Here is a 72,089-nt window from a genome sequence, read left to right as displayed (position 1 = left end):
AAGTTATGACAGGAAACGAGGTGGAGAAGAGGTGGGGAGAGGATTGGGAAATTACATCAGGCCAGACTTGAACCTATGTCCCCTTGGGCAATGTAGCCCGTAAGTAGGGGGCTTGGCCTACCATTTGAAGTTATCACCTTATTGCAAAGCACCCGACAGAAAGCAGTCCCAGGTTAGATGATCGCCAACCCACACTCTATGACTTCTCTAGGAAAATAACTAGACCAGTCCGTGAAAAGGTTACCATTTGGGTTGCCGGTGACTGTCAACCCATCAACATAGTTGAGGACAGTGGGGTGATTGAGGTGATTCAAATTGCTTCAGGGGAAATTCTTACGATTTACCACCCAGGGGCACCATTGTGTTTAAAAAAAATACAGATAAACAACAGTTTCTAAAATACACGCTGTCTGAAGTGATTACTTGTTTATTTATAAGATTTCGTAACTTGTGCTGCTGGCTGGTGCCTATGAGCTTAGTCCTGCATTCGTGTTCCTCTTTCCCTGACAAGACAAGACAAGCATTCAACAACAGCTAGACACGGTAATTACACTGTTTTTATTAATTTACTTTTACAGTGTTTAAAGTTCATGTAATGAGTGTTGTCAAATGAATATCACTTAATAAGCAATTAACATTCTACTAAATTCTCTATCTCAATGAGTTTCCAAAAAACACAAAAATACTTGCACTGGATTTCTGCACAATGCAATGTCATTGTCTGTATTAATAAGCATATTATTATATAATTTGATGTGATATTTACTGTGTTGTATTTGCATCTCTCAGTTCACTGGATTCACGATGATAGAAACGTTACACTCTTTTTTCCTTCTGCTGATCATGACGCCCGGTAAGTAGCAACTTCCTGTCATACAGCTGAGTCCCTCATGTACATGTATATAGATGCATTAGTTTAGATAAAGTAACAGCTATTTGTCTGATTGAAACATCTCAGTTTTGAGTTTGGGGTTTAATGTAAACGTGTTTGGTGTAAGCGATGTAGAGAGACTAATCTAACCCCCTTCTCTAGAAACTGAGGCATGTCTGTGATAGTATCTGTGTGTGTCTTTCTTTACCATCAATGACGTATGGGCTTTTAATCAATTTCCATTTCATATGGCAAAAAGAGATACATGGTTGAATGAAGTATCTTCAGTAGCCCAGAACAGACAGAACCAAATCACTGGCTCTGGATCAGGGCTCTTCATGTTTTATGGCATTTGACCGTCACCATAGGCACTGACACACACTTGTGAGGGGGAGGAGATTCAGTTGGTTGAAATTTAGCAAATTTACCACTAGATGGCACTAAAAACTGCATACATTCATTGTAGTATATGCAAGATGTATAGATAACACATTTGCAGGATGATCATCTTTCATATCATTCCGCAAGTAGTCCGGTCATTTAACATAACATGCCCGTTGTAATTTGAAGTCAGCAAGTAATCGGTTGCTACGCAACACCTGAAACTTAAAAGTTCTATTTGCGTGAAGAACAATTTTTTCTTAGCGGAAATCATGAAACGGCAACGAAATCATTAAAAAGAGGTATTATGGAGGAATTTCTTCTACCGTTTTGGCAAGTAACCGTATAATAAGTGGGATAATGTATGCTGCACATCGAGGTCCTGTTCATGGCGGGATTTATTTTGAGATAATGACCGCCGGACTATACATTATCCCTTCCTTATGTGAACAACTTCTTCTAAAATGCATGACATTCAAAAGACCAGAATTATTTTTCTTAACATACTAGTTTTACATTAAACTACTGCTTATACTGTATATTAAGACATACATGAGTATGCAATACAAGTTGCATGCATTAATGTTTCATCCCATTTCAGCACATGAACACATCATGGACTAATGCACTGTTTTGTGTCTGATTTGTGTTTGCAGGGGGCTTGGGTGCACAGTGGAGTGTCACTTACACACCTACAGACATCTGTGCTCTGGAAGGCTCCTCAGTTAACATGTCCTGCTCTTACACTACCCTAGTGGTCTTACAGTCAACAAGCTTTCTGGATAAACCAAGACTCTGTTAATCCTGTTGATCTTTCCCAGTTTGAGACTTACAGACACAGGGTCACAGTGGACTGTGGAGATAAAAGCAGTGGGTGTTCTCTGCAGATGACGGAACTAACCAAAGCAGATGCACAGTATCAGTATTACTGTAGGATTACCACTGATGTAGATGGACAGAAATGGATGGGCAGACCTGGAATTTCTTTGCATGTCACAGGTAAATCAAATATCTTTGTTTCCCTCAAAGTAATGAACACAATGATTGGTGATTAATACACACTCTGAACATTTCTGTTAATTCACACCACTACACTGAACACCAAATTCTGACATTATTTTACTTCTCTTAGACCTGAAGGTTGTTTCGTCTGGACAAGGGGCAGAAGAGATGGAGGGAGAAAATGTGACTCTCACCTGTGAGAACACCTGTCCTGAGAGTAGCAGCCCTTTATTCATCTGGAGTAAAGATGGACGTCCTGTAGAGAAGAAGAGGAGCATCAACAACCAGCTGCAGCTCCACCCAGTCAGATATGAAGATAGAGGCAGCTACACCTGTTCTGTTAAAGGACATGAGGATCGTCCATCTCCACCCTTGAAATTAAACGTTTGTGAGTACATAATATTATGACAACAGGAACGATATCAGATATTTAAAAAGTAAATGGCAAACATATTCAAGCCGCACTTTGTGACTTTATTTCAAACACTGGTGCACCCATGTGCTCACATCAGATCCTCTGAGTCTTGTTGGAGGCTATTGAACATACTGATATCTGCTAAGAGAGTTATTTGAGATGCCACCTTTTCTAGGCAAGAATGTCATCACATCTGATAGAGAAGCAGTGCAGGTGGGAGATCATGTGACCCTCACCTGCAACACCACCTGCACTCTGAGTAACAGCCCTTCATTCATCTGGAGTAAAGATGGACGTCCTGTAGAGAAGAAGCAGAACATCAACAACCAGCTGCAGCTCTACCCAGTCAGATATGAAGACGGAGGCAGCTACACCTGTGCTGTTAAAGGACATGAGGATCTTCCCTCTCGACCTTTCAGACTCCAAGTCAGTCGTAAGTGTAAAATGATGAGAGAGAGCTCATCTGATGTTTACAGCAGTTATACCACTGGTCTTCAATAAGATATGTAGGTAATCACTAAGATATATAGGTAATCAATAAGATATGTTGGGAATAATAGAACCACGTAAGAATGTTCTGCATGTTTCATATATGTAAACTAAAAAATCTAAAACTGTAACATAAGAAATCCCAAAAATGTGACATATTGACATTGAGGCGACAACATTCTGACAACTGTTTTTGCGTCTGAAGCCAAGTGAAGAAAGACCAGTAACTGTCAACAAACTGTCAACAAACAAGTATGACATCAGAGAAGAAATACTGATAATGTTCAGTTTTCCATCTATTTTATTTTTCCATCTTGTACCTCTTTCTCTTTCCTTCTGACCACAGCAGTGGACCATATTCCTGTGATAGCTGCTCTAGTTGGAGTGGCAGTCTGTGGAGTTGTGGGTCTCCTCTGTGTCATATACTGGCTGAGGTGAGTTGAGGCTGAGGTGTGAGGTGTCCAACCCAAAACCGTTCAAGGTGCAGCGTGTAGTTTATAGTAGCATCTAGTGGTGAGTTTGCTGAATTGCAACCAGCTGAATACCCTTCCCTTTTCACCCCAGAACCCCATAACTGTCATACCATGCATTCAGTTTATTTGACAGTTTTGAAAGATTTGACTTTGAAAATGTATGTTTCTGATTTGCATTGAAGATCATATAAGGGGAACATGAAGCAGAACAGAGACATGAAGGTGAGAAACCTTTTCCAGCAGTTTGTCATGTCTTCTTAGTTATCAGATCAACATGTCCAGCACCACACGATCATAACACGTACATCTCATGACATTGCTAAAGTGACCTGACACGGACGTTTTGCTTTCTTCCAGGATCAGGATGATGTTCAGTCCTCCAACATTACCTTCCAGAGGTCTGGCCAGAGCAGAGCTGCTGGTCCCCCCAGTGCTGCTGCTGCAGGAGGAGCAGAGGATGATGTTCAGTACTCCACCATCCAGCCCCGGCGCTTCAGAGAGACTGCAGGAGGAGCAGATGATGATGTTCAGTACTCCAACGTTAACTTCAAGAGGTCAGGCCAGAGCAGAGCTGCTGAGGCTGCAGGAGGAGCAGAGGATTATGTTCAGTACTCCACCATCCAGCCCAAGTGCTCCAGAGAGACTGCAGGAGGAGCAGAGGATGATGTTCAGTACTCCACCATCCACCCCCAGCACTCCAGAGAGACTGCAGGAGCTCAGGGGGACGACGTTCAGTACGCCAGTGTCCAGTTCAAAAAGGCCGGTACTGTAAAAAGGTACTGTATATTATTCATTTTGTAAGTCATGACTGTGGCTAATAGCATGGAAATCAATGTGCTAAGGATAGGTTTACTTAGGTTGGGAACTCCTGAGTCATAATAATTTAGACCTCAACATGTAGTCATTGTGTTTTGTTAATTCAGCAGATTAGATTGTGTGCCTCACCTTTATATGCACATAGGACACTTAATGAATTGCAAACTGTTTTGTGTAACATATCATTTTGATATCGTTTTCAGAAAAGTAATGGTTACAAATTCTAGCTTACAGTTTAGCTACTTACACATAAACATATATTCTGTACAGATTTTTGTGTGTGTAAATGTTCATTTTTTAAAAGATTGAAATCCACTGCTACTTTGTCCATGGAGGCCCTGTGCTATGCTCTTGTGTTCCTGCAGTTCTCCTGGCCAGCCAGAGGGGGAGCCCTCTGTGATCTACAGCAGTGTTCAGAAGAGAGTGTGAAGAAAACAATGTGAAGAGCCAGCCATGAGCAAACACAGTGAAGGGGATGCCACCAGATCTTCATCTTATGCAGTGCTGAATCTGTAGTCCTATAGTTTAGATCTTTATCTTATGCAGTGCTGAATCTGTATTCCTATAGTTTAGATCTTTATCTTATGCAGTGCTGAATCTGTAGTCCTAGACTTTAGATATTTATCTTATGCAGTGCTGAATCTGTTGTCCTATAGTTTAGAGATTATTACTAATAATTATTATGTGTTTTAGTTCAAAACGTCCAAATGCTTCAATGCAATATGTTGTCTGTAAGCATTTGCTTCTCATTAAAAGTGCAGTTTGGAGATTTTAGGTTTAGGTTTTAGTATAAATGGAATATAGTATTCATAATAATGTTTTATTAGTGTAGAATTACCTGCATTCACGGATCGTTGCATTTTTATTAGCTTAGAATGAGCCCTTCATTTCTACTTTGGGAGTTCATATCTACATCCATTTTGTTGAAAGATTAAAGGGTTTAGAGATTATTGCTCTATGTATCTTAGCTTTAACCCTCCTATTATGTTTGGGGTCAATTTGACCCCATTCAATGTTTAACGTCTCTAAATAAATGATTGACATAATTGTTTTTGCTTCATATTTAAAGACGTTTCCTAATTTAATGGGGACAACTGAGTAAACACAAAATTAACATGATGATATGTTTTCACATACTTTACGCATAGGTGTTGTTTGGGGTCAATTTGACCCCAGGCTGTTTTTAATTGTATCACAATCTTGCTACACTAAATGAGTCTGTGATGAACGCAAGGTAATGTTATTTGCTATTAGCAAGTCGGCTCACTAGTCTCAGAGGTAACACAAAATCAAACATGTTTCCCTGAGTTGTTTTTTCCCCCATGTGTAACTATTGGAAAATGAAGGCATAGGAAATGAAGGCAGCCTGTTAAAACACACTCTAATCAGTACTACAGACTTCATGGTCAAGGCAGCCTGTCAAAACACACTCTAATCAGTACTACAGACTTCATGGTCAAGGCAGCCTGTCAAAACACACTCTAATCAGTACTACAGACTTCATGGTCAAGGCAGCCTGTCAAAACACACTCTAATCAGTACTACAGACTTCATGGTCAAGGCAGCCTGTTAAAACACACTCTAATCAGTACTACAGATTGGGTTGTGGTCAATGCAGCTGCCAGTTAGGTATTATGGGGTGTACAGTAGACAACACCAGATACACAAGCTGGTGCATTTTTAAATCTTCTGAGGTTCAGAAAGGCAGACCACTAGAGGGAGCTATGTTATGAGTAGTATTGACTGTTTTCATATATCATGATGACCACTAGAGGGAGCTATGTGATGTGTAGTGTTGACTGTTTTCATGAATCTTGATGACCAGTAGAGGGAGCTATGTGATGTGTAGTATTGACTGTTTTCATTAATCATGCTGACAGCAGTCACACTTGGACCAGCATGAGGATGTTCTGAAATATACTTGGGTTCTGTCTGAAATATATTCGTCTTCTGTCTGAAACATACTTGTCTTCTGTCTGAAATAAAACAAAATCCTTCTCAGTCCATACTGAGAAATAAAAAACAAAAACTATCTGATACATGCCACAGAAAGAGTTCAAATGTATACATATATTTGTTTCAGAGATTCTTGGGTGCATTTCTCAATTCATCCTTTCAAAACAGGAAGTGCATTTCTAAACAGCGCCACACAATGTATTACCTTCAAAAGGCCGTAACTTGCTCGACAATCTTAGTTTCTCGGTCAACAGTAAATATTGATGTCAATGAAAATGTCAGCGCTATCAGAGTCATAAGTCCTTATGTCATTGTTTATGAACAATGCAGTCAAAATGCTTAGTCATGTTATCAATGTAATGAACCTTCCTCATGTCACATGTGTCTGTAGCAGGAGAGCAGAGAGTCCTGCAATGACTGCTTTGATAACAGTCTCTGTCTGTGGACTATTGGGTCTCTTCTGTGGGGTTTTCTGGCTGAGGTGAGTGGCTGAGACAGAGAGAATGAAGTCTTCTAATGGTCACCTAAGACCACTCCCAATAGCCTATTTGTGTATGTTGTAGCGTGTGTACACAAGGGATAGCACTGACTCTAGAGAAGGAGGCGTTTCACTGCAGAGCTAGATGTCTGTTCCACTGAATGCAATTTCGGTGTGGTTTTTGTTGCAGCAACAAATGTAAGAAAGAAGCAATGGCGCAGGCAAGACATGAGTCTGATGTCATCATTCCGGACAGAATTTCCTAACTGTCACATCTGCCACAGCAATGAATAGTTCCGTGCTGTGAGGGAGTTCTTCATTCATACTCTCCAGACATCGCTGGTGTTCATGAGCAGTGCAACATGGTAAAAGATTCTTGAAAACTATTTGTCTTATCAATGCTGTTCTATGAAATATGCTAACAATGTTGTCTCTGCGCTACTTTGCTGATGTCTAGTAGAATTTTTGTGTTCAGCCATGAGCATCCCTTTATTTAGATTATGTTCTCAAAACATGTAGTTATAATGTTTTACACAAACATGTAGTTATAATGTTTTAGATAAACATGTAGTTATAATGTTTTACATAAGCATGTAGTTATGATGTTTTACATAAACATGTAGTTATAATGTTTTAGATAAACATGTAGTTATAATGTTTTACATAAGCATGTAGTTATGATGTTTTACATAAACATGTAGTTATAATGTTTTACATAAACATGTAGTTATAATGTTTTACATAAACATGTAGTTATAATGTTTTACATAAGCATGTAGTTATAATGTTTTAGATAAACATGTAGTTATAATGTTTTAGATAAACATGTAGTTATAATGTTTTTGATAAACATGTAGTTATAATGTTTTACATAAACATGTAGTTATAATGTTTTAGATAAACATGTAGTTATAATGTTTTTGATAAACATGTAGTTATAATGTTTTTGATAAACATGTAGTTATAATGTTTTTGATAAACATGTAGTCATAATGTTTTTGATAAACATGTAGTCATAATGTTTTTGATAAACATGTAGTTATAATGTTGAATGTGAAACTTTCAGGGTTTGTGGTTGATGATGATGAGCTGTGTGACATCTCTTACTGTGGTGGTTCTGTTCACCATTCAAGGTAAATCAAACATTTTTACTTGTTAATATCCCTATCAGAATATATATCTATCTATCTTAAAATATAAATCTTTAGATGGCATTAGCACATTTATTTGAAATATTCAGTAAATATTTAAGTTAAGGCAAAGGCTAGGCAAGGTTTATTCTTATAGCTCAATTCATACATATTGGTAATTCAAAGTACTTAATAAATGATAACATAAAATAACATGGGAAAAAAAACATAGAAAGTTAAATGAAAATAAAATAATAAGCAAAGTAAAAAGTACATTCAAACAAAAAGCAAAAAAAAGTATCTGTGAAAAGTTGCAAAAGCTCCAAACTGGCTACAGTTAGAACACCCTCTGATGTCATACAGGAAGTTGGCTCATACGGGCACATTTCCTAATTTCTGTTCCACAGCATCTCTTCAGAGAATTGACATAGTTGTCAATGTGTTTGTCCCAAACCACACAGATGAATACAACAGAAGTGTGTGTGTGTTTGTGTCTCTGTCTGTGTGTCTATGTGTGTGTGCAAGTGTGCAGCAATAGCTTTTCACAGTCAACCCAAGAGTCAGTTGTAACTTTCCATGGTGTTCATAATCAGAAGTTAATGAGGAGGCTGACTGTGGCATGAATGCCCAACTTTTACCCTTTGTGATATTGATATTTCATATTCAGCTTAACACACACACACACACACACACACACATACACACACACATATAGACACACATACACACACAAGAGTGAGGCACAGATTATAACAGATTCTATTTTTATCCAAAGAAGAACTCGTTACCATTCGCTGTTTATAACTTAAATCAGGAGATCTGTATTAGCGCCTTTAGGCCAAATAAACATAACAGAAACACATACACAGAAACAATACAGTACATATACTGCAAGTATTGATCGACATTCAGTGTGTGTTATTTACAAAAGTACAAAAAGAAATACCGCTCTTCTCACTGCTCCACGAGTTGAATGGAATCCGATTGTGATCGGACCTGAGAATGCGGTTGGTGGAATTTTAATAACAATTATACATATAAACAAAAGCTTGTTCGTACAAAACAGGCTTTTGGCGGTTGCAATTATTTTCAAACACTAGCTTGCCGCCACTTCTCCATACAACACACCACCACGTGAAAAGAAAACCTCCCCTTTTGTGCATTCACCTGTCCTCCTAAACCAGGAGCGTACCTATTGACAATATTAAATATGACAAAACACTTCATAATGTGTGAACATCACAAATATACACAAACATTTACAAATATATGAACCCCATTTGTCTATCCTTCTGGACAAAAATCTCTGTTGTAAAAGTCCTCTTTATCTTCTTTTAGCTTTAAAAGTCTCTCCAACCCAATGGAGATTAATTCAAGGGATGAAAATCGTCCTTGGTCAGTCCGAATCCGATTGTATGTTTTCAGTCTTTTCAAAGCAGAGAATGACCTTTCCACGGACACTGTTGTAGCCGGTATGGTGAGCACCAGCTGGAGTAACTTTGTCGCCTCAGGAACAGTCTGCATCAGATCCCTCTGGGCCAAAAAGAAGAGAAGCTGTTGTAATGCCCCGGCTCTTAGGCCCGTTACAAGAAATCCAGAACACCGCAAAGTTTCTCGATACAATCATTTAATTTACAAAGTTCTCAATAAACGCTACAACAGTGTGTTTTCTTGCTCTCCCGAACTCAGGAAGTGCAGGATTCTTTATAGGCCACGGACACGCCTAGCAGGTGGTTGATTACGGCACCTGGAAGACAGAGCGAAAACAGCCGCGCACGCACTCAAATAACACACATACGTATTCACGCACACGCATAAACAGACAAATCTGGAAGAGCAGACGAGCCCAAAGGGGTTCGTCACTCCCTCCCCCTTACAAAGCTTAAGGCCAGTAGAACTACACATCTACACATAGAACAATCAAACCACCAATTTGTCACAATAGTTATCACCACTACTATCACCAGTGAGACTCAAGTAGCCAATTACAATACGTGACAAACTATCTAATAAAGTGACTCTTGTGAATACTAAATACCTATCCCTCTAACCCAACAACCTAAGTGTCTCTTGAAACACCAGCAAACCCCGGGCCCTGGGAGGCTAAAGACAAGAACACAAACAGTTAGAGGACAGACAAGACAACTTTAATCGGGAGCGCGCAAAAGTGCACCTGCCATAACATTTCCACAGCCTTTAACAAGGACACTCAAAGTTCTGCACCCTTGCTCGCAACACATCTGGCCCTCGCAGGTCTTCCGCCTCCTCAAGACGTTCTAAGTGGTCAGGAGAGGAACCCAAAGAACCTGGGGCACCAGCCATGAGCACAGATTTAAATAAACTTAACATTATGTGTCAAGGGCTGTAAAGACAGATCTGTCTTCTGTTCATGTGCAAGCTCCTCCCGCAACACCAATGAGAGACGTTTTTCCAGGGGATTTACATTCATCCCTCACTGTTTGTGAGCTTTACAGTCCGATGAGATCAGCCTTTAATCTAACAAAGTCAAAGAACCTGGCATATTTGGACAGTTTCTGCAGTTTGGTTTAATCAAAATGTTGTGACATGTCATAAAATGTTGTACAATCGACCACACCAAGGAAACACAAACCTAGCTACCAGTTGAACACTGATATTGTCCAGAATGTAACAAAACATTCGTTTCCTCTCATCTCTGACTGACATTTGACTTCAGACACTATCTGTCGTTCAAAGAGTGGCACATTTCTGCTCAAATCGCTCATAGAAACTGTTAAACTCCTGTCTCTGGCGTTCTACAAATCCACTTGTGTCGCGGATTCAAAATCCAATGTCCATTACTTTGGTTTGAAGCATTCTAAAGAGTGCATCTGTTTCACTGAAAATGCCCTCATACTGTATGCCATAATGAAAAAGCATGTTGACGCTTTTGACAGCCACCGCTCATATCCAGCGGCCGTCATAATCCCAACTATCTGGATTTTCGCTCATAATACAGAATACAGCACGCAGATCAGATTGGTACATGCTTATTGTCTGCAACAGTCTTGAATTTGAGCTCCGTCTCGTAGGTGCTGCTCTTGGTAAACTATGGCACAGCCATTGGGTTCTTCTATTAGGAGGTTTACCACTTACTTTGAGTTAACTTAGTGTGCATAACAGTGAGTAAACATGGCCTCAGGCACCGTTTCTTTAATCCTGGCCTGCACCCCATTAAGCTCTTATGACATCTCAGCTGCTCCGTCATGAGTCTGAGCTCGAGCTTTTCGACACACTTGTATTTCTTCAAAACATCCAAGACATACTCGGCTATAGCAGGGGCTCGTCTGTCTTCACTCACATCATCAAATCCCCAAAACGCCTACCTCACTTCACAGGCCACCTCACTTTTAGCCACATGACGCAAAATAACAGAGATTTGGGCTTTGTTTGTGACATCCGTCGTCTCGTCTACTTCTGCAGCAACAAATGAGGCTGCATTAATTTCCATTTTATATCATTTCTAATCACCTCACCGACTGCTTCAATTAAATTGTTCTGTATTCTGTTTGACAAGCTAGAAAACACAGTAGATGTCTCCAAATGTCTAGCTCATCTTTGATCTTTCTCTGCAAAAGCAGGTTATAGTTCTACATAGTTGCCACGATTAGAAGAGCTTGAACTCTCATCGTTACCACAAAATGCCAGTTCCTGTTCGGCTAGGAAGCAGGTTGCATTAATGAGGTCTTTTAAAATCTCTCGGCTTTCCTTTACCTTAGCATTGTGGATGCTAACATTTAGTCTCTGCTGTTCGTCCAAAGCCAAATCTATTCTTGAGATTCCAAAAGTTTTCAAAGCAATTTGGTTTTGAATGTGGCTGGTTGACCTTTCATGTTTGCTGAGGCTTCTTGGTAGATTTTTCAAAAAAACTTAGTTGATATTATTCAAATATATGAAAATGTGTGTACTAACTTGTGGAACTTGGAACTGATTTAAACATAATAAGAAAAATAAAACCTTAGTTTAAGTACAAAACAGTATTCTGCACCGAAAATAAATAATAACAAATAATTAAATAAATTCATATTTTATTAAAAAAATTAAAATTGTGTACTAACTTGTGGAAAATGGACAATTCAACATCTCACCTGAACCCCTGATGCTGATTGATCATCACCCTGCTCTATATCAGTAGCTTCAGGCTGCTGTTTTTCCTGCACAGTAATTCATCAATTTAATACAGACACTAACCATGTTTAGTTGACTGCTGACATTGGTCGAGAGATTACAGGGAACAGAGTTGGCTTATCACTATCCAAGGGATCATATAGGCCTACCTATCACCAGTTAATATCACTTTTGAGTTGCTAACCTGCTGGTACTATGCTAAACTAGCATGTTCCCATTATGTGGGCACGTTAGCTTTATCCTTTTGGCTTAAAAGACCAGCCGCTGCTAACACACTGGTTGAAAGATTGCAGACGCTAAGGATAGATTTAATACAAGCAAAAGTTACATGCTCTTCCCAAACTTTTTACAGTCCCGTACCCCTTCAGACATTCAATCTCCAGCTACGTACCCCCCCCCCCGCACTCATCTATAGTTTAATGTTTGTAAGCCCCCCCCCAATCACACACACACACACACACACACACACTCACCACAGGTTAATGATAATGGTCTGCTTGAGAGGATGGACATAGCTCTGCAATGTCTAGCTGAATTTGAGAAAGTCTTACATCGTTTTCCACACAGTCTGTGCCTGTATTTTGTTTTCATGCTCGTCAGAGCTGAGAACCCACTCTCACATAAGTACATCGTGGCAAAGGGCATTAAAGTCTTTTCACTGAGGTGCGTTGCTATGTCGCGTTTGACAATGTCTGTCACACCGAGTTGATTTGCACACAAAAAAGCTAGTAGCTTGGCTAGCAACAACTCTACTGCTGCTAATATCCTGATTTGAGGTAGACTTGGAAGAGCAACCTGGGTTGCTGTCGCCGGCAGGTGCATTCTCAATTGTAGGGCATCTACTAGTAGTAGCGGTTGGTGTCTCTCTGGAACGTTAACTCTGTTTAACCATTTATCCATTTTCGTGTAGCAACCGGAATGAGCTCCCGCTTCTCTACGCGGGAGCGTGCCTATGTTCCCACAGCCCTATGTTCCCACAGTCCAATGTTCCCACAGCCCTATATTCCCACAGCCCTATGTTCCCACAGCCCTATGTTCCCACATTTCTAAGAGCTTTTTCAGAATTAGGTCTTATGTTCCCACATTTCTAATATTCATTACAAAAGTAAGGCCTATGTTCCTACAGTTCATCTAACCCTAACCTACAACCCTAAATAATAACCCTAACCCGCGGGCGGGTCCGCGATTTTTTTCAAAGTGGCGATTTTTGTACTTTTTTTTTGGCAACATCATGAACATACAAATCGACTGTATAATTGTGGAGGAATTGATCATTTACTTTAGGCATGCATTTGTAGGTGTTTTTGTCCCGAAAACGGCTGGGGCTTAACAGGAAATGTGGCACCATAGGGTTTAATTTTCAGAAAAATCTAGAACTGTGGGAACATAGGGCTGTGGGAACATCGGGACTAATTTTTCAAAATTGTCAGTGAAAAAAAAATCCTTAGAAATGTGGGAACATAGGGCTGTGGGAACATAGGGCTGACCCCCTCTACGCAGGGCATCAGCGTGTGGAAATCTGACAAAGGAAGCTCATCGTTGTGCCTATGTTTTGACTAACCTAGCTGGAGCTATTTTTGGCAGTGTAATTATTTCGCTGAACACTACAATGTATACATGAGTGTATTTTTGGCATGGGGACTGGGCTATTCAGACTATTTAAGATGTCATGTTTGTTTATAGGTCAGTTTGAAAATGTAATGGGCTGTTTTACTTTGAAAATGCAAATCACATTTGTATCCCTACGTACCACCCACGTCCCTTTGCGTACCCCTGGGGGTATGCGTACCCCCAGTTTGGGAAACACTGCTCTACACTAACAATTTTCAAAACATGTTTCCATTGTAGAATTGGTGGCAATGTTAGGCTAGTTAGTGTGGGTAGTTAGCCTACTAGCTAACTAACAACGACCTGGGCTTCGTGAGCTACTTACTCTCAGTGGTGAAAAAACTTTGGATGTCTCTTTTTTTTGTGGCATTTTCCTATCTACAAAGCACAAAAGGGTCAAAAATATCAATGCTGAGACCAAACGAAATACTAATGAGGCTTTGTTATTTCCTGGCGTATATAGTAGCTTTTAGCAGTGCTTAGAACGTGAGCCTCTTCAGCCAATGAAATTACAGCATCTTGTCTCGCAGGCTCGAGGGCGCATTAGAAAACTTGGACATTTATTTTTTATTCTTCTTGGCAACAAACAGAGTATAGATAATAATACAAATGAGCTTGCTAATATATCGTGCAAAATATTTTTTTCTAACAGATAATTCAAATAAACAAAATATTGGTGGGGACAATTGTGTCTTTCCCAAACTTTGGCTGTGACTAGTCCCTATGGACCATATGCACACCTACACCCTTGGTGTATTGTATGTGTGTGTTCATAACGGTGTATTGTGTGTGTTTTCTGTTGCAGATGTGTGTGGTGAGGAGTGGAGCGTCAAGTACCAGTCTGAGAGCACCTGTGCTTTTGTGGGGTCTTCAGTGGAAATCTCCTGCTTCTACACCTCCCCCAGTGTCCTGACCTTTATAGACGTTTACTGGGCAAAACACAACAAGGATCCTCCTGATCTCCGTGCTGACCCAGACTACAGGAGAAGATTCAAAATAGTCTGGCGCTATCTGTCTACAAATGCAGGAAAATGTACTTTACAAATATACACATTGACTAAATTAGATAGTGGTATTTATTACTCTAGGATAACAACAAACTATGAAGGCCAGAAGGGGATTGGAACACCAGGGTTTAATCTGGATGTTAAAGGTAAAGACAAACAAAATATCAGTACGCCTATCTAATATTTATCCTCTTCATATGTGTGTGTGTGTGTGTGTGTGTGTGTGTGTGCATGTGTGTGTGTGCATGCCTGTGTGTGTGTGCATGTGTGTGTGTGCATGCCTGTGTGTGTGTGTACATGTTTTCATGTGTATGTAAGTGTGTGTGCATGCCTGTGTGTGTGTGTACATGTTTTCATGTGTATGTAAGTGTGTGTGTGTGTGTGTGTGTGTGTTGTGTGTGTGTGTGTGTGTGTGTGTGCAAGTGTGTGTGCGCATGCCTGTGTGTGTGTGTGTGTGTACATGTTTTCATGTGTGTGTATGTGCAAGGTGCGATTTGTCAAAAAAACAGAGGGGGGATGTTTTTTTTTTAATAGCCCGCTACTAGCTTCGCGATCAACATCGGAGTTCTCTTCGTCACCGGAGTTCTCCTGGGGTGGGGCATTCACTTCAACTTCTTCCACTGTGCAGACTGAGTTATGTTGTGTAAAGGTTGGATTCGATTTTTTTTGTGCAGGTCCTGTTAAGAAGGACGCTATGCTGCTCTGGGCTTGTTTCATTTTGCCCTCGTTTTACAATATTTAGCTGGCTATGCTAATTTCCGTGTATGTAATTTTGTTATGTATACAATGTATTTTTGTGCATGGGGACGTTCGCAAATTCCGAGACTGCCGACAGATCGGGTCAGGTGAACGTTAGTGCCAGCGATGTAGGCTATAAGTGTAAGAAAACTCTGTCACAACCTGCCTGTTTTTTCATAGTTGTTTTAATAATTGAGGGTTGTCCCCCCCGTGGATGAAATTCATCCAGCTGAGGTAGGGATGTAAAAACTAGAGGGGGAGTAAATCCCCCCCATCCCCCCAACAAATCGCACCCTGTGTATGTGTGTGAATTGTCAGGATTGTGCCTTGTTTTTGTCTGTGCTTTTACTTTGTATCCCTTCCGTGCTTTTATTATGATACTTTCTGTCTGCCATTGTTTCCTTCCAGTGTCTAGTCCTTTGTGCGTCCTTGTTCCCGCCATGTGTTTTCCTGTGTTTGTCATGCCATGTGCTTTCCCATGTTTGTTTATTCATGCCAAGTGCTTCCTTGTTGTTGTACCTGTGTCTCCACCCCTCACCTGTTCCCAATTATGAATCTGTTTGTTTTCCTGATTAGTTTCTCCTGCCTCTTGTTTAAGGTGGGTGAGTGTTTGTTCCCCTCCAAATATCTGTTATTATATTATCCAATTAACTAACCCGCTATTTAAGTTCAGTCTGTCCTTTGTCCCCTGTTGGTTCATAAGTTTGATGTCAAGTCTAAAGTCCTGTGAGCTAAGTCGTGGTTTTTTTGGGCTTCTGTTTATGTGGATTCCTAAATTGGGATCTTCTGTGCTTTCGTGTTTTTGGATTCTTAAATTGGGATCTTCTGTGTTTTTTCTGTTTTTCTGAGTTTTTGCCTTTGATCTTCTGTGCGTTACCCTTCTTTGAAAATAAATCCTGAGTTTATGTCTGCATCTGGTCTGCAATTGGGTCCTTTCCTGCGTACCCTGACATGAATACAGCCTACAGTGTGTCATGGTTGTCAGTCTTGTATGTCTTAGGTAAAGGGAAACACACTCTTCTGCATGTGTTAAACATCTCCTCTTAGTGACACATGTAATCAGACATGTAATGTTCTCTCTCACAGACGCCCCACAGACATCAGTGTCCATCAGTCCCCCTGGTGACATACAGGAAGGCACAGACGTGACTCTGACCTGCACCACCACATCTGATCTACCAGTGAGGAGCTACAGCTGGACCAAGAATGTCACAACCCACCTCAAGAAAATCGGGACTCGAAAGACATTCACCATCAAACACTTCACACCTGGAGACAGTGGACTATATTTATGTGTGTCAGAGTATGAATGTGGGTACCGATTCTCATCTACTGTGCACCTCCAGGTTTCATGTGAGTAGCCTTTTACGAGACTTTCGGAAAATCAGCCACATTTTGTTGGACTTAAAATTACCGTTAAGTACCATTCTTCATCTAGTTTCAGATTGTAATTGGGGGCGGGATCATTTTTGGTATAGTGATAACACTATCTATAGCAGGGGTCTTCAACCTTTTTCAGCCCAAGGACCCCTTGGCTGAGAGAGACACTGAGCAGGGACCCCCACCCCTGCCGCCCCAAATTTGGGCTTGATATTCATATCATTTATTTGGAACTAAGTGTCAGTCACACACACACACACTCCCCTACACATGTTTGAACAGAATTACAAATCATCTGTGACACAAACTCGTTTCAATTTATTGTTTATTATTGACATTTTTTCTCCCTTACAGTTAGCCATCACTCTGTATTAGATTAGGGAGGGACAAAGAATTGAGCAGCTTGAAAAGCTTAAGTATGGATGAAATATCTCATACCTAGTGAGAGATCTGACGTTTGAGAATTCATCATTCATGTCTTTGGCAACAACATTCTCCCTATGAAGCATGCAGTGCGTCATACATGGCTCTTGCACGTCTGTGCACATCGCGACACATTTTGGCCAGGGTATATCATGTTCACGGAAAAAATTGTCGATCACTTTGAAAATCTCGGAAAATTTTTTACCTCCAGGCAGCTGCTTACAGAATAGAAATTCCTCCTGCATCTCATTTTAATCGACAAATCACAAAAAAGCTAAAAGCTGAGTGTCGTTTGACACATCGGTAGATTCATCTAATTTAGTGCAAAAAATCTGCCTTCGGGAGTTTTGCGACTAGTAGTGCCCTCACATCAGCTGCAATTCATCAATGGGCGGGCATTGGGATCTTTTCAGTTTTTTTACGTACTCATCCTTCCCAAACATTGTTTTGCACATATCACTAGCTGTTGGCAATATTAAACTTTCCGCAATTATGTATGGCTGTTTGGTCTGAGCGACACGTAATGTAACTTGATAAGAGGCTTTTAAAGCTAGCTCGCACACTTTGGCTGATTGTCTCATCAAGGTCTGCTGGCCCTCAAAAGATTTTAAACATGAAATATTAAATGTTTTTTTTTATTTTAAGTGAGCATGGGTTGTCTTTGAATGTCGTTGCAGCGTTGATGGTTTCATAGTTTCGTTTGATGGCACGGAAGAGCAAACCACGCATAATTCTTCACTATCGGTCTCTTTGTAGGTAAAGGCAAACTTCAGATAATTCTCTGAATATTTACGTGTCTTCTCCCGTTTGCGCTTTTCGCTGTTCATGGAAGGGGTGTTGGTATCCTCTGAAGGTAGATCATCTGAACCGCCATCAGTGGTGTCTGACGAGGAGCTTTTGTTCCGAGAAATTGTATGGTTATGGCAGGTAACGTCTTTTTGCACCAGATAGCTAAATGTAGCTAAAAGTGCATATGTTGCCATTATGATCAAATGATCGCGTGAAGACTCATGGGTAGCCTATGTATTATTTTTAAGGAATAGAAAGCAATTTACGTTCTGTTTATGTTCATGTAGTCTTTTGGACGTTTTTCAGTTTTGGAAGAGGGTAAAAATGCTTCAGATGAAATAATTTGGCGGACCCCCTGCAGTACCTCCGCGGACCCCCTGGGGGTCGCGGACCCCCGGTTGAAGACCTTTGATCTATAGTAAAAAGAAAAAGGAGGCACAGTCAAAAGATAGAGGTGCTGGCTAGAATTGTGAAAGGTATGCGTAAAAGGTGAATAGGTGTACACCACACCACACGCCATATTTTGTAGTAATCACACTATCCCATGAAAAAAATGCTCTTTTGATCGCTTTGGTTTTTCTCCCAGACAGATTTAGACTGAAATATCTGGCTTCTCAGATTTCTATGTGGACCATATGTATCCTATGGTGTTAAAAGAGCGTGTAAGATTTTTTTTTTTTTTTTTTAACTATGTTTTTACTGTAGCACTATGAGATTCAGCCGCATATAGTGTGCGCTATAAATTGAATGAATTATTATTATAATTATTATTATTAAAGAGAGATCTCAGGGTCACAACTCATGATCAGTTTTTACTTAATGTGTAGCCATAGGTTGTGTTACATAACTGAGCAACAGAGAGGTTATCCTTCAGTCATGTTCGTTATGAGGTCAACTGCTCTATTTTCCATCTCACAATACCCCAGTGTAATAAATAGGTGTTTATCCTTCTGATTAGGTTAACTTAGCATCAAACAATTTCTGCAGAGTGAACAAGTCAAAAACAGCTCAAGCATCTAACGCCTAACAAGTCAAGGGCAAACTAAGAATATCCAGAAAACTCAAAAGGAAGACAAAGTGGTACCTCTAGTGCAGTGATTCACTAATACACAGAATGCAACTACATTGAGTTAGCTGGAGCATAACTGTAATTTCATGTAGAGGTTGGACATGCTATGGTTTGCAGATCCTCCCAAGAACACAAGAATCGAGTCTGATCCATCTGGTGAAATGATTGAGGGAAGCACAGTGACTCTGACCTGCATGAGTGAAGCTGACCCACCAGTACACACATACACCTGGATCAAGAAGAGTGGAGCTGTAGAATTGAAGTCAGGAAAGGAGAAGACACTCATCTTCAGCAAGATCCGTTCTGAGGACCGTGGAGAGTATCTCTGTCAAGCAGCCAACAGGGTTGGTCAACAGGACTCCCTTGTTGTGTCTGTCTGGGTTTCATGTGAGTATTTCTGGAAATTAACTTTAAAATTAGGAGGAGAATGGCCAATAACTCTCTATGTATGTTGTGATGTGATGAGTGGACCACATGGATGTGTAGTCTTTGAAATGAAATACATTGCTTACATTGCATTGAAATGCTTATATTATGTAAATGTTCTATTTTCTTCCAGATCCCCCAAAGAAAACAGCAGTTTCATTTTCTGATGATAGTGTTATGGCCATGGGCAACACAGTGACTCTGGCCTGCAGCAGTGATGCCAACCCACCAGTGGAGATCTACACCTGGTTTAAGGTGGGTGAGTCCACTCCAGTAGGATCAGGACAGCAGTACAGCATCACTGACATCAGCTCTGAGGATGGAGGACAGTACTACTGTGAGGCCAGGAATAAATATGGAGATGAGGACTCTAATGCTGTGTCAATCATGGAAGGTATAAATGCATCTCTAACTCTCTGTGCTTACGATAATAACTGCTTAAGAAGTCTTTACTTAAGATATTTCTCCTCACCTTCCTCATGTCAGATGAATCTGTACCAGGAGCGCAGATTCCTGTATTGACTGTTTTGACTGTATTGACAGTCTCTGTCTGTGGACTATTGGGTCTCTTCTGTGGGGTTTTCTGGCTGAGGTGAGTGGCGGTGACATTGAGAATCAAGTCTGTCCAAGTTGATGTGACCATAGACGTGTTTAACGTCATTTTAAGGACAGACAGCAGTTTTAAATGAGGACACTAGTGATTGATGCCTTTTACTGAAAAGATCATGACACTAAATCTTAGTTTTGTGTGTTTGCAGCAAGAAATGCAAGAAAGAGATGTTGGCACGAGGAAGGAATGACCAGGTGAGACAGAGGACATGTGGACAGTGTCCAAGTGTTTACTGCCCGTGATAATATTAATGTTTATATATGCTTGGGATTTATTTCTGTCTTCTTTGTTAGGATGTCGGTGATTCTGTTGGCAATACCCAAAGGGAGAACCCTAACATCGTCCAGATGAGTTCAGCTGGCCAGATTCTAAACCCCAACACCATCCAACCTGATGCAGTTTATCAGAACCTGAACCCCAACACCACCCAACCTGATGCAGTTTATCAAAGCCTGGACCCCAACAGCATCCAACCTGATGCAGTTTATCAAAGCCTGGACCCCAACACCATCCAACCTGATGCAGTTTACCAGAGCCTGGACCCCAACACCACCCAACCTGATGCAGTTTATCAGACCCTGAACCCTAACACCATCCAATCTGATGCAGTTTACCAGCGCCTGAACCCCAACACCACCCAACCTGATGCAGTTTATCAAAGCCTGGACCCCAACACCACCCAACCTGATGCAGTTTATCAGACCCTGAACCCCAACATCATCCAACCTGATGCAGTTTACCAGAGCCTGGACCCCAACACCATCCAACCTGATGCAGTTTACCAGATCCTGAACCCCAACACCACCTAACCTGAGCAAGTCTACCAAACCCTAATGCCAAATACCTCTTAATCTCATTCTGTCATTCTCATCCACAAATGCAGAAAATTCATGAGCTCAGTCCTGAAGCATGACTGCACCCATTTTGTTGAGTAACATGCTTTAGCTCATTGCTATGGATTCTTACACAGGCTTGTACTGAGTAGAAATAGTATTTTTCTATTGATATGTTTGAATAATTCAGTTTACGATATAGCAGAGGTCGACTTAAATCATTAGTGTCTCCTTTTAATGCAATATTGTTGGAGTCGCTCTGCTTTTCTTGACTACTGGGTAGCCTGCGGCATCCATACTGTAATGCATTTGATGTTTAAATAATTGGCAGTGCATCATTTACTTTTCTGTTTGTTTGTTTGTTTGTTTAATAATGACTGATTTTCTGATATTTGTTTCTAGTCTGTTCTATCCCATATATTAAAACTTTTACCTGCAAATGCTGATGGCTGTGATAACATTGTTTCTCATCACCATAACCTATAATAACTTACATACACGTGTAAGGCAACTTAGCTCTGTCAACTCACTTTGTCTATTTTCTACCCCTCCTATCTCCACTGTGGGTTGCTGCTGCAGTCTTTCCACCTGATCTACCTGCATAAAACCCTCTGCTCACAGCTGCCCATTGTCACCAAACTATTGTGCCCAAACTCTACCCAGCTTATAATACATACTGCATGCCAGTCTATTTAGCCCTAATATATAAAACATGCATTTGTGTGTTTGCACTCTTGGTTTGCTCATTTCTTTTAATAAAGTGTGCAACATATTTAAATGTGTGTTTCTTGTGTTTCTAGGGGCCATCCCCAGCTTCTCCAGATAAGAAACTGTTAATTAAAGCATCTGAGTCATCCATATGAAGTTCAGAGACAGATTCATTCTAGTACATTTAGCGATGTAGCTAGCAACCTTGTTAACTAGGATGCTGTATCTTCTAGACAAAAGCCTTATGGTACAATAAAGTGCAATGCAAATCAGCAGAGATGTTAATAGCAACTTTAATTTGTAAAGTTTTACAGTACTATGAGGAAAATAGAACATCGAGCACAAAACCTCATGACAGTGATTAACAGCACACTGCTGTCTCCTGGTCTCCATGGCAACCACAGGTAACCACAGACAGGAACAGCTCATCACCCCACTGTCCCTACGCCAACCTTCCCTACAGCAGAACAGCTTTATCTTATTCTATGTATTCTGATTGGTGAGATTTTGAAGGTTTTTTAAATGTTTCTTTATATGTTATCCATATCTCTACATGTATGCATTTTAGATCATTTCCCAGCTTCTCTAGGAAGGGATTAATGGGGAAATCAAAGTTTGTCCCTCATAAATGCAAGGCACCAAAGTCAGTTGTGGTGATTTTATCTTCTGCCTCATATGACTACAAAAACATCAACTTGCAGAGAGGAGGAGCTAGACTTAGAAAAAGAACATCAATCATGCTTAAGTTGTGTTGCTCATTATGAGCCCCTCCTAAAGAGTGTTTGAATTACCTTTTAAAGATTGTATTGTATTAATATTTTAATATTTCTAATTTTGCTTTAGGAGTACATTTGACTAAATAGACGCTCTCTGCTCTATACTCTCCGCTCTCTTATTGTATATCCATGACATATAGGAACCATGTAGGAGTCCACTTTTAAAGAGTGTTTGTATTACCTTTTAAAGAGTTGTTGTATTAATATTTCTAATTTTGCTCAATTTTCATAGATAATTGTTTTTCTAGTAGTTGATAAATAAAATGAATTATACTGTTTGCTTTTCTGTCTTGTGTTTTTCTCATTTTCCATTTCCACACAGTACAGATGATTGTCATGTGGTGTCCCTAGAATGATCAACTCACTGCACTGCTACATTCAGCAGAAGACAAACCCACTCACCCACACACACAGACAGACACACAGACACAGACACAGACACAGACACAGACACAGACACAGACACAGACACAGACACAGGCACAGGCACAGGCACAGGCACACACACACACACACACACACACACACACTCACACACACACACACACACACACATTAACACACAAACACACACACACACATGCACACTCATACATACACACACACACACACATGCACACTCACACACACTGATATATACACTCACAAACATACACACATGGACACTCAAACACACATACACACAAATGAACCCTCAAACACACACACACACACACACGCACACACACACACACCTGCACACTCATACATACACACACACATGCACACTCACACACACTGATATACACACTCACAAACATACACACATACACACAAATGAACACTCAAACACACACACACACACACACACACACATGCACACTCATACATACACACACACAAGCCTGAACCCCAACACCACCCAACCTGATGCAGTTTATCAGAGCCTGAACCCCAACACCACCCAACCTGATGCAGTTTATCAGAGCCTGAATCCCAACACCACCTAACCTGAGCAAGTCTACCAAACCCTAATGCCAAATACCTCTTAATCTCGTTCTGTCATCCTCATCCACAAATGCACAATCCTGACATCAATCTGTAAGAAAAAACAAATTAATCAGTTTAATGAGCTCAGTCCTGAAGCATGACTACACCCATTTTGTTGAGTAACATGTTTTTGCTCATTGCTATGGATTTTTATACAGGCTTGTACTGAGTAGAAATAGTATCTTTCTGTTGTTTTGTTTGAATAATTCAGTTTACAGTATAGTACAGATCTTAAATAATTAGTGTCTCCTTCCCAGGCAATATTGTCTGCTTTTCTTGACTACTGGGTAGCCTGTGGCACCCATAGTGCAATACATGTTTAAATCATTGTGTTTCTCATCACCATAACCTATAATAACTTACATACACGTGTAAGGCAACTTAGCTCTGTCAACTCACTTTCTCTCTTTTATACCCCTCCTATCTCCACTGTGGGATGCTGCCACAGTCTTTCCACCTGATCTACCTGCATAAAACCCTCTGCTCACAGCTGCCCGTTGTCTCCAAACTATTGTGCCCAAACTCTACCCAGCTTATAATACATACTGCATGCCACTCTATTTAGCCCTAATATGTATAAAAAATGCATTTGCGTGTTTGCCCTCATGGTTTGCTCATTTCCTTTAATAAAGTGTGTAACATACAGTATGTAAATGTGTGTTTCTTGTGTTTCTAGGGGCCATCCCCAGCTTTTCCAGATAAGAAACTGTTATTCAAAGTATCTGAGGCATCCATATGAAGTTCGGATACAGATTCATTCTAGTACATTTAGCAGTGTAGATAGCGATGCTGTATCTTCTAGACAAAAGCCTTACGGTAAAATAAAGTGCAATGCAAATCAGCAGAGATGTTAATAGCAACTTTAATTTTTAAAAGTTTTACAGTACTATGAGGAAAATAGAACATCGAGCACAAAACCTCATGACAGTGATTAACAGCACACTGCTGTCTCCTGGTCTCCATGGTAACCACATACAGCAACAGCTCGTCACCCCACTGTCCTCACGCCAACCTTCCCTACAGCAGAACAGTTTTTTTTTTAATTCTACATGTTCTGATTGGTGAAATATTGAAGGTTTTGTTAAATTATATAACTTGCAAGACTATCTTCATATGTTATCCATATCTTTACATGTATGCATTTTAGATCATTTCCAGGCTTCTCTTGGAAGGGATTAAAGGGAAAATCAAAGTTTGGCTCCAAAGTTGTGGTGATTTTACCTTCTGCCTCATATGACTACAAGAACATCAACATCCAGTGTGAAAGAAGCATTTCATTTATTTTTAGTAATTGGCTTCATGGACATGTAAAGAGACTTAAACACACATCCCACCAGTAGGCTATCCACTGTGTAGTTTTAGTGAGTACACCTTTTGTAAGAATAGATTTTACAGCACGATCCATGTCAGAGTTGATTACTTTGTTGATTTGTTTTCACTTGTAGTTCCCCCGTTCAGCCAGAGGTGGAGCCCTCTCTGATCTACAGCACTGTGCAGCCCAGGGTTGTACAGAAAGAGAGGTGCACCACCACTCTGAAAGAGCTGAACTGACACAACCACAACCAGACAGTGTGTGGGTTTGTGTGTGCATGCATCCTGTGTGTGTGTGTGTGTGTGTGTGTGTGTGTGTGTGTGTGTGTGTGTGTGTGTGTGTGTGTGTGTGTGTGTGTGTGTGTGTGTGTCTGTGCACCTGCCTGTGTGTGTTTGTTTGTGTGTGTGTGTGTGTGCCTGCCTGTGAGTGTATGTGTGTGTGTGTGTCCATCTTTCAGTTTCTGCAGAAAATGATGCATGAAGCTTTGTTTTCTTCTTTTTTCGTCTGCTACATATTGAGTTATTAAGAAAATGTATGAAAGTGAACCTGAACCCCAACACCACCCAACCTGATGCAGTTTATTTGAGCTTGGAAAACTAGATACATGAGTTGACATAAAAACCTTTCAGTGTGAATCTGTTCTAGGAGAGGGTGTTGGTTTGTATGGGTCCAATGTCTCCCAGTATGTGCTTGAATATGACTTTATTTGTATTAACAAATGCAAAACATTCTACATTTAAACACAGTGAGTGAAAAGTCAATCAGGGGTAAAAAGGGCCATTAGACTCTTCAGTTCATTTGTTGACTGAGGATGGGGGAGGAGTTGCCTGTGGAGACATGAAATGTGATTCTAATGGTGTTATTATGCATTGCATCCAGCAGAGGGCACTCTTTACTATTCAGGTCAGTGGTGGCTCTGTTATGTCCCCTTGTTGTTCCTTAATAAAATGGCTTTCTTTAGACTACTGGTGTCTGAGGTGCACTTGAAATGTTTCAGTGACCATTTCAGCTCATATCAAAAAACAGGCCAAAGAGGTCTTCTTCAAAGATGCAAAAACATTATCAACCAAGCTCTGGTTCTCAAAGCCTTATTTTAGAAAAATAAACGTCCTTCAGAGTAAACCACTTTAGGTATCTTATTTTGGAATATGTAATATTAGACACCTACTAACACATAGTGACATGGTAGCTTTGGGTGAGTGATTGTAATACGGTACTGCACACTTAGAAATGGTTCACCTCTGCATGTAAACAATACATGACTAAAGATCCCCTCATGGGGAGCATTCTCTAATAACTAACTGTGACGTCCACTAGGCCTTTTCTGTTATATTTCTAATTGTCTGCTCCAAAGCGCTTGTGTTCAGGTGTGCTTGTGGGCGGGGCCGCCCGGGTCAGCTGAGGGGCTACACCGGCGCGCAGGTGTAGCCACGGCATTTTTAGGAGCTGCTTCCGTGACTTGTGTCTCGCTCTCGAACTACACCATTGACTGTTCCGCTGTCTATTTGGAGGACAAGTTAATTCATAAATATCATTGTTTGATTACAATTCGCTCGCCTCTGCCTACTTTATTGTTTTCGGCAACCCTAGGCCTTAAGACCAACACATAGTCGTATAAAGATCATGCAGAGTCAGAGTTGGATTCATCGTGTCTTTACTTCACTCGCTTGCATACAACACAGTATACATACATTTCCCCTGATGCAATGCAGACTTTTATTACGGGTGTCAGCGAGGAACATAATACAATGATACATAACAATAGTCACTTTGCCTGATGCCATGGCATCTCTAGATAAATCCTCGAGATGAAATGAGGCCCATCTTGTAGCTCAGGGGTTACTACAATTGTCAAAATGAACAGAGCAACAAGTACACAAGTACACAAGTACCACCACAACCATCAGATATGCACTATGTAAACATTGCAAATGAGTAAGCCAACATGTGTAACATAAAATTCCAGATTCCATTAACAATGATTCAAACACGAGGCAAAACCCAGATCCGATAGGCTTGAAAGAGAGACGTGATCCGTGAGCAGCTCATGGCTCACAGGGCGAGATGAGTCACAGTGAGAGAATCTCACAGCTGAGTTTGAATGCTGCCGCGGAGGAGCAGATGAAGCTTAAGTGGAATCAGGAGGGAATCAGGTCATGATACCGTGGAGTACCGGAGTGCGGTACGCACAAGATGTGTCAAAACGGGAAATGGACCGGGCCAGACCGGACCGTGACACAGGTTTGACTAGTAGCAAAGAGAGGTGGACTGTAAGTTGTGCAAAGGCCCATGTTTACCTCAGTACAGGGAGGCCCAGGGTGCTCACAGTCTATCTGGGTCAACCACAACCACAAACCACAACTGTGCTGAAAGCCTTCGTCTCTCTCCGTGAAGCACACTGCAAGCTGCAAGCTTTGTTTTCTTCTTTTATTATCTTTCTATTTTTAACTTTTCTCCTCTTTATCAAGGTACCTAAACATTGCTTGACTTCTTTAATGGACTAAATACATCAGATAACAGACAGTTTGTGTTTTTCTTTTGTCTGAACTCACCTCATCAAGTAATTGGTGGCTGCAGAGGAATGTTTAGCAAGTAGACAGTAAGCTAAATATGTGTCAAAACCGCAAACATGAAGAAAGACTATTTGATTATACTTTGTTTACTTCAGAGACACATACTGGTTAATCATCCTTCATTCTTTAAATCTAGTTCTGTTTCACTACCAGGGCATTGCACAGACTACTAGATGGAGCAAGGTATTGCCTTTCATAGCCAAAGACTGTCATTGTTTTAATGGTTGGGAAGTGACTGTGTTGGAGAATGTGCTTCTGTTTGTAACTGTATACCCACCTGTTTACTTCAGTTTGAGGAGGTAAGGGAGACAGTCTGCTCATGTCAACACCAAACATGAAGAAAGACTATTACTGAGCAGAAGTCTGTCAAAGAAAGAGGTCACAAACTACGCCTGTGCTCTGAAAATGTCTGATGAGACCCGCTGCCGCTTTGAAAAGGTGAGGTCCTGGTGAGAGAGCTTCATTTTTGTGGTCAGCTGCTGAAGAGAAAAGACGTCACACTATAACTGCAGTCTGTGGTCAGGGAGCTGACAGTTGAGGAACTGCTAATTCTGCGTCTGCTTAGTGAAGTTATAGTACAGTCAAGGACAGGACAGAACAGACATGCCAACTGGAATTCATGTACAATAACTAAAATCATGAACACATATTTTTTTTCTGTCTTCAAAATGTGGTGTTTTTGCATCTGAGATGTGTGTGTGTGTGTGTGTGTGTGAGTGTGTGTGTGTGTGTCTACGTGTTCGTCTGTGTGTATGTCCGTGCGTACGTGTGCGTGTGCGTGTGTGCGTGTGCGTGTGTATGTGTGTGTGTTTAAATGTAAGTGCACAAGCCCCGCCTGTACTCTGAAGATGTGTGATGACCCCCACTGACGCTGTAAATAGTTCAGGTCCTGGTGAGAGAGCTTCATTTGCTCTCTGAGCAGGACATGACTGGAGTCTCACAGAGGACACAAGAGAACATGGTAAGAGCTTTTAAATATCAGAATATGAAATAATATATAATATATATAATAATGTATATACTTAAACTGTTGCCTTTCCACTACTGTGTTGATAAGCAATAATCTGTTTCACCATGTGGGCAAATTTTTTTAACAAACATGCAATGCTACAGAATCATGCAATACTTGTCTTGTTGAGTGTTAGATGAAGTGCTGCACTGATCATTTAAATGAGCACACAGTAATACGAGTGTTGACTCAGGGTTCAGGGTTTTTTGGTCATTGTTAGGATCTGGGCAGTCTGTATCTCTCTGGTGATTATGTTCACAAGTCCAAGTAAGTAGATCTATTTTGTTCCTGTGAATAGAATACATTATTCTATATCAGATTAAAAATGTGTCTTTTTTATGTCCTTTGCTAATGCATATTGTGTTATTAGGAAAATGTAGAAAGTAAAAGTAAAGACACAGCAGCAAACTTCCTGTGGTCTTGACTTCTCAGAATGAGCAGTGCTTCTCAGAAAGGGTCTGTGTGTGACGGTGTGGATGTGTCACCAGTGTAGGCAACGCAGACCAATGGAAACGTCTCCATGTCAGTGAAAGGAAAAAAAGGGGGAGATAACAGTCCTCCCTTAAACTGCAGCTACTACTACTACTTATGCTACTTCTACTTTACATTTACATTTAGCAGACGCTTTTATCCAAAGCGACTTACATATGTGCGACTTACAATGTATACACATTTTAGATTTACACTGATGGCACACTGCACATCAGGAGCAATTAGGGGTTCAGTGTCTTGCTCAAGGACGCTTCGGCAGGGAATCGAACCAGCAACCTTCTGATTACTAAACGACTTCTCTACCACTGTACCACTGTCGCCCGTACTACTACTGCTACTGCTACTACTAATGCTACTACTGCCTTTGCTGCTGCTTCTGCAGCTACTACTACTACTGCTACTTCTACTACTTTTACTAGTAGCCTACTACTACTTGAAATGCAACTATTGCTACTACTGTTACTACTGCTGCTGCTACTACTACTACTACTACTGCTGCTACTACAGCTACTACAGCTACTGCTACAACTACTCCTTGTACTACTACTAATACTTCTGCTACTGCTGCTGCTGCTGCTGCTGCTACTACTACTACTACTGCTACTGCAGTGTTTCTCCAAAGTGTCTGAGAAGGGTGTCTCAGAAGCGTCTTGTGGGGGTGGACCTCCCCTCAAACAGGATTTGGCTTCTTTCAGCGTCTGCAGTGAGAATCTTGAGCAGACCTCCTCCTAGGGTGACCAGATTTCCCAGACCTAAAACCGGGACACTTTGCGCGCGACCGTAATGCTCGTGCACGCACACTCTTTTTATCCTGAACAAGTGCCCAGGTCAGACATAGACATATATTTTGCCAACAGCACACGTAGGCCTACTGTTCACAACATAATGGGGTATCTCAGTTATTATTCATGCATTTTCTATGTAGCCTACATATCTAAGAAAAAATATTAAAATACATTGAGTGAGTTTTGTGTGGGACCAACTTTATTTTTCAGAATTAAAGCATTCTTTTGGATAATGTACCCACTGAACTTGTGAAAAAGTTTGTGAAAAGGTATTTTTCATTGCATGGCAATAAACAAACTATTTTGAACTGCTGCCACAGGCTTGAACTAAAGTTATGGTGACACTTTACAGTAAGGGTACATGAATTATGAATTATTATTGTGCTTTACTTCATTCCTTTATATCTTATGAATCATCAGGAATTGAAATGAGTTCATAGCCTCTCATTCATGACCTCATGCATGAACAACACATCAACTAAAGCATTAGGTGGGTACATCATTAGGCACAAGTTGCGTTCAAATCAGAATTTGCGCAGTGATGACCACATTGTTTTGCATAAAAAGAAATAATCTTGATCATACTTATTAAATCACAATTCATAATGATGTGCCGTACCTAATGCTTTAGTTGTGTTGTTCATTTATGAGGTCACGAATGACAAATGAACACGTCAATTCCTGATGATTCATGGGATATTAAGGAATGCAGTAATACATAAATCATTAATGATATAATGCATAATATTACATATACTACATCAATGAATTCATGCGTGAATTCATGATAATTGCATCCTGTACCCTTAGCGTAAAGTGTTACCAGTGTTATTCCAACAACACACATACCCTATTGGAAACATTCATTCCGTATATTTGTTAGAGGAGTGAATTTGCTGAAGTATCATTTTATTGGCTAACGTCCCCTCCTCAGCAGCCCGCTTGAGCTCACCACTTCCAGTGCTAACATTGCTAAAATAGGTGGCTATGCTGCTAGCCCCTGCCTCTACCCACCTGGGGTTATGTTTGGCTGTTTTCACATGATTTTTCACATCTGCGCTACCACCATGGCTTACAGAAAATGAGGTTTTGCAGTGTGTGCAGAACGCTGCATTATCATCGCCCTGGACTAGTTATGGATATAGCCTGACCATTAAAACGAGACAGATAGAAGAGGCTTTTGCAACAATGTTTACAAATATACATTGTAACGCTGGCTGCACAGATTATGCAGACACAGACCACTACGATTGACTGACACACACACACATTGTTCAAATCAACTGCTGGACGCTTTATTAGTCCTTCTACATGGGTTTAGTTAATGATCGGGCTATAATAAGTAGGGATGGGTATCGTTTGGGTTTTTTCCAATACCGGTGCTAAACCGATACTTTTAAAACGATACCGGTGCCTGAACTGATACTTTTTTTTTTTTTTAAGCACAAAGCGACGATTGACGACATTAAAGAAAGGCTTTTTTTATTCCCAAGGCAATTTGTTTTCTTCAAATTGAACAATATATTAACTGTTTAAAGTATATTATAAATAAAAAAACATACAAAACACTTGGCTTCAAACTACAGCTTCAAACTTTTTAACTTCAAACTATGAACATTATATTAACTGTAAACAACAGTTTATAGTATACTTAAATAAATATAAATAAATAAAAAAAACAGCTTCAAACTTCTTTTGCAAAAATAAGAGCATATTTGCCTTTGGAGTCAAAAATGTATTATTTTGTTTGCATTTATATCATGAAATTTCACCATTTTATGAGTTGTTTACCTATCTTTTCTATCTTGTTTATAGTTAATCTTGTTACTTGAACACACTGAGTACGAGAAAATGTGTACTGCCCCTTTAAGAGACTACCGTAGGTTAGCTGTCATCTCTGTTTATTTTTCAGTCTTCGTTTGCTGATCTGCCTTTGACTCTTGCCTTCTCTCCCTTCTTTTCACGCAATTTGTTGCATTTGCTGCACGTCGCGATGTTTGAATCTTTTTGTGCGAAATACAGCCACACTTTTGACCGTTTACCTTTCGGTATTTTCTCTGTTAAAAGGTCGATGGCTAGTTCTGTTTGTGCTTGCTCTGTGAAATGCTGCCTGCTCTTCACCGTCATAAGACTGTTGCTATTAAAACACCAATGAGCGTGAGCGACACAAGACAAAGTTTACATTGGGAGCTGGGGCAGTCTTACATGTGCCCCACGGAATCTGCCTAGCGACCGTGTTCAATTGGTGCAGGCACCGAAATGAAGCACCGAAATCTGCGTTGCATTTCGGTCCGGGTAGGTACCGGTTGTATTGGAACCGGTTCCATATTGGTACCGGTTCTTGGTACCCAACCCTAATAAAAAGACCACATCGGCTATGTAATCGCTGACAACTGGGACAATTTCATAGTGGTTGGTGTAAACCGGGACATTTTAGCGTCCCGACAGGTTTTTGTCGGGACTCGGGACACGCAACTCAAAATCGGGACTGTCCCGGTCAAACCGGGACGTCTGGTCACCCTACCTCCTCTGCATGGCGGACTGTGGTTACTGTGCTGTTTTTTTAAAGTCCTTGTTCTTTGCTGTTCACATTGAACAAAGGTTAAACGAGTTTGTGGCAGGCATCACAGTGATGGTATCTGTCATGTCAATCACAGTGATGGTATCTGTCATGTCAATCACAGTGATGGTATCTGTCATGTCAATCACAGTGATGGGTATCTGTCATGTCAATCACAGTGATAGGTATCTGTCATGTCAATCACAGTGATGTGTATATGACATGTCAATCACAGTGATGTGTATATGACATGTCAATCACAGTGATGTGTATATGACATGTCAATCACAGTGATGTGTATATGACATGTCAATCACAGTGATGTGTATATGACATGTCAATCACAGTGATGTGTATATGACATGTCAATCACAGTGATGTGTATCTGTCATGTCAATCACAGTGATGTGTATATGACATGTCAATCACAGTGAAAGGTATCTGTCATGTCAATCACAGTGATATCTGTGCATCCCCATCTCTCTTCTAATCTATTGAACATTGCCGTTGAGAAAGTGACAGTAACTCCTTTACCTTCGAAGAGTGAAATCAAATGTGACAGACACCAGCATAGCAGTCAACTGCATCTGCAATGTATATTTGTGTTTTTTGTGTTTTTTTTATTTCCTCATTGTGGCTCTTACTGACTCATAAGGAGATCACTGTGACTGGACACTTTTCTTTCAAATGCTTTGAAAAGTGCTGCTGGCAAAGGGATGGAGAGAGAGAGAGAGAAAGACAGGGAGAACGAGATAGAGATAGAGAGAGGCAAGAGAGAGGGAGAGACAGAGAGAGGAAGAGAGAGAGAGTAGGAGAGGGTGACAGAGAGGAGGTCATTTTCTCCTGAGTAGTAATGGTTATTACCACTGTGCTGCATTATTTTTTGGCCAAGGTTCTGAGGTCTTTCATGGTAATTTAAATAATCTAAAGCAACACTGTAATGCACATAGTTAGCACAGGAGGGTGCATAACAAGAGACTGACCACTAGATGGAGCTGTGTGGAGCAGAGTGTTGACTGTTTTCCTAAATGAGGATATCACAGGAATCAGACCTGGCCATTTTTAAGGTCAAGATAAGACTGGTCTGTAACCATTCCGGTGTTTTGTCTGAGAAAAAAACTGATATCTGCTCTGTCCATACTGAGAATGCTGAAGAATGATCTGCTAATGTAAACAGTAAATACAAAAAAAAGACACAGAAAGAAGTCTAAAATAATCATTGTCATTTGCTGCAACTGAGAAAAGTTTACTTCTCTGTCAGAGGTCTTTATGTGGTGTCATGAGATGTGTTAGGATAGTGGAAAAGTAAGAGCTTCTTAAGATATATTTATTCTTTTTATTCTTTTTATTCTCTCTACCTTCAAGAAGCTTTTGAAGACCCAACTCTTCAGAGAGCACCTCCCCTCCTAACTGGCACCTGACTAGCGCTTAACTTGCACTTCAGCAGTTACATTCCTGCACTTCTTTTTCCTCTTTTCTAGGTTGTTGTTTTTCTAATTCTCATGTAAAGTAGTATTTATTGTTACACCATGCTTTTTTATTGCTCTTAGCTTGACTGTTCTCTCCCTTGTACGTCGCTTTGGACAAAAGCGTCTGCTAAATGACTAAATGTAAATGTAAATGTAAATTGCGTTATGAAAGTTATGAAAGGGTTTTGAAGCGTTAGACAATGTTCTAGGGAGTATGCTAAACCCTTTGATACACAACATGGGTCGAAAGTGACCCGACTGGGGTTTAATTGTAAATGTTATTGCAATAAATGAATGTAATCATTCAGCATTCCAGTTTTTCCTATATATACTTGTTTTTTATCATCACAAATTCTTATTTTAATTTTCCTTTCTTAACTTTTTTAATAAAAATATTGTTGTATCACTACCCTTCTGAGGCGCAACATGGTTACAAAATGACCTGCATTCCTTTCATATGTTACTTCATGCATGGCTGAGTGTTTCTTTGCTATACGTATCTTTTAAGATATATTTATTAAATCATTTAATATTACAAATGATTCATTAAATATCTTGTTTGTGATTACCATAAATCATTATTTTCAATTTCCCTGTCTTAATTTTTGAACTAAAATAGTTTTGTATTACTACATCAAGTTACACACATGGTTAAAAAATGACCCATGTATGCAAGTGTGATGACCAATGTATGCAAGTCAAACCAGTACAATGTTATGAAGGGTTAGACATTGGTCTAGGAAGTATACTTAAAATATCACTGCACCACTGACTTCATATCCAGTATTACTTTATGATCTAACAAACATGCTGTACTAAACAAGTGGGATCTACTTCTGATAGTGAATCTGTTGGATCGTTGGAACGTTTAGGGTTTGCTGTTGATGATGAGCTGTGTGACGTCTCTTTCTGTGGTGATTCTGCTCACAATTCAAGGTAAATTAAACACTTTTTTCCTGTTTTTCTTCCCTGCAATTTAACTCACTCTCAGATTCAGAAGATGATGTTGTTCTTGTTATTAACGTATTCATTACATCAGAGTGTGCTTATGTGTGTGTGTGTGTGTGTTTATGAGGAGTTTACCATGCTGAGTTTTGAATGCAGTTAGTAAATAGGCAACAGCTCACTAAACAGAGTCTTACTTTGCTACCTGCAGGGTTTTGTTAGTAAATAAGAAAGACTTTGCTGTAAGAGTCTTACTTTTCTAAGTGCTGAGTTCAGTTAGTAAATGAGTAAAAGAGTATGCTATGAGAGTCTCACTGTGCTGACTGCTGAGTTCATATAGTAAAAGAGCAGGCCTGTGTCACGAACGGAGACTTGAAACAAGGTAGTGGATACAAACGCTCAATGTTTTACTTTGAATAAACAAAGAGCCATGATTGGCAAGCAAGGCAAAGAACACAAGACTCAGAGAACACAAGACTCAGAGTACACAATACGCAATTGCTATTCACAAACAATATTACACAACAACAAAGGAAAAGTCCAGGGCTTATATATAAACTCTTTACACACATAGGCTACATATGAGAACTAAACAAGGAGGGAAATACTAAACTCTGGGGAGGATGAACGGACTGGAGTAGCATGTGGTGCTGAGGCAGGAACCTGGACTGGAGTAGCTGCAGGGACTGGAGCAGGAACAGAAGAGCGTGTTGTAGAGGCGTTGACAGCCTGTGTATTAATAGAAGCAGCTCTTGTGATTGACTGACATACAGGAACAAACAGCCCTATTTAATGCTGATGTCATGATATCGCTTTTATGTACTTCTGTTTTTTTTTTTTGTCTACATCTTGTGCAGTAGCACTGAACAGAACCTTTCATGGATAAAGTCTGCGGAAGGGTTGGGGAGGGTTTGTCATCCATGCATATGGTAGTATTGATTAATTGATTGATTGTTTTATTCAGTGTGCATGTGTAGTGTGTGTGTGTGTGTGTGTGAATGTGTTTGTGTGTGTGTGTGCGTGAGCGTGTGTGTGTGTGTGTTTGAATGTGCATGCTTGTGTGTGTGTGTGTGTGTGTGTGTTTGAGTGTGCATGTACGTGTGCGTGTGCATGTGTGTGTCTGGGTGTGTGTGCGTGAGTGTGAGTGTGCATGTGCATGTGTGTGTGTGTGTGTGTGTATGTGTGTGTGTGTGTAATGTGTGTGTGTTTAGTGTGCGTGGGTGTGTGTGTCACACTTGTAATTTGTAAATGACTTGAAGGAGGAGGGAGACAGGATGTGGGGTTAATCTCCTGCACCATCTACATCTCTAGACCTGTCCACTCCTCTTCTGTCATTGTCCTCAGCTTACAACACATGCCCTCTTCACACCACCTCCCATTTTACTTCAGACATTTTGTCTGTTGGTTTAACATTGCAGATTCAGAACCTCAACATAGTCATGTTATAGTAATGAAGGGCTGTTAGCATGCTAATCACGTAGCCTACTTAGAGAGTCTAATACTGGTGTTAGACCCTTTGTTAACATTGACATTGTTTGACGGTATATTGGGTACCACTTTACAATAAGGCTCCATTTATAAAGGTTTATAAATGGTTTATAATTAGGTTATTAATTGGGTTGTAAACACTTTGTAAGTCATTAATAAGCCATTATAAATGAGTTATAACACAGTTTTTATACATCGATGCGGGCTCACTATTTGGGAAGATCCCCATCTTGGCAACCCACTGTCTATCCCTTAACTGGCTATACTAGCCCATTGCACACTCCCTACCATTCTTGTATGTGTTACTACCAGACCCGTAGAAATTACCCCCGGTAATATGGTCTTATTGTCTTGTCTGTGTTTCCAAAGTTGATATAGAAATAAAGAAAAATATATTTAATTGTGCTTTCTTTGTTTGGTAGCCTAGTGACGTGACGACATAGGTCAGAAGGTCACAGACCGGCGCGCCAACAATAAATAGGGAGCTTGAGTTTTGATATCTTGCCTATTTGGGGGTGCTCTCCTGTTTCCGTTACGGTACTGGTTACTACCCCACTCCTTTTTAACATGTTCTCCCTATGTGTATGTGCTTTGTGTATGTTGTGTCTGGATGCTACTGGATGTCCTAAAATTTCCCTCGGGATTAATAAAGTATCCATCCATCCATCCAAGATCAAGTTACTGCTTACTACTCATTAATCTTATGAGTTACTAACATTTATAACTGGCAAAAGGGAGCCTTATTGTAAAGTGTGAAACACATCATCATTTATTAATCAGTAACTAACATTTGTAACTGGCAAAACGGAGCCTTATTGTAAAGTGTGAAACACATCATCATTTATTAATCAGTAACTAACATTTGTAAATGGCAAAAGGGAGCCTTACTGTAAAGTGTGAAACGTCTCGGTTACTTACGTAACCTCGGTTCCTTAAGCAGGAACCAGATATAACAGTATGGTACATGACACTAGTCATGAGCCTATATCGAAGCATTTATCCATTCACGCCTGAAAGGCCATGAGATCTGTCAATGCGCACTCCTGAGCCCGCCCCCTCAGGAGTCTATATCTTAGATCGCGCACCAGATATCTGTCTTGGAATGAAAACTGAGCAAGAATATCAAACCAAGGTCACACTGTACACGCCAACTTTGTTATATCTTGTTCCTGCTTAAGGAACCGAGGTTACGTAAGTAACCGAGACGTTCCTTGTCACAGTTCACTGCGATATAACAGTATGGGACCCTATACATTCCCGCGTGATAATACAGTGGCAGCCAATCACACACACCAGCTTATTGAAGCCTTTGCCCTCATAGAGGTTCATACGGCCGCTGGCGGTGAACATATTAACAGGGCAACCTTTATCATAGGCGGCATGAGTCCGGGTGACTGCCAGGAGAACTGCCATTAATGCCTGCGTGGCAGGCTGAAATGGCAGCCAGGTACACTTTGAGAGTGGAAGCCGCCTTCCCCTCATCAAACAACTGCTGTAGGAATTCTAGAATAACGCCCAGCGCGCAGTTAATGGGGTCATGCTGACGCGCAGCACACCATCGCTCAAAACTGCGCCACTTCAGCGTATACAGAGCCCGTGTCGACACAGCTCGGGCACTCTGTATTGTAGCTACCACCGCATCCGACAAGCCAGGCTCTGAGACGCCACCACTCCGGATGGGGGTGCCACACTGTCCTGTGCGCCTGCGTTAGGAGGTCTCTCCGCAGAGGCAGCTCCCAAGGCTGCTGCACTGACATATTGACTAGATCTGCCGCCCACGGCTGATTGGGCCAGTGGGGGGCTATCAATATCAATTCTCTGCCCTCGTCCGCTACCCTGCACAGCACATGCTGGAGGAGCGGAATCGGGAGAAAAGCATATAGGCGTAGATCTGGCCACTGGTGGCCCAGCGCGTCTATGCCCAGTGGGGGGTTGTCGCCCCCTAGCGAGAACCAGAGCGGGCAGCAGGTGTTCTGCCTGTTTGCGAACAGGTCCACCTGTGCCCTGAAAAAACGCACCCAGATCTGTTCTATCACTTGTGGGTGTAGACACCAATCTGCTGCTCGAGGATCGCCTCTTGATAACAGGTCCGCACCGTAGTTGAGGTGACCTGGTATATGAACTGCCCTGAGGGAAAGGACATGCCTCGCTGCCTACAGGAGCAGGCGAGTCGCCCAATGGTGCAGTGACTGGGAGCGCACTCCGCCTTGACAGTTTATATACGCCAAGGCCGCAGTGTTGTCCGTCCTCACTAACACATGCTGACCACTCAGTCTGGGCAGAAAGTGTCGTAGAGCCAGGACTACTGTCCGCAGTTCTAACACATTTATATGAGACGCGGCCTCTGTCACCGACCAGAGACCGTTCACGCCTCTCCTCTCGCAGACTGCCCCCCACCCCTTGGTGGAGGCGTCTGTGGTCACTACTACGCGACGCGACACTATGCCCGTAGTGCCCGACACAGCGAGAAACCAGGGGGTTCTCCAGATTGCCAGGGCTTTCCTGCATCTGGAGGACACTATTACTCTGCGGTGCCTGTCTGTGACTGCGTCGAGCCTCATAGACAGGTACCATATTGTTACGACCCTGGCGGGTCTAGGCCCCGCCCCATGAGATTGGCATGCCTGTTCTCTATCTGTTGTTACAACAGGTAATTGGATCCAGGTGTATGGGTGATTGGCTGGGCTACAAAAGCCCTGCTCAGATGGAAGTCGGGAGAGCGTTGGGTTGGTCGTTGGATTTGGATAGAGATTGGATTTGGATTGTCGTTGGTTTTGGAGTGTTGTTGGTTTTGGATTATTGTCGTCGTTTGTTTATATTACCATTTACCTGACTTTACATTACATCTTTTGTTTCTCTCTACAACACTGATCTTCACCACACGTTTGCTATAATTATTAGATAACTATATAAACTTGTAAAATCATTAATAAATATATTATTATTATTATCATTATCCTAAATTCTGCGTGGCCTCCCCTTCTTGTTTCGTGCCTTGAGCTGGCTCGTAACAATATTTGGAACGGCCGCATATGCAACATCCCCAGCGGGAGTACGATAGCGGCTGACGCCATCAGTCCTAACAGGCGTTGGCAGCACAGCCAGTCGGAACTGGTGCACGCATGTTTTGATGGCATTTATTCGTTCTTGAGACAGCCTGACCTCCATGGAGGTGGAGTCTAAAACCTTGCCTAGGAAATGCGTAATTTGCTTTGGGCACAGTACGCTTCTTTCCCTGTTTATCACAAAGCCCAGTTGTTACAGGTGCGCCACCACTAGATGGCCGTCCTGCACCGCTGCAGCCTCTGAATGAGCAGCTATTAGCCAATCTACCAAATAATTGTATACGCGTAAGCCGCGTAGACGTAATGGGGCGATGGCTGCTTCTACGCACTTTGTGAATACCCTCGGCGCTAGAGCTAGGCCGAATGGGAGTGCGTTGAATTGGTACGCTATTCCTCCGAATGCAAACCTCAGATATCTCCGATGTCTGTGGTGGATCGGAACGTGGAAATATGCGTCTTTTAAGTCTATCGTGATAAACCAATCGTTTGGCCTTATAAACTGCACAAGCCGGCGTGGGGTCAGCATTCTGAACCGTTGCGGCATGAGTGCTTTGTTTAACACACGTAGATCTAATATTGGCCGATAATTCCCGTCCTTTTTGGGGACGAGGAAGTAACGGCTGTAGAAGCCTGAAGCTTCCTTCTCGGGAGGAACTATGCTTATTGCTTCTTTTCTGAGCAGGGAGACTATCTCTTCCCGTAGGAAGTGAGACTGTTCTCGCTGCACCACAGATTGGATCACTCCGCTGAATGGCGGAGGGGGACGGGCGAATTGCAGCACGTAAACCTTTGTGATCGTTCTTAGCACCCATGGTGAGACTGCGTGTTACGTCCTCCTGCCTTAGGGGTCGCTGTTTTCCCTTATTTCCGTGTCTGTTACTTTGCCTACTATTTTGATTGTGTGCAGGTGTTGCCTGTCAGCCGTGGGTGGAGCCCGTTATGTTTTAAGGCCGGGATCGCCGTCCAGAAGGCCTCTCTCCTTCAACTGCGTGCTGCCACGCTATTCGGGCCTTCCTCGTCGTTCTATATATTGCCTTTTTGTTTATTAAAACCCCCAAGAAACGAGCCCCTTCTGTTTGTGCTTCATTTGTTGTTCATCAGTACAGCTGGTTTGTAACATTGCGCATGCGCGCCAACTCGCCGCACAACCAGCCAGGTTGTGCTTTGAGTTGAATTTGTCGGGAACTAACTCGCTCATGGTCAATGAGTGTAAACCTAGATCTACACCCACTCCGCCTAGGGAGGGGGACGAGATCTGGGGTTGCCCCCTCATGGTTTTGAAAATATTTGGGGGGTGCGATTGCACTGTGTGCATCGCGGGGGGAGTCGCACAAGCATGTCTGGGCACTGCGCCATCTGGGACAGGAGTTAGGACATATGAGTGTGGTGCTTGTGAGAACCTGCTTACCGTGCTGGACATGATTTTCACATGTGAGTGACGGGCTGATTTCTGTGGAGGCAGTGTGGGCTCCACCGCTCCCCCTGTGTGGTCACTGGCTGGCCGCCAGGATCAGGAAGCCTGAGGCTTACCTCTGCCCTGCCCGCGTCGAGTGGTGTACTGTCGCGGAACGGCAGCTGCGCCCTGGGCAGGGCGTGCAGCTGGCTGCTGCTGTGCTGCAGGCTGAGGCTGAGCTGGAGGGCGGAAGGGGTGTCTCTGCCAGCCTCGCCTGGTGGGCACCTTTGCTGGAGGAGCTGGCGAGCGGAACCCGCTCCGTTTCTGGCCCTGCGTGGATGTGGTGTGTCCTGAGGAGGACGTCTCACCCGGGCCGCTAGAGCGAGGCATCCAAGCCTGGAATACTTCCCTGCTCTTTTGTTGCTCCTCAAACCTGGCAGCCATCGTGACCACGGCTTCACCGAAGACGCCCTGGACAGAGACCGGGGCGTCGAGGAGTGGTGCTTTCTCTCTGTCTGAGAGCTTAGCCAGTGAAAGCCACAGAGACCTCTGGGTAGCCACCGCGGCACCCATCACCCTCCCCAGTGCCTGTGAGGTGCACCGGGTCAGTCTGAGTGACAGATCCGTCGCGCGACGGAGCTCTGCCACAGACGGGTGATCCTCCCCCAGTGATACGGCTAACTCAGTCAAGAGCTTCGCCTGGTATCGCTGTAGCAGCGCAGCCGTGTTGGTTGTGCAGGCAGCCTGCCCTGCAGCCAAGTAGGCTTTCTCTGCCAGCTGAGCCTGGTGCCTGGCCACCCGCGTAGGCAGGAGAGGCTTCTGGCCGAGGCGCATCGTGGGGGAGGCGGGCGAGAGGTAGCCCGCTACTGCATCCTTCACCTGAGGGAAGGAGAGGTAGCCCCTCTCACTAGCCCTGTGGAGCTGCATGTAGGGAGCGAACCCCGGCACCGGGGCTCGGCCCGAGTAGGGGGTCGCCCATGTCGCCTGCAGTTCCTCGTGCACCTCCTCAAAGAAGGGGATGCAGCTGGGAACTGGAGCGTAAAACTCCCCGTCCAGCAGCGAGGACCGAAAGTAGAGAAGTTTGAGGATCTGAAAGTAGAGAAGAGTATTAATACACAAGCACACTATCAGCAACGAACACGTTGTTAGCAAGCTAGCAGGCTAGTCAGAAACTTAGCCAGCCAGGCAGCTAGGTTAGCAGCCACTACTTCCAAAATGAAGTTGAGCCAACGAATTTTGCAGCGCCCTGAGCTAGTGAGGGTTAAGGAACCCGAATAACTCACCAACCCGTAGAGAGCAAAAGCACACAAACTCTTTGACTCTTGGTAGCGTAGAGGATATTACTCGGAGCTGGCACTTCGTTTCTTGCAAAGTTTTTAAAGAGACAGAGATCTAGTGCGCAATCTAAGATATAGACTCCTGAGGGGGCTGGCTCAGGAGTGCGCGTTGACAGATCTCGCGGCCTTTCAGGCGTGAATGGATAAATGCTTCGATTTAGGCTCATGACTAGTGTCATGTACCATACTGTTATATCGCAGTGAACTGCGATAAGGAACACATCATCATCTATTAATCAGTTACTAACATTTATAACTGGCAAAACAGAGCCTTATTGTAAAGTGTGAAACACATCATCATTTATTAATCAGTAACTAACATTTGTAACTGGCAAAAGGGAGCCTTATTGTAAAGTGTGAAACACATCATCATCTATTAATCAGTTACTAACATTTATAACTGGCAAAACGGAGCCTTATTGTAAAGTGTGAAACACATCACCATTCATAAATGAGTAACTAACATTCACATTTACCTAATATAAGTTTTTCACATGGAATGGAAAGTAAGATGCAACAGATACAAGCAAAAATAATGTATTCACACATTTTGAAAGTCAACAGTCAAAATAATGAAACTGTTGATTACAATTGATGCTTATATTTAGACATAAAAGCAAAATCAATAAAACACTTTGAAAGAAATAATGACATTCAGACTGTCATCATGTCATCATTATACCATGACTTTGAGGGTTTATCACTTATAAATATACGTTTAGTTTCTTTGACATACCTCTCTTCAGATCAGCAACTTCAAACTGAAGACTAAAAGGAGAGATGCCAACTAAACCGAGTTTCTTAAAGGGGCAATACAAGTTGTACTCAGTGTGTTCAAATAACAAGATTTAGTATATACAAATCAGGATCAAATATGTAACTGAGTCAAAAATTGTTGCATTTATTTCATGAAATGTCACCAAATCCTGATTTGTTTATATTTAATCTTGTTATTTGAACACACTGAATACGTGAACTTATATTGCCCCTTTAAGTAACTTGGCTTAGTTTGCATCTCAGTTTAGCATGCTACTACCCAGAAGATAAACAGCGATTTAAAAGTAGTTTCTTTGACTTTTTTGCTTAGATTTTTTTAAAAGTTACCGAGACACTATGCAATGTAGAAACCCATTTATTTAAACTGAAAAACGTCTGAGGGGATTTGCGAGGTGTGTCAGCCAGCTATCTAAAGTTAGCATGCTACTACCCAGTACTACTTCTGGGTAGTAGCATGCTAACTTTAGATGCAAACTAAGCCAAGTTACTTAAAGGGGCAATGCAAGTTCACAGTGCGGGGGCTGCGGGGGTAATCTCTACGGGTGCTGATTAATAGATGATGATGTGTTTCACACTTTAAAAAAAGGCTCCCTTTGCCACTTATAAATGATAGTAACTGATTAATAGACGATTATTTGTTTCACACTTTACAATAAGGCTACCTTTGCCAGTTATAAATGATAGTAACTGATTAATAGACGATTATTTGTTTCACACTTTACAATAAGGCTCCCTTTGCCAGTTATAAATGATAGTAACTGATTAATAGATGATGATTTGTTTCACACTTTACAATAAGGCTCCCTTTTGCCAGTTATACATGTTAGTAAATGATTCATAGATGATGATGTGTTTCACACTTTACTTTAAGGCTCCCTTTGCCAGTTAGAAATGATAGTAACTGATTAAAAGATGATGATTTATTTCACACTTTACAATAAGGCTCCCTTTTGCCAGTTATACATGTTAGTAACTCATAAGATTAATGAGTAGTACGCAGTAACTTGATCTTGGATGGATGGATGGATACTTTATTAATCCAAGGGAAATTTTAGGCCATCCAGTAGCATCCAGACACAACATACACAAATCACATACACATAGGGAGAACACGTTCAAAAGGAGTGGGGTAGTAACCAGTACCGTAACGGAAACACGAGAGCCCCCCCCCCCCCCCCCCCCACATATAGGCAAGATATCAAAACTCAAGCTCCCTATTTGCAGGGGGCGCCGGTCTGTGACCTTCTGACCTATGTCGTCACGTCACTAGGCTACTTAACAAAGAAAGCACAATTAAATATATTTTTCTTTAATTCTATATCAACTCTGGAAACACAGACAAGACAATAAGGACATAGTGTGCATCCCATGTAATTCAAATCAAAAAAAAAAAAAAAACTTTTTTGTTTTAAATTTTTTTGTGAGGCCCCCCCACGGTGCGGGGGTAATATCTACGTGCTGGTAGTAACAGATACAAGAATGGTAGGGAGTGTGCAATGGGTTAGTATAGCCAGTTAAGGGATAGACAGTGGGTTGCCAAGATGGGGATCTTCCCAAATAGTGAGCCCGCATCGATGTATAAAAACTGTGTTATAACTCATTTATAATGGCCTATTAATGACTTACAAAGTGTTTACAACCTAATTAATAACCTAATTATGAACCATTTATAAACCTTTATAAATGGAGCCTTATTGTAAAGTGGTACCGTATATTGTGTGTGTGTGTGTGTGTTCTGTTGTAGGTGCGTGTGGTGAGGAATGGAGCATCACGTACCAGTCTGAGAGAAACTGTGCTTTTGTGGGGTCTTCAGTGGCCATGTTCTGCTCTTACACCAACCCCAGTGGCCTGAGCATTAAACAAATGAACTGGACAAAAAATATTAATGTGAATCCTCCTGATCTCTGGTATGACCCAAACTACAGGAACAGAATCAGTGAGGGCTGTCAACATGGTAATAAAAGATGTTACCTACGTATAAAGTCATTGACTAAATTAGATAGTAGTAACTATTACTGCAGTATAACAACATACAGAACTGTCAAGAAGTGGATTGGAACACCAGGGATTCATCTGGATGTTAAAGGTAAAGACAAACAAAATCTCAGTATGCTAATATGTATGTGTGTGTTTGTGTGAATGTTTGTGTGTGTGTGTGTGTGTGTGTGTGTGTGTAGATGTTTTCATGAGTTTGAATACATCCTACTATGGTTCATGTTTGTCAGTCTTGTGTGTCTTAGGTAAAGGGAAACAGACTTTTGTTCTGCATATGTTAAACATTTCCTCTTAGTGACACATGTAATAAGACATGTAATGGTTTCTATCACAGACGCCCCACAGACATCAGTGTCAATCAGTCCCCCTGGTGACATACAGGAAGGCACAGACGTGACTCTGACCTGCACCAGCACATCTGATCTACCATTGGGGAGCTACAGCTGGTACAAGAGTTATAATCCTATAGCCATGGAGAATGGAAAAACATACACCATCAAACACATCAGACCTGAAGACGGTGGAGAATATTACTGTGTGTCAGAATATGAATGTGGCTTCCACCACTCACATACTGTGTATCTCCAGGTTTCATGTGAGTAGCCTTTATAACAATTTGGAAAATCAGCCACATTTTGTAGAAGGTGACTTGAGATATTATGGACTTAAGTTTTCAATTATTATTAAATACCAATATTTTTATTAGTACATTTATTTTCAATATATGATTGGGGTTGGAGTTAGCTTTTGTCAAAATGATAACACTATCAATACAAAATAGAAAGGAGGCACAGACAAAAGGGGGAGGTGCTATAATCATGGAAGTGTATTAAACATGAATAGACACACTCTCCAATTAGTACACATTATGTAGTAATAACACTATGCATACATGAGGACTTTTACACAGAGCTTTGGCATGTTAATGGATTCTCCTGCTGTGTCTCTCCAAGTGATATGTTAAAATGTATAAAAACGCACAAAACTGTACAAGTTTGCTGATTTGGGGCAAGTTGAAGTTGATGATAACTTACAGTATGTTACTTTTCACACTTAGATACTCCAAAGAACACAACAGTCTTCACTACACCTTCAGGTACTATAAAAAAAGGCAGTTCAGTGACTCTGACCTGCAGCAGTGATGCCAACCCACCAGTGGAGAACTACACCTGGTTTAAGGTGAATGAGTCCACTCCAGTCGGATCAGGACAGCAGTACAGCATCACTAACATCAGATCTGAGGATGAAGGACAGTACTACTGTGAGGCCAGGAATACATATGGAGCTGGGAACTCATCTACTGCCTCAGTCATAGTTGGAGGTATCAGTGTGTCTCCTTCTTTCCCTAATGATGAATTAAAGTGTGATTGTCATCCTCCTGTGCTTCATGTCTAATTGGTTCCTTTTAGGAGATCAATCCTCTGTATTGATTCCCGTGGTGGCAGTCTCTGCCTGTGGACTTGTGTGTCTTCTGTGTGCTTTTGTTGGGGTGAAGTGAGTGAATATGACAGGGGTCCTCTGGCTTAAAGAACTAATTCTCTCATATTTTAGTTATTTTTGTGTTCATTTACATATGTTTCTTATAGCATGTTTTTCACGTCTTCTTTCATAGGAAAATGAGAAGGAGAAAGAAACCAGAGGATCAGGTAATGCACCTTTTTCTCCAGTGTAAGGTGTCATCCATCTTGCTTCATCTAACTCTAACTCTGGCTGTGTATGTCTTCTCAGGACCATCAGTATTCCAGTATCAAACTCCAGAGCAGAGGAGGAGCAGTGGACGATGTCCAGTACGCCAGCATCCAGTTCAAAAAGGCCTGTGTTGCACATGGGTGAGTCTATGACCTTCAAAGACTAGAAACCTGGTAAAACAACACAATCACTTTTTTATGTGAGAAGGTTGTAGGTGATTTTGTTCATTAACTGTTCCATTATGTATTAAAGTTCCCTACATTATTAAATGCTAGATTGGGGGTAAGGGCACTGAGGTCTATCTATCTGTTCAGTTACTGATTTCCAAACTCTGGACTTCTGAGGGACAACAAGATAACTTCACAAACTTTACAAACATTACAAACGTCCATGATATTATAGTAAGAAAACAGCAACAACCCTTATCTGACAAACAAAGTAAACGATGAGCTCAACCTCCACACTATCAGTAATGTGGAATATGGCGACCATGTCTGTGCAATAAAGGCCCAAGATGGATACCCATCTAAACCAGTGAAGCTTCATGTCATTCCACTTCTCAGGTCTATGTGTGTTTGTGTTCCCACAGGAGGACGAGAAGAACCCCAGGCTGTGACTCCGGGAACACAGACAAGATCACACAGGTGAGTGTGTGTGGTGTCTCAATGGGCCTCATGTATAAAACGTACTTACGCAGAGATTTGATCTTAGAGTGTTCGTGCGATCAAATCCACGTCTAAGTACAGATTTATAAAAACCGTCTTAGACGTAGAAAAGGACGTATCTCTACGTCTGATTCTAGTTCGCGTAAGTACATTTCCTTGTGACAATACTGGAGTACTGCAGGAATTCCCAAACTCTCTGAGCGCCGACACGCAGTTTCATCATCATCATCGTCACCACGACCGTCACCATTAGGGCTAATGGTAAAAGGCCAAATTAATAAAATCAATTAAACAATTTGAATAATTCATACATGAATGAAATTCACGTCTAATAGGTATTCATTTTAATTCCACACGTGTAAAACATTTCGCTCAATTTATAGCCTATAAAAAGCGAGATAGTGACTTAGTTTTCAGTAGGATATATGGCTGCATTGGCGTTGTTAGAGTATTGCCAACCGCGCATTAAGGAGAGAATTTTTTTTTCGTGATCGCGCAGGATGATGTATGGCTGATAAGCAGGTACCGCTTACCAAGAACGGCTCTGTTAGAGCTTTGTGCCCAAATGGGCCCTCATCTACAGAGACGCACCAGATGCAACCAGTCGGGTATATCCCAGTCATCTTTAAGCAGAATTTTGCCTGATGTTCGTCGCGGTATTATCTCTCTATGTCCGAAATGTATTACATTTCCATACAGTGCCCACGAAAGTGAAATGTGAAAGAGGATTTTTTGCGTAAAACAGGGTTCCCAATGGCTTCTCACCCCGATTGCGCACACTCAGACAGCCTAGGAAGCCCACTTCAATACAGCACATGCCCGTGCGTGGTCGGTAGTGGAGCGCAGCATAGGCATGCTGAAGGGAAGGTGGCAATCTTTGGATGCATCGGGAGGGAGACTGCTATATGACCCCGAAAAGGTTTGCCAGATCATCCTAGCCTGTTGTGTGCTACACAACATCTGTCTAAGCCATGGCATAGAGCTAGGAAAAGACAAAATGCGCATGGACCAAGATGACCACCCTCTCATCCCAGCTGGCTGGAACACGCACATCACTGCGCTGAGAAGACGGGAGCTGATTCACCAACTATACCAACAGTAAAAGAATAAATGCACACATGTTCACATTTTCTACAGAATGTTTTATTTAGCCACGTTTGTTCAAAGAACCCTCAATAGCGGACAGAGTTCGGCAACAACCACACTAACAGACTCATTCAAGTCCCTTTGTGAATGAGAAGAGGAAGCTGGTGATGGCCGACGAGGCTCCGATGCTGGTACAGCAGGTGCTGCTGCCTCAGATGCGGCTTCTGGTGCTGCTCGTGCCGCAGGTGCGGCCGCTTTTGCTTTGGAGACGTGTCTTCTACCATGCCACATACTTTGCTTTTGCCATTACGCCCCCAGACAGGCTTTCGAACAATGTTTGGCCCGCATCTGCTCTTCCATCAGCAGAATGTCGATTTCAGCCTCACTATAATTCTGTTTTTTACATGTTTCTTTTGTTGCTTGCCATTGTCACAGAGAGTTTGTGCATTGAGGATGCACTCCGTTTGTGCATTGAGAATATGCTAATTAAAGAGCCTCCAACTTATACAGAACGCTGCTGCCCGTACACTCACCAGAACTAAAAAATATGAGCACATCTCACCTGTACTTGCCTCTCTGCATTGGCTCCCTGTCAAAAGTAGAATTGATTTCAAAGTACTCCTGCTAACATACAAAGCCCTAAATGACCTGGCTCCAAACTACCTTAAGGATTTAGTTGTCCCCTACTGCCCTCCAAGACCGCTCCGTTCCCAGAGTGCTGGCCTCCTTGTAATTCCAAGAATATCAAAAACCACAGTAGGAGGCAGAGCCTTTAGCTACCGAGCCCCCCTCCTCTGGAACAATCTCCCTGCCTCGTTTCGAGATGCAGACACCCTACCGATATTCAAATCGAGACTAAAGACATTCCTCTTCAGTGCATCCTATAGCCATAAGTAATTGCGTAAACTAAGCCTAGGGGCTGAGCATTGGAGAGAGACAACAAGGCCAATCCCGGCATGGGACCCCGACCCTGCCCATTTTGGTGGCGCGCCTCTCATCCCTCACTCCTGTGATGCTTTTCCATAGGGCCACTTGGTAGATAGGTAAACAGATGCTAGTGTGAGACAAAATTAAACCAAAACCTACATTGATGGCACTTTAGAAAGGTGTACTTAAAGGTCAAAAAACCGAAACATACACCTAGAATCTAGGCCAACCCTTAAGGGACAATTAAGAACATCAGAAACCCATTGGTGGACTTTAAAAAGGCGCTCTGCCCCTGTCCTGCTTAGTTGGGCCTGGGGGCTGAGCGGGTGAGAGAGACAATGCCTAACACGGCAGGGAGGCTGTCCTGCCAGACCCGGTGGCGCACCTCTTAGTTCTCTCAATCCTGTGATGCTTTCCATGGACCACTTGGTAGATAGGTAAACAGATGCTAGTGTAAGACAAAATTACATAAACCAAACAAATCTAAACACATGTAATACCCCCCTAATCAACTAAACTGGACTAAAATCTAAATAATATATTAAATAATATTCCCTTACACCTAGCCAGGCAGCCCCTCTCCCTCTCTCTCTCACTCTCTCTCTCCCTCCCTCTCCTCTCATATCACATTGCTAATGCTTATATTAATACTGATAAAATGGCCATATTGCCTACTGTAAATCTACTACCCAAAGGTATCTCCTTATCTGTTTCTGAAATAAATGTCTACTAACAAAAATGTTCTCTCTCCCTTGTAGCATGTTCCAATTGCTGATGGAAGTGGAAACATTGCTCCTCACCCCCACTACTCCTCAACTACGCATATGGACAGCCAAACTCTACCCACTCACTCTGTTCTTTTCTTTCTCTCCTAAACCAGACTATCTTCACTATGGGACACTGCTGTAGTCTCTCCACCCGGTCTACCCGTAGAAACCCTCTGCCAATTGCACCCACCGCCACCGCCACCGCCACCGCACTGCCGTACACTTACTCTACCTCATACCCTATGCTAGCATTTATATACAATATATATTATTGCCACCATCAACATGTTTCTCTGCTCCTACTCCCCTTACCCCTGGAACAGCAAACCTTTGAGCACAGTGTATACCCACTAAACTGGTCTTGTTTGTATCATGTATTTACCACCGGATGTCTGTATATATATTATGTACACCTACCAAATGCAGGATATGTACAACACCTGTTGTTTCCCATCCCCTTCTGCCACACAACCCTCCCCCATCCCCCCTTCCTATCTCCACCCGGCCGACCTCAAGCAGATGGGTCCCCCCTTATGTGCCGTGGTTCTGCTTAAGGTTCCTTCCTGACTAACAGGGAGTTTTTTCTTGCCCGTGTTGCCAATGTGCTTGCACTAAGGGGGTTCAGGCTCTGGCCTCTGTAAAGCGCCTAGAGACAATTGTATTGTTATGGCGCTATATAAATGAAATTGAATTGAATTGAATTAATTCGATTAAGTATGGGCGTTTTGAGGGCGGAGATTCAGTTGCGCACAATTCCACGATCATTTGTGATTTATAAACGCAGGAATGGCGTACACGTGTTTTTTTGTGCGTACGTTCGTTTTCTGTGAATCACACTTACGATCATTTCAACGTAGGATGGTTTCTACGCAACATTTTATAAATGAGGCCCAATGACACGTCTTTTCTGTCTTTGTCTTAGGGTGATGTGGACTATGAGAACGAACCTCAGGAAAGAAACTGTGGTGCAATACAGATGAGTTCAGTTTACCAGAGCCCGAACCCCAACACCACCCAACCTGATGCAGTTTACCAGAGCCCGAACCCCAACACCACCCAACCTGATGCCGTTTATGAGAGCATGAACCCCAACACGCCCAAACCTGATGCCGTTTATCAGAGCATGAACCCCAACACCACCCAACCTGATGCAGTTTACCAGAGCCCGAAACCCAACACCACCCAACCTGATGCCGTTTATGAGAGCATGAACCCCAACACGCCCAAACCCGATGCCGTTTATCAGAGCATGAACCCCAACACCACCCAACCTGATGCAGTTTACCAGAGCCCGAACCCCAACACCACCCAACCTGATGTCGTTTATGAGAGCATGAACCCCAACACGCCCAAACCTGATGCCGTTTATCAGAGCATGAACCCCAACACCACCCAACCTGATGCAGTTTACCAGAGCCCGAAACCCAACACCACCCAACCTGATGCAGTTTACCAGAGCCCGAAACCCAACACCACCCAACCTGATGCTGTTTATGAGAGCATGAACCCCAACACCACCCAACCTGATGCAGTTTATCAGAGCATGAACCCCAACACCACCCAACCTGATGCTGTTTATGAGAGCATGAACCCCAACACCACCCAACCTGATGCAGTTTATCAGAGCATGAACCCCAACACCACCCAACCTGATGCGGCTTATCAGAGCCTGAAAAACTAGATAAGTGAGTTGACATAAAACATTTCAGAGGGAATCTGTTTTGTCCATGACATCTATGGCAAGTGACATCACATAGAGTAGAACTATTAGTCCCCATTACTGTATTCATATTTCACGAGTTTATTTGAGTGTGCTTTCTTTGCTCAAGACCTTTGTACTGCACACACGACATGCATGATTGTTGTATACCTAAGTGAAGATGATAAAAGTTTTAACATGTCTGAGTACAGATACATGAGTTGACATAAAACGTTTCAGTGTGAATCTGTTTTCTCTATGAAATCTATTGTGTGGCAAATGGCTTCTCATATATAAAAATATTGGTCCAGTATTTTGAGTATGCTTTCATTGTTCAATATGTTTATGCACAAGTGCCTTGTATGATTATTGTACCTACTGTAAGTGATGATACATGGTTTAACATGTCTGAGTACTGAATGCATTGGCTTGACTTTTGCTGTGATGTAGCTGTTGCATTCTTTCATTCAAAACAAATACTGAAATGTGTTGTACTCTGACATAGGACAGAGGTTCTTATTTCATCTCAATCAAACATTTATAAACATTAATATAAATGTTTATCTCTTTTGTATACCATGTTATTGCTGTAAACTGTGTGCTGTGTTTTCAACATTCATATGTAACCCAAAAGTATACGATATGTGTTAAACTTGAACAGTTCTAGGAGAGGGTGCTGGTTTGTATGGGTCCTATGTCTCCCAGTATGTGCCTGAATTAAAACTTTAGAATAATAAGTAAACCTTATATTGGTCAGTTTTTATTTTAAGTTATGCTAATTCATCGTTAATACACTACCAAATCTTAATGTGTTTGAATATGACTTAATTTACCATATGCAGAACATTCTACATTTAAACACAGTGAGTGAAAAGTCAATCAGGGGTAAAAAGGGCCGTTAGACTCTTCAGTTCATTTGTTGTCTAAGGATGGGGGAGGGGTTGTCTGTGGAAAGCTGAAATGTGATAATAATGGTGTCATTATACTTTACATCCAGCAGATGGCACTCTTCACTGTGCAGGTCAGTGGATGCTCTGTTGGGTTCCTTTGTGTTACTCATCAGAAGGCTAAGGGTCTTACCTGATGCATGGACTTCTGTGCTCAAGACGTCCTTTAGGGGACATTTTATTCCATGAATTTCCAGTTTAACACAAAAAAGTAATCCTTCTGAAGCTTTTTTCTTAAACCATGACCCCAATTTGTTTAAGAATAAACTAGCCATTCCATGATTTCTAATGAATCACAATTCTACATTTACAATATAATGTTAAAGGCATTTGGTGTAGGCATTCATAAGTTTGTATTTGGCCTAATATACTGATTGTTGCCATAGCTCCGAGTCTGCCTCTCAGTCACATTTCCAAAGTGTATCTATCTTCACTACCCATGAGAAAAGAGTTCACACTCTATATGTGTGGTCAGCTACCAATGAGAGGAGTTCACACTCTATATGTGTGGTCAGCTGCTCAAGAGAAAAGACATCACACTTCATCTGTGGTCTGTGGTCAGGGAGCTGACAGTTGAGGAACTGCTAATTCTGCGTCTGCTTAGTGAAGTTATAGTGCAGTCAAGGACAGGAAAGAACAGACATGCCAACAGGAATTCATGTACATTAACTAAAATCATAAACACATATTTTTTTTCTATCTTCAATATGTTTGTCAATTTGGTGTTATTGCCTCTGATATGTGTGTGTGTGTGCGTGTTGCCGTACCTCTGTGTGCGTGTGTGTGTGTGTGTGTGCGTGCGCGTGTTTGTGTGCGTATGTGTGTGTATGTGTGCATGTGTGTGTGTGCGTGTGCGTGTGTGTGTGTATATGTGTGTGCGTGTGTGTGTGTATGTGTGTGTGTAAATGTAAGTGCACAAGCCCCGTCTGCGCTCTGTAAATGTGTGATGACACCCGCTGACACTGTGAAAAGTTAGGGTCCTGGTGAGAGAGCTTCATTTGCTCTCAGAGCAGGACATGACTGGAGTCTCACAGAGGACACAATAGAATATGGTAAGAGCTTTTAAATATCAGAATATGAAACACGTCAGCAAGTGAGTGTACATGCTTAAACTGTTGCCTTTCCACTACTGTGTTGATAAGCAAGAATCTGTTCCACCGTGTCGGCAAAAATCTTTAAGAAACATGCAATGCTACAGAATCATGCAATACTTGTCTTGTTGAGTCTTAGATAAAGTGCTGCACTGATCATTGAAATGAGCACGCAGTAATAACAGTGTTGACTCAGGGTTCAGGGTTTTTGGTCTTTGTGAGGATCTGTGCAGTCTGTATCTCTCTGGTGATTCTGTTCACAAGTCCAAGTAAGTAGATTGATTTGGTTCCTGTGAATAGAAAACTTTATTCTATATCAGATTAAAAATGTGTCTTTTTTATGTCCTTGGCTAATGCATATTTAGAAAAGTTATTAAGTTATTAAGAAAATGTTGAAAAATGTAATGACAAGTAAAGACACAGCAGCAAACTTCCTGTTTTCTTGACTTCTCAGAAACAGCAGTGCTTCTCAGAGCGGGTCTGTGTGTGAATGTGTGAATGTGTGAATGTGTCACCAGTGACAAATCATTAATCACAGTGATAGGTCACGTGACTGTAGATTTCTCTGTCTCTCCGGAAGAGTAAAATAAAATGTATTTTTAAATGTCAATTTATTTCTTCCTTATAAGGAGAGCACTGAGACTGAACCCTTCTGCTTTCAGTCAAATGCTTTGAAAAGTGCTGCAGGCAAAGGATGAGAGAGAGAGAGAGAGAGAGAGAGAGAGAGAGGGTGACAGAGAGGAGCTTATTTTCTCCTGAGTAGTAATGGTCATAACCACTCTGCTGAATTCTTTTTTGGCCTATGTTCTTTCATGATCATTTAAATAATCTTAACGCAACACTGTAATGCACATACTGTAGATGGCGCAGAATGGTGCATACATTTCCAAACAAGAGACTGACCACTAGATAGAGCTGTGTGGAGCAGAGTGTTGACTGTTTTCCTAAATGAGGATATCCCATCAATCAGCAGACCTGGCCATTTTTTAAGTCAAGATAGGACTGGTCTGTAACCGTTCATGTGTTCTGTCAGGGAAAAAAACTGATATCTGCTTAGTCCATACTGGGAATGCTGAAGAATATATGTGTGTGTGTGTGTGTGTGTGTGTGTGTGTGTGTGTGTGTGTGTGTGTGTGTGTGTGTGTGTGTATCTCTTCAGTCCATACTGAGAATGCTGAAGAATGCTCTGCTCCTATTACTGTAAAAGTAAATACAAAAAAAGACACAGAAAGAGGTCAAATGAAGAAGTCTAAAATAATCATTCATTAATTTGTTGGAGCTGAGAAATGTTTACTTCCCTGTCAGAGGTCTTCATGTGCTGTCATGATATGTGTTATGATAGTGGAAAGGTAAGAGCTTCTTAAGATATATTTATTCTTACATGTATTCATTCAAACTATTATGAAGTGTTAGAATATTATGAAGTGTTAGACAAGGTTCTAGGAAGTATGCTTAAAATATCACTGCACCACTGACTTCGTATCCAGTATTACTTTATGATCTAACAAACATGCTGTACTAAACAAGTGGGATCTACTTCTGATAGTGAATCTGTTGGATCTAAACGTTTAGGGTTTGCTGTTGATGATGATGAGCTCTGTGACGTCGCTGTCTGTGGTGATTCTGCTCACAATTCAAGGTAAATTTGTAAATGACTTGAAGGAGGAGGGAGACAGGATGTGGGGTTAATCTCCTGCACCACCTACATCTCTACACCTGTCCACTCCTCTTCTGTCATGGTCTTCAGCTTACAATACATGTCCTCTTCACACCACCTCCCATTTTGTCTGTTGGTTTAACATTGCAGATTCAGGACCTCAACACAGTCATGTTATAGTAATGAAGGGCTGTTAGCATGCTAGTCACCTCTGCCCCTGCTCTCCAAAGGGTCTTGTCCTCAGACGTAGCCTACCTAGACAGACTGGTACTGCTGTTAGACCCTTTGGTAATATGATATTGTTTACTGGTGTACTGTGTGTTTGTTTTGTTGTAGGTGTGTGTGGTGAGGAGTGGAGCATTGAGTACCTGCCTAAGAGCGCATGTGGTTTTGTGGGTGATTCAGTGTATATGTTCTGCTACACCAACCCCCGTAACCTGAGCATTACAGAAGTTTACTGGACAAAACACAACTATACGGATCCTCCTCCTCTTCGTGATGACCCAGAGTACAGCAACAGAATCAGGGAGGGCTGTAATCATGAAAAGAAATATTGTGTTTTAGTAATAAACCTATTGACTAAATTAGATATGGGTGAGTATTACTGCAGGATAACAACATCGATTAAAGACCAGAACAGGATTGGAACACCAGGGATTTATCTGGATGTTAAAGGTAACAACAAACAAAATGTAATTATGCTTGTCTAATATTTATCCACTTCGTATATATGTGTGTGTGTGTGTGAGTGTATGTGTGTGCGTGTATGTTTCTGCATGTGTATCAGTGTGTGTTTGTGTGTGTGTGTGTGTGTGTGTGTGTGTTTGTGTGTGAACATGTTTGCATGTGTGTGTGTGTATGTGTGTGAATACAGCCTACTATGGTTCATGTTTGTCAGTCTTGTGTGTCTTTGGTAAAGGGCAAGACACTCTTGTTCTTCATGTGTCAAACATATCATATTAGTGACACATGTAATCAGACATGTAATGTTCTCTCTCACACAGACGCCACAGACATCAGTGTCCATCTGTCCCCCTGGTGACATACAGAAGGCACAGACGTGACTCTGACCTGCACCAGCACATCTGATCTACCAGTGAAGAGCTACAGGTGGTACAAGACTGATCCCTTTACAGCCCTGGGCACTGAACATGAGCGGGCCACTGAAGCATACACCATCAAACACATCAGATCTGAAGACAGTGGACGATATATGTGTGCATCAGAGTATGAATGTGCCAGCCGAACTCATATACTCATCTCCAGGTTTCATGTGAGTAGCCTTTATAACACTTTTGGAATACCAGACACATTTTGTAGCAGGTGACTTGAGATATTATGGACATACTATTTCAATTATTATTATATACTATTCTTTGTATTAGTACATTTAGTTTCAAGATATAATTGGGGTTGGAGTTAGCTTTTGTCATAGTGATAACACTATCATTAGAAAAATAGAAAGGAAGCACAGTTAAAGGTAGAGGTGCTATAATCATGGAAGTGTATTGAACGTGAATAGACACACTCTCCAATTAGTACACATTATGTAGTAATAACACTATGCATACATGAGGACTTTTACACAGAGCGTTGGCATGTTGATTGTATGCAGATCCTCCAAAGAACACAACTCTCACAGACGCCCCACAGACATCAGTGTCCATCAGTCCCCCTGGTGACATACAGGAAGGCACAGACGTGACTCTGACCTGCACCAGCACATCTGATCTACCAGTGAGGAGCTACAGGTGGTACAAGACTTATAATCGTATAGCCATGGAGGGTGGAAAAACATACACCATCAAACACATCACACCTGAAGACAGTGGGCAATATAAATGTTGGCCAGAGTATGAATGTGGCTTCCAACCCTCATCTATTGTGCATCTCCAGGTTTTATGTGAGTAGCCTTTATAACGCATTTGGAAAATCAGCCACATTTTATAGCAAGTGACTTGAGATATTATGAACTTAAGATTTAATTTATTATTCAGTACTATTATTTGTATTAGTTTATTCAGTATAGATATATTTGGGGTTCTGTCAAAAGTGATAACACTATCATTAGAAAAAGAGAAAGGAGGCACAGTTAAAAGGTAGAGGTGCTATAATCATGGAAGTGTATTGAACCTGAATAGACACACTCTCCAATTAGTCTATATGATGTAGTAATAACACTTTGCATACATGAAGACATTTACATACAGTTTTGGCATGTTGATGATATGCAGATCCTCCAAAGAACACAAGAATCGAGTCTGATCCATCTGGTGAAATGATTGAACGAAGCACAGTGACTCTGACCTGCATAAGTGAAGCTGACCCACCAGTACAGACATACACCTGGATCAAGAAGAGTGGAGCTGTAGAACTGAAGCCAGGAAAGGAGAAGACACTCATCTTCAACAAGATCCGTTTAGAGGACAGTGGACAGTATCTCTGTCAAGCAGCCAACATGATTGGTCAACAGGACTCTCCTGCTGTGTCTCTCCAAGTGATATGTTAGTATAAAAACACACATAAAATGTGCAAGTTTGTTGATTTGGGGCAAGTTGAAGTTAATGCATACTTATGTTATGTTTTCCCATTTAGATACTCCAAAGAACACAACAGTCTTCACTACACCTTCAGGTGTGATAACCAAGGGCAGTTCAGTGACTCTGACCTGCAGCAGTGATGCCAACCCGCCAGTGGAGATCTTCACCTGGTTTAAGCTGAATGAGTCCACTCCAGTAGGATCAGGACAGCAGTACAGCATCACTAACATCAGATCTGAGGACAGAGGACAGTACTACTGTGAAGCCAGGAATAAATATGGAGCTGAGAACTCATCTACTGTCTCAGTCTCTGTCTCAGGTATCAGTGTGTCTCCTTGTTTCTTCAATGATGATTTAACTTGTGATTGTCCTCCTCCTGTGCTTCATGTCTAATTGGTTCCTTTTAGGAGATCAATCCCCTGTATTGATTCCCGTGGTGGCAGTCTCTGTCTGTGGACTTGTGTGTCTGCTGTGTGGTTTTGTTGGGGTGAAGTGAGTGAATATGACCGGGATCCTCTGGCTTAAAGAAATCATTCTTGCATATTTTACTCATTTTTGTTTTAATGTACATATGTTTCTTATAGTATGTTTTTCATGTCTTCTTTCATAGGAAAATGAGAAGGAGAAAAAAAACAGAGGATCAGGTAATGCACCTTTTTCTCCAGTGTAAGGTGTCATCCATCTTGCTTCACCATCTAACTCTGGCTTTATCTGTCTTCTCAGGACCATCAGTATTCCAGTATCAAACTCCAGAGCAGAGGAGGAGCAGAGGATGATGTTCAGCACTCCATCAACCAGCCCCACGGCTCCAGAGAGACTGCAGGAGCTCAGGGGGACGACGTCCAGCACACCAGCGTCCAGTTAAAAAAGGCCAGTGTTGCACATGGGTGAGTCTCTGACCTTCAAAGACTATAAACTTGGTAAAAAACACACATCACTTCTTTATGTAAGAATATCTTTAGGTTATTAGGGTCATTTACTGTTCCATTATGTATTTGTGTAAATGCTAGATAGAGGGAAAGGTCCACTGCTAAATATCAGTTCAGTTACTGATTTCCAAACTCTGGATCTCTGAGGGACAACAAGTGAACTTGTATTTGGACACAAACCTCCTTGACATTATAGTAAGAAAACAGCAACAACCCTTATCTGACAAACAAAGTAAACGATGAGCTCACCCTCCACACGATCAGTAATGTGGAATATGTCTACCATGTCTGTGCATTAAAGGCCCAAGATGGACATCCATATAAACCAGTGAAGCTTCATGTCATTCCACTTCTCAGGTCTATGTGTGTTTGTGTTCCCACAGGAGGAAGAGAAGAACCTCGGGCTGTGACTCCAGGAACACAGACAATATCTCACTGGTAAGTGTGTGTGTGAATATGTGTGAATATGTGTGGGGTCAGCAAGCATTACTTCTGTTCTGGTCATTTCAGACAATATAGGTTCATGCTCTATGTTGGTAGTGTGCTGTTGGAGCTCAGCTGGGAGATCAAGGTGCCACCAGTACTCTCTCTTAATTGACTACATGTTAATGGCCACCAGTACTGTCTCTTAATTGACTACATGTTAATGGTGTCTCAATGACACGTCTTTTCTGTCTTTGTCTTAGGGTGATGTGGACTATGAGAACGATCCTCGGGAAGAAAACTCAGGTGACGAGCAGATGAATTCAGTTTACCAGAATCTGAACCCCAACACCACCCCACCTGATGCAGTTTACCAGAGCCTGAACCCCAACAACACCCAACCTGATGCAGTTTACCAGAACCTGAACCCCAACACCAACTAACCTGATGCCAGTTATCAGAGGGGCCTGAAACCTAGATAAGTGAGTTGACAATAAAACCTTCAGTGTGAAATCTGTTTTTGACGACATGAGCATCTATGGGCAGTGACATCACATAGAGTAAAAATATTGGTCCCCACAAGTTTATTTGACTCTGCTTTCTTTGTCCAAGACCTTTGTACTGCACACACTGCATGATTGTATGCCTAAGTTAAGATGATACAAAGTTTTACCATGTTTGAGTACAGATCAGTGAGTTGACATAAAACGTCTCAGTGGGAATCTGTTTTCTCTATGAAATCTATTGTGTGGCAAATGGCTTCTCATAGAGTAAAAATATTGGTCCAGTATTTTGAGTATGCTTTCGTTGTTCAAGATTTGTATACTGCACACTACTGCCTTGTATGATTTTAACTACTGTAAGTGATGTTAAATGGTTTAACATGTCTGAGTTCTGAATGCATTTGCTTGACTTTTGCTGTTATGTAGCTGTAGTATCCTTTCATTCACAACAAAGGCTCCTATTTTTATCTCAATCAAACATTTATAAACATTAATAGAAATGTTTATCTCTTTTTTATACCATGTTATTGCTGTAAACTTTATGCTATGTTTTCAACACTCCATATGTTACCCAAAAGTATAAGAGATGTTTTACTCTTGAATAGTTCTAGGAGAGGGTGCTGGTTTGTATGGGTCCCATGTCTCCCAGTACTGTGCTTGGATTAAGACTTTAGAATCCTAAGGGATATAATTAATTTCGAAACACTGTTAATGACTTAAGAATGTATTAATCAAGTGCCTTGGGTGTTAATGACCAGTCCGTTGTATGAATAAGGTGTTTGCTCTATGTAAATAGGAAACATTAAGCTTTTCTGTGTTTCTGTGTGTGTGTAACTTAGATTATTAGGTGCTGACGCCACTTAGTCTGCATATGTGTAAGAGCTATATGTGTAAGAGAGGGAACCTTTTTTCTCTCTGTGAGTGAGGGCAGAGGTGATAGGAAGGGTCAAACTATGCTTGTTCGACCCTGTGAACAATAGACATCCTTGCATTACAGAAAGCACAGTTGGGATGACACAAAACGCCTTTTAGTTGAGCGTGGCTATTCTGGCTGATATTAGAAAAATGCTATGGCGTCAGAGTTAAATAAATGTTTGTATGTGTATAGACCCTGTGCGATGTTTGTGAAATTGCTTCACTTTCATTGTTGTGCTGTGAGTGAGCCCGGCAAATATTGCTGAATAAATATACTGATCCACAACTTGGAGATAACTTGAGTGAAATTTCACCTAACACTAAGTAACTCTTATAGTGGTCTGTTTTCATTTTAAATTATGCTAATCCATTGTAAATCCACTACCAAATCTCAATGTAATTGAATAATACTTTATTTTTATTAACATATGCAAACCATTCTACATTTAAACACAGTGAGTGAAAAGTCAATCAGGGGTAAACAGGGCCGTTAGACTCTTCAGTTCATTTGTTGACTGATGATGGGGGAGGGGTTGTCTGTGGAGACATAGAATGTGATTCTAATGGTGTTATTATACATTGCATCCAGCAGAGGGCACTCTTTACTATGCAGGTCAGTGGAGGCTCTGTTAACTTCCCTTGCTTATCCTCAACACAATGGCTTGCTTTAGGCTACTGCTGTCTGAGGTGCACTTGAAATATTTCACTTACCATTTCAGCATTGGTGGTTAGTTTTCAGCTCATATCAAAAAAGGCCAACCAGATCATCTAAAAAGATGCAAAAACATTATCAACCAAGCTGTGGTTCACAAAGCCTTATTTAGAAAAATCCATGTTCTACAGAGTGAACCACTTAAGTTATTTTAATTTGGAATATACAATATTAGTTAAAAAAGGTTGTCATCGGCTATAAGCCAACAAACTGGTTTGTACACAAGAGTGTTACACTCTGAGACAGTGAAGCTTTCATTAAAAGTGTGCACACACAGGCACTGAGGCAAAGGACATGCAGAGTTTGTGATTACTCTCACAGAAAAAACTCCAGTCAGAGATCCATACAGACAAGGTAGCATTGACACTGAACCTTTCATCAGGCAAGATACATACAGCACAAGAAAGTTCAAATTTCGGAATCTCATAGACAGGCAATATACTTGTAGCACAAGGAAGTTCCAAGTTCGTAATCTCACAAACAGGCAAGATCCATACAGCACAAGAAAGTTCAAAGTTCGTAATCTCACAGACAGGCAAGATCCGTACAGTACTAGAAAGTTCAAAGTTCGTAATCTCACAGACAGGTTAACAGGCAAGATCCACACGGCTCATAGTTCACACAAATAGTTTTATGAGCAAATTTCCAGATTCCAAAAACAATGATCCAAACACAAGGCAAAACCCAGATCCGAGAGGCCAGAAAGAGAAACGTGATCTGTGAGCAGCTCATGGCTCATGAGACGAGATGAGACAGTGATGAGAGAATCTCACCACTGAGGTTGAATGCTGCTGCTGAGGAGTTGATGATGATCGAGTGGAGAGTGAGTGGGGGCCAGGAAGTGCAGGACAGGAAAACCATGGAGTAGAGCCAATGGGAGTGCGGCACGCACTAGACGTGTCAAAACAGGAAGTGGAGGGACAACCCGACTTAGCACCTGAAGTGAAGAACCAGACCGGACCGGGCCGGACCGAGACACAGGTTTGACTAGTAGCAAAGAGAGGTGAAGTGTAAGTAGTGCAAAGGCCCATGTTTACCTCAGTACAGGGAGGCCAAAGGTGCTCACTGTCTTTCTGGGCCAACCACAACCACAAACCACACCTGTGCTGAAAGCATTAGTCTCTCTCCGTGAAGCACACTGCAAGCTGCAAGCTGCAAGCTTTGTTTTCTTCTTTTATTATCTTTCTATTTTTAACTTTCCTCCTCTTTCTCAAGATACATAATCATTGCTTGACTTCTTTAATGGAGTAAATGCATCAGATGACAGACAGTTGTGTCTTTCTGATGTCTGAACTCACCTCACCAAGTAATTGGTGGCTGCAGAGGAATGTTTTGGCAAGTAGGCAGGAAGCTTGCATGTCAGACGCCTGTGGTTAGCCCCCTCCTTTCAGCCTTCACTTCATTATTTCACACGGTGAGTTTGCAGCAGCAACACAGAGTGAGTACGCTATTCCCCTGATTTAAACACATCTGATATATTTAAATGTAAACAGGTATAAAATCAGAGTAACGTAGTGTGTGGTTGTGTTAGTTATGTAATACTTTAAAATGGCATCAAAGTCAAATAATCAAAATGTCAAATCACAATGCTACTGTTGTAAGCAGGTGCTAAATGAAGGAAGCAAGATCATTTATACGCTTAAAGAAGGGCAGTCATGTATCGATACTGCACAGAAACACAATTTGTTTTGCTTAAAGAAGGGCATTTATGTATAGTGAACACACAGAAACACACATTTTTATGCTTAAAGAAGGACACCTGTACGACCTCTTAACCTTCTGAACTATTACTGCACATAACCAAGACGAGGTCCTGAGCTACAATATGGGTTCTGGAGAAAGCACAGTAGTTATCAGTAGGCAGCCTGTGTCTTATGCCAAGCATGACCTAACTGTCTGTCATGTGTATAACCAGTGTATACTCAAATGACATATGTGTATGTATGTATGTACAATGTTTATGGCAGCATATGTTCTATCTTTGCTATGTTTATAATCACATGAAAAGTCTAAGAAGCTAAATATGGTGGGAAGGAATTGTATCAATATTACAAACCGCAGTCCTGCAACAGCAGTATGCACACAGGACAACAGTGTCCTGCAACAGTGCCATCTGCTGGAAGACACTGGTATGAATCCCTTCGTCATCACTTTGTCCTGTTGGACAGGCTGATGCATCAATGAAGACCGAAAGACGCCCATCTAACTATGTGGTTCTCAGTCTGCTTCTGATTCAAGGTAAGCAGCTTCATAGCAGTTCAGAGGCTCGACTGTCAAAATAAGGCTTGTGACAAATCCAGAATCCAGAATTAAAGATGAAGATTTACCTTTTCAAATGCATGAAGTATTTGTTGTGTCTACTGTTATGCTATGATGTAGTACATCAAGTACACAACTGATCATTTTGTAGGTGTTGCTGAATTGGTGACATCATTTCGAAACACATCCTCACAATTTAGAGGTGAATCAGAATCAGAATCAGAATCAGATTGGGATTTATTGCCAAGTAGGTTTACACCTTAATGTGTGTTAATGTAACACAGACTTAGGGTGTGGGAGTGGGATAAGAGTCCAGGTCAGGTGGGGGTCCCGGGCCTTGTTAATAAGGCCAACTGCAGCCGGGAAGAAGCTGGTTTTGTGGCGTGAACATCATGATTAACTAATACTATTTGTATCAGTTGTGTAATTCCGTCAAAGATACATGCACAATGATAGTGTACACTGAATTGCAGGAGTTTCTGTTCAGCAGTGGAGAGTAACCCTCACCCATGACCATATCTGTGCTGTGAGAGGATCATCAGTGGTCATGTCCTGCTCTCTCACTCCCCCTGCTGGTCTCACAGTCACTAAAGTCTACTGGGTGACTAATCTCCAGGGTGGAGGAGAGCCCGCCGATCTGTCTGAGAACCCAGAGTTAAAAGGTCGAGTGCTGTACAGTGCCGATATTGAGAATAACTGTACACTGACCCTGAGAGAGGTCAAACAATCAGATGCGGGAGAGTATCACCCAAGGATTCTTACTGATGACCAGAGGGAAAAATGGTTGGGAAAACCTGGACTTTGTTTGTCAGTCACAGGTAAAGTCCTGTAACGTCTACTGTGAAATAGTGTATTTCTCATCGAAATGTGTTCCTGTAATTCCAAATGCTCTGTTTTTTTCCCAGACCTCTTTGTTTGGATTCCCAGTCCAGTGACTGAAGGCAGTGAGGTGAAGCTGAGCTGCATCCACACCTGCTCTTCACATAGCAAACCTACAGTGATGTGGAAAAAGAATAGAGAAGAGTTACTCGGTAAACAAACAGACAACTCTGAGCTTCTGCTCCAGAGAGTCAGTATGGAGGATGAGGGCCACTATTCCTGTGTACTGAAGGGTTATGAGGCACATCCATCACCACCAGTGAAGCTTAATGTCATGTGTGAGTAGCCTACACAATGAGATACAAAGGAAAGGAAATGTGCCCAGTACAGAATACATGAATAGTCTGTGATATATGTATGTAATAAATCATTACATATCATGACGTACTGTATATAGGAGAAGGGATATGGAGATAATTTGTGCTTGTTTGTATGTTATTTCAAGTCTCTCCAAAGAAAACATCAGTCTCAGTCAGACCTGATGTGATAACAAAGGGCAGTTCAGTGACTCTGACCTGCAGCAGTGATGCCAACCCACCAGTGGAGATCTACACCTGGTTTAAGGTGGGTGAGTCCACTCCAGTAGGATCAGGACAGCAGTACAGCATCACTAACATCAGCTCTGAGGATGAAGGACTGTACTTCTGTGAGGCCAGGAATGAATATGGAGCTGAAAACTCAAATTTGATGTCTGTCAAAATTGAAGGTAGGAGCATCCTCCAGGAAGAATTGTTCTCTCTGTGTCTCATTCACACACACATACACACACACACACACACACACACACACACACACACACACACACACACACACACACACGCACACAGACACACACACACACAGACACACACACACACACACACACACACACATAATTCAACTGGCATATCAATTACAGTTGAATATATTCAATTTGGCATTCTTTCAGAAAAGCAAATCTATGCAGCATTTGCCATTTTTGGAGTCTTTATTCTTGGAGTCGTGAGTTTATCTTGCGCCATACATAAGATGAGGTGTGTAAAGATTTTTAAATCTTCAGTCAAAAATGTATTCAGCCAGTCAGAGGCACATTCTCAGCCATTCAATTAATATGTTTTATTTTTCCTCTATGTGTTGATTCATGTGTGTTAGAGGGAGCAATGACAATGAAGAGGTGAGTGGATGCTTCATACAGTATACAGTGGGGAAAATAAGTATTTGAACCCCTGCCGATTTCGCAAGTTTGGCCAAAGAAATGTGAAGAAATTTGGCCAAAGAAATGTGTGATCTATAATTGTAATAGTATGTGTATTTTAACAGTGAGAAACAGAATATCAACAAAAAAGAAAGAAAACTGCATTTTATAACATTTATGACTTAATTTGCATTTGATGCAGAAAATAAGTATTTGAACCCCTAGCAAAACATGACTTAGTACTTGGTAGAATAACCCTTGTTGGCAAGCACAGACGTCAGACTTTTCTTGTAGTTGGTCACCAGGTTTACACACATCTCAGGAGGGATTTTGGTCCACTCCTCTTTGCAGATCCTATCTTAATCCTTAAGGTTGCGTTTTCAATGGGAGGGAATGAGGGAATGAGGTTCAAGCCCAATATTCCATGTTACATGGCCCCATCCATAGTCCCCTCGATGCAGTGGAGTCGTCCTGTACCCTTGGCAGAGAAACAGCCCCAAAGCATTATGTTTCCACCTCCATGCTTGACGGTGGGGATGGTGTTCTTGGGGTCATATTCAGCATTCTTCCCCCTCCAAACGCGGCAAGTCGAGTTGATGCCAAAGAGCTTGATCCTGTCTCCCAATCCTCCTTAGAATCATTCAAGTGTTCATTGGCAAACTTCAGACGGCCCTGTACATGTGCTTCCTTGAGCAGGGGGACCTTGAGAGTGCTGCAGTACTTCAAACCATTAAGGCGTAGTGTGTTGCCAATGGTTTTCTTGGTGACTGTGGTCCCAGCTGCCTTGAGATCATTCACAAGCTCCCCCTGTGTAGTTCTGGGGTTATTCTGCACCTTTCGGATGATCACCGATACCGCACTAAGGGATATCTTGCATAGAGCCCAGACCTAGAGCGATTGACAGTTGTTTGGTGTTGCTTCCATTTACGAATAATCGCACCAATAGTTGTCTGCTTCTCACCAAGCTGCTTGCCGATGGTTTTGTAACCCACTCCAGCCTTGTGCAGGTCTACAATCTTATCTCTGACGTCCTTGGTCAACTCTTTGGTCTTGCCCATGGTGGTGAGGTTGAAGGTGTGAAGTATGATTCTTTGGACAGGTTTCTTTTATACACATCACCAGTTGAGATCAGGTGTACCTTGTTAGGCCTAATGAGGACTAATCTGTGTGCTTCTTGGGCACATAACTGGTCATTGGGAGCCAGAATTATTGCTGTTTGCTTGGGGATTCAAATACTTATTTTCTGCATCAAATACAAATAAAGTCATAAATGTTATAAAATGCAGTTTTCTGGATTTTTTTGTTGATATTCTATTTCTCACTGTTAAAATACACCTACCATTACAATTATAGATCACACATTTCTTTGCAAGTGGCCAAACTTGCGAAATCGGCAGGGGTTCAAATACTTATTTTCCCCACTGTATATCATTCACCATCACATATAAAGACAAATAGTTAACATTAGTCCTCAGGGTAAGAGGGATGTGTATTTGTGTTCTTCCAGAGTTCTGGGGGAAGCAGAGCTGTTGGTGCCCGCGGTGCGGATGCTGGTGAGGAGGATGCTGGCCAGGACTGCACTACCCAGTATGCTACTGTCAATCAGCTCAGACCTGCTCACAGGTGAGTCTCCAGTCTACCTGGACACAGACACCCTGACTATCCAGCCTGAGATACAGAGTGATCAGGGGGAACTGATCTTTTGGAACTCTTATTACACCCTGATATATATTTATATTTATACATATGAAATTATAGAGGGGAAAAACTGCTTTGGTTCTAGCACTTTGCTAACTGTAGACAGACAGCATAATTGTTCTTTATCATCTAAACTGAAGTTGATTTTATTCTTCCTTCAGCCCTTCTGTCCAACCAGCGGAACACTCTGAGATCTACAGCTGCGTTGAGCAGTTTTAACTTGAGTTGTGGCTTTACATAGAAAGGTTTTCACAGGCAGGTAACAGTTTTAACTTGAGTTGTGGCTTTACAAAGAAAGGTTTTCACAGGCAGGTAATCAATGGGAACACCATCGTGTAACAATGTTTTATCTCTGCCAAATATCACTGTTGACATCACATCTTTTGTTGTCAGTCTTTTATCGCTCCAAATGTATCTTCAGATTATAGTTATTAAAAGGAAAAGATGTTAAATTCCTTGTGCTAGTGGTCGGGGACTTCCAACAGTGGCCAAACCTCTTGCAAGTAGTCATACCTAACAATCTGCCCTAAGTATTATAACACAACAACCACAAAACTAATATTTAACAGCACTCAACAACAACAACAAAGACCACAACAACAACAAAGACGGCATCGTGATCATTTCACTGGTGCTGTCAAATGGACACCTTCCTCCGTCAGTGTTTCATTGAGTTTGGCCTTAAGGCCTGTTGTACCACACAGACCTCCCCGGTGATGAAGGGTGTCACTAACCACACTGGCCTCATTAAGGCCTGCTCAGTCATGCCTGTTCTGTGTGGACTGTTCTGAACACCACCTGACACACACCAGCCAATCCAAATGCCATGCAGCATTGCACACCAATGGGTATGTCATAAGGGGTGTCTGGTGGGCACCTCCCTTTATCTTTGATTGGCTGAAAAAGCCCCCCCCCCCCCCCCTTCTGCAGTGAACTGCTCATTCACACACACACACACACACACACACACTCTCACACACACTCTCTTGCTCTGTCTCGCTCTTTTTTTCTCTCACACACACACAGTATCTCTCGCTCTCTCCCTCTCCCTCTGTATCTCTCTCCCTCTGTCTCTCTCTCTCTCACATACACACTCTCCCTCTCTCTCTCTCCGTTTCTCTCTCATGACTCATTAAATGCCCTCTAGTGGCTACTAGCTATAACTGAGGAAAAGGAGTGCATTACTTGTAAAACAAAAACAATAAAAGATAAATAAATAAAACTTCTTTACAGACAAAGAACACAATCATGATGGCACTGCTTCAACCCAGTGAGTCTGTTCAGAGTTCATTAGCATGAAACCTGTTGTGTAGCAGAGAGAGGAGAGGCTGGTGCAGAGCACAGGCACATGCAGTAAGGCAAAGGCCTCACATCTTTCTGGGTCAACCACAAACCATAGCCATGCCGAACACCTCAGGTCTGCTCACAACCTTAAAAAGAAAAAAAAGAGGAGGACAGAAAGTCATCCATCTGAACATGACAGTTACAAATCTGTATTATTTTAGTGTTTGTTCTTTTTGTTCTTTTTTATGTTAGTTTCTATGTGAGGTCTCTCTCTCTGTGTTTTGTATGACTTTGTTTTGGTTCATTGATTAAATATATTATCAAATGGGGTGGATTTGTTTTTTGTCTGTGTGTGTGTGTGTGTGTATGTTTGTGTGTGAGTGTGTGTCTGTGTGTGTGTGTCTGTGTGTGTGTGTGTGTGTGTGTGTGTGTGTGTGTGTGTGTGTGTGTGCGTGTGTGTGTGTGTGTGTTTGTGTGTTTGTGTGTGTGTGAGTGTGTGTCTGTGTGTGTGTGTGTGCTTGGCTCAACCCACCTAATGTGTGGCTGCAAATGTCAATGTTTAGTCAGAGCTGCTAGGGCTGCCATGCAGGCATGTCATGATTGTGGTGGGTGGTGCATCGACATACGCCTCCTCATTAGACCGTGTGTGAGCTTGCATGTTATCAAGTTGTGGTAAGCCCTGCATCAACACACGTTGCCTCATTACACACTCAGTGAGCTTGCAGGCAGCAGCATGTGGTGAGTAGTGCTATTCCCTTTGTGTAGATAAACCTTTCAACATATTCAGATGGGGTAGAAAAAGTGATGTGTCTGTATATGCTGTTATCGTTATAACAATAACAACTGTCCTGGATTGATCACTGTTTATCGGTTATATACGTCTATAAAATATATAAAATATTAATTTATATATTTTGGCATTTGTGCGATTACTTTTTCCAGTTGGTGACAGTGTGCACGTTACGCACCCATGGAAATGACTTACTTCATGCTAACGCTGTACCATACTGCTAGAGTACTGTTATACGTTCAGTTTAAACACTACTGGATTCATAACTGCTGGTCGTCTTACGATTCAAGTCATTTTTTGTTACAAAAATGGTGATCTGTAATAAAAAAGTGTCTTGAAAGTGGTCACATTAAATTTACGGTGATAATAATTATATATTAATATAACTAACTCTTTTGCATCTTCTGAAAAACTAAGAGAAGGTATTGTGCCACTGTAAGATGAGATGTTGGAGATGCGTGCATACGTTAGCAGCACTCTGCTCTCCTTCCTGTCATGCCCACCAGTATACTGTACCACGACCTAATTCTCGTCCGTGTGGTTAAAAGAGACGCTATATACCTACATAGCAATGCACTGAGCACGGTTGTGTGTGGAAACTTGTGCTGTGTCCTGTGTTTCTTTGGTTTAGTTTAAAAAAGACAAATGTTGGGGGGTAATTCATTTTATAAACAGAATATGATTATTTTATTATCATTATTTGTTTGTTCGTTTTAAGACTTTCTGTAGCAAACTGGTGTGTAGCCTATAGGCTGTGCTTTATAGTATAAAGTCTAAATGTCAAATCAAGGTTTAGGGAATTAAAAGATAATGTGATCAATATTCTGTTCCACATTGCATAACTTGATATCATATCACAGAACCAGGCTTTTGCACACAGGTTACAGGGTGTGGGTTACTGTTGTGTGCACTGATTATCATCATCTGGGGGAAACATCAGCTAGTGGAAAGTAGCACACTTCAGTTCTATTGTTTTCTTCTTTGTCCTGCCATGTATGGAGGTGGTACAACATTCACCATTTACGTCTGTTTGTTTCCTTTTTGTTGTTGTTTTCTGTGGGCTCATGACAAAATGATAATAGATTTGTATGTCTATAATATGTCTATTGGACATGACATATGCAGGTTCTTGTTTTACTGTATTGTGTAGGTTGCTGTGTGAATGATGGTTTACAGTCTACTGTGTGTTCATGTGGTTTTCTGGGTGGCCATGATCAAAGGTAAACACTGTCATACTATTTTACACTACATAAAAGAGTCCAGAAAATGTACATCTGGAAAAAGAGAAATTTAGGCAGTAATGACTTATTAGCAGTTTTTTTTATACTCACTGCACCAATTCAGGCTGTTTCACCAACTATAAGCAGTCTGTTAACACTTTGAGTGAGAAATGCACTATGATGCAAAACAATGAACACAGAGAGGATTTGCAGCATTCTGGTCACACTTGCGCTTTGAATCACAGGCGTTTCTGGTCGGGGGTGGAGTGTGAGTACTCGTCCCCATATCTGTGCTGTGAGAGGATCATCAGTGGTCATGCCCTGCACTTTCACTCATCCTCCTGGTCTCAAAGTCACTAAAGTCTTCTGGATGATCAAGCCAGAGCCAAATAAGGAGCCCAGTGATATGTCAAACAACACAGAGTTCAAAGGTCGAGTGCTGTACAGTGCTGATATTGAGAATAACTGTAAACTGACCCTGAGAGAGGTCAAACAATCAGATGCGGGAGAGTATCACCCAAGGATTCTTACTGATGACCAGAAAGAAAAATGGTTGGGAAAACCTGGACTTTGTTTGTCAGTCACAGGTAAAGTCCTGTAATGTCTACTGTGAAATAGTATATTTCTCATCGAAATGTGTTCCTGTAATTCCAAATGCTCTGTTTATCTTCCCAGACCTCTCTGTTTGGATTCCCAGTCCAGTGACTGAAGGCAGTGCGGTGAAGCTGAGCTGCAGACACACCTGCTCTTCACCTAGCAAACCTACAGTGATATGGAAAAAGAATGGAGTAGAGTTACCTGGTGAACAAACAGACAACTCTGAGCTTCTGCTCCAGAGAGTCAGTATGGAGGATGAGGCACATCCATCTACACCAGTGAAGCTTAATGTCATGTGTGAGTACTAAAGTAGCCTAAATGAAAAGGACATGTTTGCTGTACAGATCACACGAATACATTTGCAAACCCATTTTAATTTATTAGAGAAATTGTATCTGCTGTTTCTTTTCAAGTTGCACCAAAGAACACATCAGTTTCTCTCAGCCCATCTCACACTGTCCCTGTGGGAGATACAGTGACTCTGACCTGCAGCAGTGATTCCAACCCACCAGTGGAGATCTACACCTGGTTTAAGGTGAATGAGTCCACTCCAGTAGGATCAGGACAGCAGTACACCATCACTAACATCAGCTCTGAGGATGGAGGACAGTACCACTGTGAGGCCAGGAATGAACATGGAGCTGAGAAATCTACCGCTGTTTCAATAACAATAACAACCATCACATTTAAAGGTATGGGGAAATGGTCAAAGTTTCTGGTAGATGTCTTTGTCACTGGATGTGTATCCCACACGTATTGCCATGTGTCTTTTTGTTTGTTTGTTTGTTTGTTTGTTTGTTTGTTGTCTCATTGTTTTTCATTTGCAGTCCCTAAAAACCATGCAGCATTTTCCATCATTGGAGTCATTGTGGTTGGAATAGTGTG

At 41.6% G+C, this 72,089-nt stretch overlaps 1 protein-coding gene across 1 annotated transcript; it reads left to right on the top strand.

Annotated features, from left to right (window-relative positions):
* The first annotated feature begins 54,607 nt into the window (after positions 1-54,607).
* LOC122128793 (B-cell receptor CD22-like) lies at positions 54,608-58,314 on the top strand. The gene is made up of 5 exons (XM_042703596.1): positions 54,608-55,263; positions 55,618-55,956; positions 56,924-57,184; positions 57,516-57,785; positions 57,877-58,314. The coding sequence occupies exons 1-5, from the start codon at positions 55,209-55,211 to the stop codon at positions 58,212-58,214; spliced, it is 1,263 nt and encodes a 420-aa protein (XP_042559530.1). The 5' UTR covers positions 54,608-55,208; the 3' UTR covers positions 58,215-58,314.
* The last annotated feature ends 13,775 nt before the right edge of the window (positions 58,315-72,089 follow it).

This window comes from Clupea harengus, chromosome 24 (assembly GCF_900700415.2).
Source record: "Clupea harengus chromosome 24, Ch_v2.0.2, whole genome shotgun sequence".
Classification (NCBI taxonomy): Eukaryota; Metazoa; Chordata; class Actinopteri; order Clupeiformes; family Clupeidae; genus Clupea; species Clupea harengus.
This window is presented reverse-complemented; position numbering and strand designations above follow the sequence as displayed.

Coding starts and splice junctions, on each gene's coding strand:
- LOC122128793 (XM_042703596.1), top strand. CDS start 55,209: ATGATGATGAGCTCTGTGACGTCGCTGTCTGTGGTGATTCTGCTCACA. Junction 57,185..57,515: donor TGTGCATCTCCAGGTTTTAT/GTGAGTAGCCTT, acceptor GATGATATGCAG/ATCCTCCAAAGAACACAAGA. Junction 57,786..57,876: donor TGTGTCTCTCCAAGTGATAT/GTTAGTATAAAA, acceptor TTTCCCATTTAG/ATACTCCAAAGAACACAACA.